A 51,741-nucleotide genomic window follows, 5' to 3' on the forward strand; every position below is an offset into this window, starting at 1 on the left:
AATATATTCTGGTCATGTAATCCGCCTTGGTTGCTGCAGCAGAAAGGCGGAGTATAAGAATATAGTTTATTTACTATATATATATATATATATATATATATATTCTAAAACAACGCAATGCTAATGTACATTCTTGGACCCCCAAAGGAGGGTCTAGGGTCCAATGCAGAAATAATTTCCTGGCTCAATGCTAGGAAATCGGGGGAAATTGTAGTTTATTCTGGTGCCAGAGCTATCTGGCAGAGAAGGCTCAACGTCTCCCAAAACTATGGTTCCCAGAATTTGCTAGCATTGAGCCCAGGGCAGTCAAAGCAGTGTGTTTTGGACCTAGATCATGGGACTGCTCACAGAGAGCACAATATAAGACAAACCATATACTAGAAGCACAAACCGAAAGGGCCTATGTTGGGTATTGCTCAGAACATTGTAAGATTGGCTTCACCATGCAAGCGCATGGGATGTGTATTATTTTACTATTGACTTGCTGGTCATTGGCCGTAATAATGTTATTCATTCATGGGAAGATCCCTCCTTGCAAACCACTCACATATGGCCTCTAATAAAGAATCAGGCTGGTACTGTTGCTTTTCTCGGGATATAAGATCTGGAAGTCAGCAAAGAGCTCAGAAAACAGCCTTTCTTTTTCATCGGAGATCTTCATGCGGCACTCATGTGTGCGGATGTCACAGGATGCAAGAAGCCAAACAAAGGAAACCTTTTGCTCCCTCCAGTTTTGGGGCACAAGGCAGGGAACATCAGCCTGAACAATACAAAGCCCCATAAAGATCTGCTGAAATTTGCTAGTACAGTGGGACATTATTATCCGCTGGGATTTGGTTCCAGGATCCTCCGTGGATAACAAAATCCGTGGATGCTGAAGTCCCAAATATAATAACATAGCAAAATGATGTCCCTTATAAAATCAAGATTTGATATTTGAAATTTATACTTTTTTGGAACATTTTCAAACCATGGATGCTTGAATCCGTGTATAAAAAGAGCTGACTGTACAATGAAAAATCACTGTTTTCGGGAACTCTGACCTTTCTTGGACTGTTCCTCTTGTTCGCCTCAAACGCTAAAAACAAACAAGCCCTTTGGAATGAAGATGCTTTTCGGATGGGATGTGCACTTTGCTCTTTTGCCCTTAGTTGGACTTTTCCAGTTAACATCAAAGTGACGTTGCTTTCGGCCTCACGTTCTGTGCCAATATTTTGTTGCTCTCGGGTGCCTTCAAGGCATTTCCGACTTATGGAGACCCTAAGATGACCCTGTCGTGGTTGGTGTTTTTTGTCGTGGCAAGATTTCTTCAGAGGAGGTTTGTCATTGCCTTCTTCTGAGGCTGGAAGCTTGATTTGCTCAAGTTCGCTCAGGAGGTTTCCATGGCTGTGTGCAGGATTTGAACCTCAGTCTCCCAGAGTCTCCAAAACTCAAAGTGCTACACTGTAGTGGCTTTTGTGCCAAGACTAAAGCAAGCATGGTCCTACTTTAGATGAGAGCCAGCATGGTGTAGTGTTGGTGTTGGAGACCAGGATTCAATTCCCTGCTCAGTCATAAAACCCACTGGGTGACCCTGGGCAAGTCACACTCTCTCAGCCTCAGGGGATGGCAATGGCAAAACCTCCTCTAAATAAACATTGCCAAAAACCCTGCCAACTTAAGGGTTGCTTTAAGTGAGAAATTACTTGAAGGCATGCAACAATACCCTGTTAGTGTGGCGCAAATAGATAATCTTTATCTAAATCTTTTCCTCTCCACGAAGCTGTCTTTTGTGCCCTTTGTGGTTCCGGCTTCCAGAAGCCTGGAAGTGGGTTTGTAAGATCACATTTCTATCCTGCCTTTTCTTTTATGAGTTCAAGGTGGTGTACATTGCACTCCTCTTCTCTCCTTTAGCTTCACAAGGGAAGTAAAACTGGGAAGAACTGGCCCACATCACCTAATAAGTTTTATGGAGCATGCATCCCAATTCCTGGTCCAGCATTTTAACCACTTCTTTGCATTGGCTCCTACACAGAGTTGCAAAAAGCAAGATATATGATGACGGAATAAAATAAGGCCAGTTCCCACATGCTTTGCATTTTCACAGGTTTAAATAGGGCCATAGTATCGCTGGGTAGCATGGACAGTAAATGGCAGTTTCACTTATACAGCTTATCGCAGAAATAAAATGAAAGAGCAAGTACAAAGAGTCGTGCATTTGGAAGTCATGAGAAACAGGGATGACCGTTGGACTTTTATAATTTCTTTGGCATTGTTTTCCTTTGCTTCATCTTATAGACTTTTTATTACATGCCCTTAAGTTTTACTCTTGACTTATCCACAGGTCATATCAAAATCCATAATTTTGGCCCCAAAACCTACCCTCGACTTATACATGAGGTCGATTTATAGTCGAATTTATATGGCGATACATCTTCTCCGTATATAAGAAACATTTTTTACACAGGCCCATTATTGGCCAAGAACAACAACTGTCAAGCACAGAAAACAAAACTGTGTTTGTACAAATCAGTTTTTTAATATGAGTTCTATTAAGACCCGCGCTCCACTTTCTTTCCAACCAGGTCGACCAAGGTTTCCAAACAGTGGCTCTGGTAAATCTGGTATTCTCAGCAACTAGCAAGACGGACGACGAAAAACGGGATGCGCAATGGGTAATATCAGTTCCCCTGAGTAGATGCAAAGTGGTTGAAAAGCACCATGAAGGAGAGACCAGATCACAGACCACTTTGAAAAAGGGACACGCTGGCGGAGGTAGTAGATCTTGCATCCGTCCGCAAGGCCAGGCTGTCAAAGCTCATACATGATTTTGTGATCGCAACAATCCCAGTCTACCAGCTCATTGCTTCGAAACCAAAGGCTGATCTCCCGCTGGGCTGTTTCCACAGAATCGCTGGCATGGACGACATTCCTGTTTCCAAGAGAGACCTCACAGTGAGCAAATGTTGCATAATAATAATAATAATAATAATAATAATAATAATAATACATTTATATCCCGCTCTTCAGCCTAAAGGCTATCAGAGCAGCTTACAAATTGTTCATTAGACATTTCCCTGCCCTCAAGCTTACAATCTAAATAAACAAGACTCAAAAGGGGAAGGGAATGGCAGTGTCACATTTGTGAAGTCGAAGGCTTTCATGGATGGTATCCATAGTTTTTTGTGGTTTTTTGGGGCTATGTGGCCATGTTCTAGAAGGGTTTATTCCTGATGTTTCGCCAGCATCTGTGGCTGGCATCTTCAGAGAAAGATGAAGATGCCAAAAGCCACAGATGCCGGTGAAACGTCAGGAATAAACTCTTCTAGAACATGGCCACACAGCCCGAAAAACCCACAAAAAACTATGTCACATTTATTGCAAACATTTGTATTTAAAAAAACACAGTCTGAATATAGGTCTTCTGATTTGTTACCATGTTGTGTGCCTTCAAGTCATTTCCAATATATGGCAACCCCAAGGCAAACCTGTCACAAGGTTGTCTTGGCAAGTTTCTTCAGAGGAGTGAAAATATCGGTAGCCAAAACTCATGCCACAAAAACAAGCCACCGGCAGTTTCAGTTCAAATAGAAATGAAGACTGAAACAAAGAGACCATGGCAAAGGCGAAGTGTGCCACAACCAAACTACTAGTAATATATAGTTCTAGGTTCATGCAAAACTCACGATTCCACAGGAGGTAAGCATAATAGTGCTATAACAGCGTAGTGTTGTATGGCCATTCTGGAGACCAGGTTTGAATCCCTGCTCAACCATAGAAACCCATTGGGTGACCCTGGGCAAGTCACACTCTCTCAGCCTCAGGGGAAGGCAATGACAAACCTCCTCTGAATAAATCTTGCCAAGAAAACCACATGATAGGTTTGTCTTAGGTCACCATAAGTCTGAAATGACTTGAAAGCACACAACCACAATAAGCTTGCTTTGGCTTTCCCAGTATTTTCTACTGGTAGAGAACTTTGGTGTTTTGGAATAAAAGGAGCCTTCAATAATGCTTCTGTCTCTGCAGTGTTAAATTGTATGGTTCATCCTGCTTTATTCTGCTGTATTTACAGACAGCAATTAATGTGATGCATTGTTAAATAAGAAAACAAAATAGGATGTTTAAATGAATTTATCTCTTAATGGAATAGGGCTTTATTTATAACAGATTGGAGATGCGAGGAATCGAGCAAGGATCAGATTATTGGCAAGTCATGTAAAGGTTAGTAATGCACACTTAAAATTCAACATATTCCCAATTTGATAATTATATATATATATATATATATATATATATATATATATTCCCTTTCCAATTAGTGATGCATTGTGGCCTTAAGTCAGATAATTCTAATTTCTGATGCAGAAGTGAATAGAGCATTTATGCTATACTGGCAGTCTCTGGCTGCATCCATGCTGCAGAAATAATCTGGTTTGACACCACTTTAACTGCAGAGGCTCATTGCAATGAAATTCTGGGAACTGTAGTTTGTCGTGGCATCAGAGCTCTCCGACAGAAGGCTAAATGTCTCACAAAACTATAGTTCCCAGAATTTCACAGCACTGAACCCTGGTAGTCAAAATGGTGTCAAACTGGATTATTCCTGCAGTGTGGATGCAGTGTCAGATCCTTGCACAATGGCAGGGATCAGTATGTAGGACACTAAGCCCAGTGGTTAATACAGCTGACACCTGTAGACTCAAGTCTATGAAAACTCATGCTACCCACCTCTCTCTTTCATTTCGTCACAAAGGTTCTACAAGATCCCTTTGCATTTGTACCTACCAATATATTTAATGTTGGTCTGTAATACTAGCCCTGTTCAAATAAAAGTGTCCGTGGTTGACCTGGCCCAACTTATCATCCTACCTGCTGACGTGAACGCTAAAGTCTCCTCGGACGGTCCCTGGCTTGGCTTCTGCTGGGTTGGTCTCTCCCACCATGGCCCTGGAGGTCTTGACAACATTGTGACCTTCCCAAACCTGCAGGGAATCCAAGGGAGCAAAAGAAGGGACAAAGACCAAAGAAAGACATTTCAAAGAATTGACCTGGATCACACCAAAACAAGAATGACAACAATCACCATATGTCACTGGGATGTCCCAAAAGAGGACCAAGAGCATCGTCTCCTTTGTGCTACCTCTGATACTGGAAGTGACTTGCAGGCACCAGGACTAATGGCCGCTGATGGCCGCCGCCGCTGCTGCCTCCTCCTCCTCCTCCATGATTTTATTTAATCTGCTGCCCACATGCTGCCACATACCCAGAAATGAAGCAGAATATCAAGAAAGAATTTGACAGCATGAGCTTTCGTAGACTTCAGTTTACATCCTCAGATGTAGTTACAAGTAGACCGAAGTCTAGGAAAGCTCGTGCTGCCAACTTCTTTCTTCCAGTTAGTCTCAAAGGTGCTGCAAGATTTCTCTATGTTTGTACTGATACTACTGACTCACACAGCTATATCTTTGAACTCTACAAATACCAAGGATTTAACTATCAAGAAACATTCTGGTTGAAATCCTACATCAGGATGGACAACTCTTGGAGGAATATGGTGGTCACTTTGGCGATGTTTTTGCCTCCTCTGGCTATTTTAGACCCGAGGAAAGTCTCCTTTTTATGTTTTTTACAACAGTATATTGTATTGTTTTATTATTTAGTTTGTGGCTCATCATGATCTATTACTCAATGTATTTTTAATAATGGTGCCATTTTAAGTGTTATTTTTTCATAGTGGGGTACAAATGTAAGATACAAAATCTAGGTAAGCCTAGGAATAGAGGGCATGGCAATGGCATAGGTATTGGATATTGGGCACAGAAAATGAAGCCATCTTACCATAGCTACTACAGGTCCGGAGGTCATGTACTGTATCAACTCATGATAGAAGGGCTTTCTGCGCAATTCATGGTAGTGTTCTGATAAGATCCCTTCATTGGCCTGCCAAGAAAAGAAACATCCAAAGTCACAAACATGTCAGTGGTTCCATCTGCACTACAGAAATAATAGCAACGTGACACTGCATTAACTCCTAAGGCTCAGTGCTAGGGGATGCTGGTATTTGCCATTTTGTGAGCTATGTAGCCTTCTCTATGAAAGAGCTCTAGGACCACAACCAACTCCATCTCCAAGAATCCCATAGCACTGAGCCATGGCAGTTAAAGGGGTGTCAGGCTGCATTATTTCTGTAGCAGAGATACATCCAATGACTTCTCTTTGCAGACCTCCTTGCTGGAGAGGCTTCAATGTGCATTTTTCAATGAGAAGTTAGGTTGCTTTTGACCTGGACATGGGGCCTTTTTTGGACTTTGACAATGGAACAACTTGCAAAGGCCCACCAATGCTCAATGTGTTCTCCTTTTGGGAAAAAATTCAAAGTTGAGAATGGTGTAACCTACTCCTAGGCATTTATGTATCTGTTGGTAGCTGAGATGAGAGCTAGCACAGTGTAGTGGTTTGGGTGATGGACTAGGACACTGGGAGACCAGGGTTTGAATCCCAGCTCAGCCATGAAACTCACTGGGTGACTGATGTTTCGCCAGCATCTGTGGCTGGCATCTACAGAGATGAAGATGCCAGCCGCAGATGCTGGCGAAAAGTCAGAAACAAACTCTTCTAGAACATGGCCACATAGCCCAAAAAAACCCCACAAAAAACTATGGATGCCGGCCATGAATACTTCTTCAACTTCTGAGTGGGTGACTTTGGGCAAGTCATACTCTGTCAGGCTCAGAATGGCAAACCTCCTCTGAAGAAACGTGCCAAGAAAACGCCATCATAGGGTTGCCATAAGTCGGAAATGACTTGAAGGCATAGAACGACAGCAACAACAAATGTGCGCTGTGAGTTTTTTAAAAATCCCTTTGTTGTTGCTGTGTGCCTTCAAGTCATTTTTCAGCCACTGGGTGATCTTGGGCAAGACACGCTCTCTCAGCCCCAGAAGAAGACAGCATTCCCCTGTTCTCCAAGGAACATTACCTGGAGTAACTTGAGGCCAACAAGCTTGAAGCCACGCTTCTCAAAGCGCTTGATCACATCTCCCAGCAGTCTCCTTTGAACTCCGTCCGGCTTCAGGGCTATCAGCGTGCGCTCCTGCAGTCCTGTGGGTTGCCCTGTTTGGCAAAGAAAGGGACATATGGCTAGAGGTCTTAGATATCTACAAGGCTTTGATTCTATCAGTACATAAAGCATGCCATCATCCACTGTAACTGAATGACGGGAGGTTCAGGAAATCCAAAAGGAAGTACAGTCTGCCCTCCATATCCATGGATTTCTGCACTCACGGATTCAACCACCCATGGCTTGGAAACATATATGTTTTAAAAAGATACAAAAAGCAAACTTTGATTTTGCAATTTGATATAAGGGGCACCACTTTTCTGTGCCATTGCATATAATGCCCCCTATTTTTGGAATCTCTTTCCCACTTGCGGACCACTTTAGACTACTTTAAGTCCAAACGAAAGACTATTCTGTTCAGGGAGGTCTTCCAACTTCCGTCTTGATTTTATGACTGTTTCATGACATATGATTTGCATTAATTTACACTTTTCTAGTATCGTTTTCACTTTATTATAGGAAGATGTTGTGAATTTTAGCCGCTTGGGTTTTGGGATAGTTCGGATTTTGGAATAAGGGAGACTCAACCTGTATGGGGATTGAAACCGGGTAGAAGAACAACGCAACCGTGAATGTGTTCAGTTTGGATAATTAAAATGGTTAGGATAATAGGTGGATTGGATGCCCAGATTTGAAAAAGTGGGATATGGCAATCCTCTCTCTCTGTTTAGTTTGCCGCCTGCAGTCAACAAGAGTTGGCCAAAGACCAAGAGGATATTGCTATGCCTCTTGTGATAGTACTGGGAGGCTGTCTGGAGGACTCATGGGAGAACTCTGTTTATGCCGCTAGGTCTCCCACACAGCGCTCTGTGATCCGTTGTGTGCATCCAAAGCCAGAAGACACATCTGGAATCCTATCATGTCGCTTGGAAAAGTTAATTTGGACGACAGCTCTCCAGACTGCCCAGCCAGCATGGGAGATGCAGTACAAAAAGGGCTTTGCAAGCTCTGGATGAAGGATTCTGGGAGCTGTCCTCCCCAAAAGTCACTTTTTCAAGCTCTGATGTTGCAAAGGCCAGAGGAAAGATCAGATATTCCCTCCTGATCTGAGCTTGGATCCCACTTTCGCCTTCCCAGTCTGTGGATCATTTTGTGGATCTTAAGGGAGAACCTGGCAGCCATAGACCAAATATACAGACTGGTCAACTGGAGGAACATTCAAAATATGAAAAAGGAACCTTATGAGTGCTTTTTGTCCAGTTGCTCCAAACCACAAATCACTTTGAGCTTGACAAAGTAAAGTTTATATTTGGTGTGTGTGTGCTTGATCTCCCTGGCTGGAGGGCATCCTGGGAGTTCTAGTCCTCCAAAGGCAGGTTTGGAGGACTATATGGTCTCTCCAGAATGAACTGGGAGGCTGACAACTTGGGAAAGAAGAAACTCAGAGGTCCTGGAGGCAAAAGGGGAAGAGAAGGGGCACTTGGATGCCTTGCCCTGCTCCCAAAGGGGCACAATCCTAAAGAAATACCCAAGAAACCCCCAAAGGCTTGGTGGGCTTTTTTGAAGGGGCAGCTGTTAGAGGAGGAGGAGATGCCAGGGGGAGATGGAGGGGGTCCCTCCTGCCCTGGCAGCCTCCCTGCCCCTTGGGCACTCCCTCCCTCCCTGACTCACCAGTGCTGTAGGGCTGGCCCTGGAGGAGGCGACCGGGGCCCCCAAGGGCCCCCAGGGGCTTGGGCTTTGGCAGGGGACCCAGCAGACAGAGCCCCCGCCCAGGAGCCAAGCAGCAGCAGCGCCGGAGGAAGACCATGGTTGCCCAAGATGAAGGGCCCTCTTGGGGCCAGGCTTTTAAGAGCAGCCTCTCTGCCCAGCCTCCCTCCAGCTCCAGCCCCGAAGGAAGAGGAGGAGGAGGAGGAGGAGGAGGAGAGGGAAGAGGCTCACGTTGCTTTGGGGGATTTCAAGAGCTCTCTGTTTGTCTATCTCTCTATCCATCTCTGCCCTTCTATCTGCCTGCCTGCCTATCTATATCTGCCCTTCGAGCTAGCTGCCTATCTACTGTATATCTACCAATCTATCTATCTGCTCATCTAAATCTGCTTGCCTATCTATCTATCTATCTATTTCTGCCCTTCTATCTATCTGCCTATCCATCCATCTGCCCATCCATCCATCCATATCTGCCTGTCTGTCTATCTATCCTTCTATCTGCCTATTTCTATCTCTCTATGCCATTCTATCTGCATCCATCCATCCATCCATCCATCCATCCATCCATCCATCCAATCTATCCTTCTATATATCTGCCTATCTCTATCTCTGCCCTTCTATCATCCATCTATCTGCCATCCATCCATCCATCCATCCATCCATCCATCCATCCATCCATCCATCCAATCTGCCTGTCTGTCTATCTATTCTTCTATCTGCCTATTTCTATCTCTCTATCTGTGCCGTTCTATCTGCCCATCCATCCATCCAGTCTATCTATCCTTCTATATATCTGCCTATCTCTATCTCTGCCCTTCTATCTGCCTATCCATCCATCTGCCCATCCATCCATCCATATCTGCCTGTCTGTCTATCTATCCTTCTATCTGCCTATTTCTATCTCTCTATCTATGCCATTCTATCTGCCCATCCATCCATCCATCCATCCATCCATCCATCCATCCAATCTATCTATCCTTCTATATATCTGCCTATCTCTATCTCTGCCCTTCTATCATCCATCCATCTGTCCATCCATCCATCCATCCATCCATCCATCCATCCATCCATATCTGCCTGTCTGTCTATCTATTCTTCTATCTGCCTATTTCTATCTCTCTATCTATGCCGTTCTATCTGCCCATCCATCCATCCAGTCTATCTATCCTTCTATATATCTGCCTATCTCTATCTCTGCCCTTCTATCTGCCTATCCATCCATCCATATCTGCCTGTCTGTCTATCTATCCTTCTATCTGCCTATTTCTATGTTTCTATCTATGCCGTTCTATCTGCCCATCCATCCATCCATCCATCCTATCTAGCCTTCTATATATCTGCCTATCTCTATCTCTGCCCTTCTATCACCCATCCATCTGCCCATCCATCCATCCATCCATCCATATCTGCCTGTCTGTCTGTCTATCCTTCTATCTGCCTATTTCTGTCTCTCTATCTATGCTGTTCTATCTATCCATCCATCCATCCATCCATCCATCCATCCATCCATCCTATCCTTCTATATATCTGCCTATCCATCCATCTATCCAATCTGCCTGCCTGCCTATCTCTCTCTCTATCTCTGCCCTTCTATCTGCCTATCTATATCTGCCTATCATCTATGTATCTATCTGCCTATCCATCTGCCTGCCTATCTGTCTATCCATCTGTCTATCTATCTATCCATCCATCCACCCACCTACCTACCCACCCCCAAATACATCCTTTGCTAATTTCCCACCTAATAAAAGCTGCCAGTTGATCCCACAATACCCCCCATTGCACTCCTGACTAGCCTAAAAAATACAGAATGTGAATATTTAAATGGAATTAAGCTGTTCACAATACGAAACCATTCTGGGAGAAAGGCAGAATGTCAGTGCAATAATACATAGACAATATAACAATACAGTGGGCTCTCCACATTCACTAGGGTTAGGGGCACAAGACCGCCATAAATTTGGAAAAAACACAAATTAAAAAACATCTTTTTTAAAAAAACCTGAGTGCACACCACTCTAGAAATCTCCAGGTCCTCCAGCACAACCCTATGGCCAACATCTACCAAAAGGTGACCAGCCACCAAAAAGTCCTTTATTGTATTCCCACCAATGGGACTCTCCTGAAGATCTCAGGGCATCCTCATAGAGGTAGATATAAGCTTCCAGATAGCCTGGGCCTGAACCATATAGGGCTTTATATGGTGCTTTGAATTGTGCCTGGAAACCAACTGGTAGCTAGCGGAGGTGTTTCAGAAGTGGAGTCGTATAGTCATAGTAACCTGCCCTGGTTAACACCATGGTGGCATCTTTTTGTTGTTTGCTGAGGTTTCTGAACACCAGCCCCATGTAGTCCAAATGAGAAGTAACCAAGGCATGTACCATCTTGGCCAGATCTGGCATGGCAAGGAATGGGTGCAGTTGGCACACAAGCTTTCCTCATGCAAAAACACTCCAGCCCTTCTGATCTATAACCTTTCATTAAACCGGCTATGATCCGAAGGGCAAATGGCACGACTGAACACACTGCAAAGTTCATTGCTCCCAGAAAAATGATCCCAGGAAAAATATTAGCCCAAGCAAGGTCAGCCTCCCTCTCCATGTGTTCTTGCTACAAATATACCCTTAAGCAATGCATTCAGCTTTTTTCTCGTTCCCTACTCCAAGCATCACCCAATTTTCCAGCTATTGTCCTAAAATGGTCCCCTTCCAGGACCATTAAATATATTTAAAAATTGACAAGCAGTGGATATTAGGAAGAACTAGAGCTGGGAAAATTATGATGCCTGTCCTAAGGCTATTTAGGCCAAGGCTGCTTTCCTGAAGGCATGCCACCTCTCCATGCGGAAGAAAGGCCGACTACCAACACAACATTTTAAGCAATGCTATCAACATATTATTTAAAGCAGACTTTGCTCTCAGCATATAAGACCAACTTTAATACCGTTCTCCCAACCTGCTGCCCTTCAGAGGTATTTGCTCTACAGTTCTCACCATCCCTGTAATAAGACCTGCAATCCAAATGGGGCACCAGGTTGGGGGAATCTGTTTTCTACTTAATGCTAGACTGAATACATTATTGAAAGATGCCCGAGAAAACATGTCGTGTGTTCTAAATACAAAGAACACTACAGCAAGGGGAACCTGTTTTCACATCTGAATTTCGCTACCTGTCCAATCCAAGACCTTGATCTATCGATCCCGACAAAGAAAACATGTTCTGGGTAAAAAAGTTTTGTTCTGGGTAAACATGTTACTGCCATGGTAGGCATTTTTGCAAGGCTGTTGACCCCTGTGCCTGGAGAGGGACTTGCAGAGTGGGACTGCAACAGAATTCAAACTAGGTCCATTGCCATTAAAGAGAATACTATCAAGTTGGTCCATCAATGGTACCTCACCCCAATCAAATTGGCTCACATGTCTACCAATGCTAATCAAAAATGCTGGAAGGGGTGTGAAGGTAGGAGAACCTTTATACATATGTGGCTGGATTGCCCCTTAGCGCATGAGTACTGTACAGAAATTTTACAACTGATCTCCAAGATCACTAAACAAAGTATACAATTATCCCCACTCCTGCTCCTGCTCTCCATTTTTATGAATGGAAATAAAGCCCTGCAACATAAAGAACATATTAGTTTGCTTCTGGCTGTTGCCAGGCTTAAGATAGCCAAGAACTGGAAAACTAGGAAGTTGAACATTGCAGGATGCTGGACTAGACTCTGGGGCTTGTGGTTAATGGAGAAGATGGCAGATAATAACTGAGCGAGAAGCTTACACTCTGGATTGACCTTTCATAAGATTTGGCACCCATTTATTGAAGACATCCAGCAAGAGTTAGTCTCTAGACAGCCCCCAATTTTAGATGAATTTTTATGGAAAGATGTCTTTCAGGATCCCTGAATACACCTTTTATCTATTTTAATTAAAAAGGGGGAGGGGAACCCAACCAGAATTCAAACAAGAGCAACCGACTCAGAAATCTTCATAGTGGCACCTGCAAGTCACAGAATATAAGAGCAACAACAGACTAAAATGCTCAGATACCAAAGTAGTCTTTGTTCTTTTGAAAGAAGTCACTAGTTGGGAATGCAAGTGAACACAACCTCATGTACCCTGCTTCAAAATCTGCAGGCTCCAGATTTAAAGCTGCATGGACAAGCAATGCCAGTGGCATGTAAAAAAGGGGTAAGCCCATTCATAGACCTAACAATGGTGGAGAAGAGCTAAGTTGCAGTCCAATACCATCCGGAGGGTAATGGTTTGTGTAATGTGCAGTAAGAGAGATTACATTAGATCTCTACCTCTCAACGTTAATGTAAAGATTAAGAACTAAAGAGTCAGTATAATGTACTGGAGAGAATGTGGGACCAGGAGCATGGAGATCTGACTTCACACATCCACATTCAACAGCGAGGTTCAGTGGATGCCTAGGCCAATACTTGCATCTGCTTAATTTACTTCACAGGCTTGATGTGAAGACAAAGCAGTGATAAATCTACTTAATACTAGACAGAATACAATGATGAAAGATGCCTGAGAATGCATATCATGTGTTCGAAATACAAAGAAAAAACACTACAGCAATGTTAAATGAAACTGGAAGCCATTTGGCAAGCAATCCATAACATCAAATACTTCAAGCAGCTGGCCTATAGAACTGTTCTGAAACTCACATCTTATGCTTTCTCAGTTGTTTCCAAAATGCATCCTAGGTAGTTAAACAGAGCTCAAACCCATTTAAACAAAGAAAGCATGTTCTTTTTTTTATTTCCATTAAGCACATTTTAGTATCACAATGGAATGATGAGAAAAACATTGTCTTAAAAAAAAAGTCAGTCTGTAGGTCTCTCTCTTAATCCCCACCATGAAATGGGAGACTTCAAGGCAATTTAAAAACAAAGGGTGGGGTGCAGGTGGGGCTGTCTCCTCAATGGCAAGGTAAGGGAGAAAGGCAGGTGGAATGATGTGAGGTGGGAACATCGGAAGTAGTCTTTGGCGTTTCTGCCTCATGATTGATGCACAAGACCAGTCACCAAAACCTGCAGACGCAACTGAATGCCACGGTATTAAGACAAAAACACCCAGCTAGCGAAATGGCCCACGGTCGGCCTTAAGACACCCTGCAGGTCACAGAACTGCCAACTCAGCTGCAAGGATGAGTTGGAAAGGGAATGTGGAAGGGGTGAGGCGTGCCACTCCCATGTGCGGCCCACATGAGAGACGCTGCGCTCTGCAGTCCTCATGAGATTGGGGAGCAGAGGCAGTGGCAACACAAGGAGTACACATCGGCTCTTTACAGCGATTCAAACTGAGTCCAGTGCCATGGACTATAGCTTCACAGTCCCAGGAGGCAAACTGTCATTGCAGAGTCTGTAGTAGCGCAGGTCGTTGACCAGCCTGTGCACATTCTGCGTAAATGATGGCAGGTCCTGGAGGGGGAAACCATCAAATGCAACACGTTAGAACAGCAGCAACACTCGCAGACGGAGCATATGAGAGTTGGTATTGTTCCAAATATCTGCTACACTAAGAATGAGATAAAGTTGACTTCACCTATAAATTGTAATGTATTTTTTTCACTCAGTTATAAATTATGCAGAGCCATTTTATTCAAACTGGGGGTGCATCTACACTATAGAAATAATGCAGTTTGACACCAGTTTAACTGCCATGGCTCCCTCCAGCAGAAGCACACTTTGGCAGAGAAGGCTAAAGATCTTGTAAAACTACAAATCCCATGATTTCAAACAATGGAGCTACAGCATTTAAAAGTGGTGTCAATTTGCATTATTTCTACGGTACAGATGCAAATTGTACAGGAGCCACAACTGTGCTGGCCCTTTATAATGTTTGGACAACAGGCAAACCTTCCAAACAAGCTTTTAATGAAAAGTAGCATTTAATGAAACATTATTATTATTATTTTGGAATACAGCTTCCAGAATCCTTCACATGACTTTCACACACACTGATCTGGATGTCCCAGGGACATGATTTATAGAGAATCTCTCTAAGCGACTACGAACCTATCTGACCCGGAGCAGCTCATCCAGTTCTCAGGGAGAGTCTTTTTCTAACCCTCCTCACTGAGATACTTCTAATACTGGTGGGCGCTGTGGTTGAACTTGGGAACTTTCACATGCAGAACATTGATCCCACTGTCATCACACCAGGTGCAAAGGAGGGTTGCGGCTCAGTGATACAGCATGAGCTTTGCATGAAGCTGAGCCGATGTTCCAAGTGCTAAAAAGGATTAGGTACCAGGTGATGGGAAAAGATCTCAGCCTGAGACCCTGGAGAGCTGTTGCCAGTCTGAGTATAATTATACTAGGTGGGTAAACAATGCTGGCATTAGGCAGTGTTCTAATGACAGATAGTGAGATTATAAACAGATGAACAAACAAGCACCAAGGGAAAACTGGGGATAGTGATGACATAGTAAACCCAAGAGGAGCATGGCATGACCTGAAAGGGATGCAGCATCTGACTATGGAGATTTTTGTATGGGCCATTTCCCCCAAACCTGCACCGGGTTACATGCAGGTTGTAATTTATCCCATTTTCAGCATGCCCGGCAGTACGCAGCCTATATGCAACCCAGGCTTCTCTCGTAGCTGTTAAGGAACATCTCACATAGCTACAATAAAGTTCTACTGGTGGGCAGGATATAAGTAGGAAGAAAAGACAGGTGTGCTAGACAGCTTGCCAAACCCCAATCAAAGGACAACCATACCCTGTCCATTTTGAAGTTCCTTCCAAGTACACTTTTCTGGTTGGTGTCTATACCATCGCAGCTGGCTAAGAACTCTGGGAGAAAACCTGAATAGAAGCTATCAAAGTCCACGGAGGCCATGTTGTAGATGGCAATTCCAATTTCCTCTTGCAGGAGGTCATGCGATTTATGGACCAGTACCTGAAGCAACACATTCACAAACTGAAAGAGCATGGATGTCCGGAAGATTTTCTGCAGGGAAAGACAAAGAGGAGGTCTCTCAGCTTGGTATAGTAATATATCCAATATCCAATAACTTACCTATTTTATTACGATATTATTTATTAATCTAAATATAAAGGTTAATATAACATAATTGTATAAGAACATATGAAAGGAAGGTGAACACTGTTGTGCCACTAAGCAGTATATCTAATATTGAAGTGTTAAATCAGTATTATGAAATATTCTTGTACAAAATTATGCCTACTGCTTGTTTCTTACACACCAGAATATATATTATATAATGTAAAGAGCTAATTAATGTAAAGCACTATTTTTTGTACATATATGACAATAAGGTTGAAGACCTGAGGAACATTCCTAATGGCAGCAAACTAATGAAGGGAAAAGTGTGAAGCCAGTTGTCGGAGTGGTAAAAAGAGCCCTGTGGGTTATTCCTGAAGGGCAAATGTAGACGGTGGAAACCACAGATTAAGGACAAGAACCATTACACTCACCTTGTGGTACAGCTTCTGCTTTGTGTTCAGAGTTTCCAAGTAGAACAAGTTCTGCTTAAATAAATGTATGTCAGGTTGCAGGAAGGACTGACCAAATGCCTAGGGAACAGAAAAGTCTTTCAGGAAGACATGGCTGGGAGAACAGGACTAAGATTAAAAGCATCCCCAGCACAAGAGACACAGCAAACACACCTAAGGTAAATCCCTTTTAATTTGCCAGTTCTAAAACCTTTCCCCATCCTGGCATCATTAACCTTAAATAGCTGCAAAATATAACATTTTTTTAAAGGAAGGGAGCACACAGAGGAGTGAAATTACTGTTCAGTTATATGTTTCAGACTTTTTATGCCTTGTATCATCCTAGTAGGGGGGACCTCTCAGTTGTGTCCAACAACAAATGAAACCATGCACTTAAGATCTTTAGTCTCCAGAAGAGTATTAATAAAATGGTAGGACTTGGTAGGCATGCCAACTGCGTCCTGATGGGCATTTCCTTCTTCTCACCATGCCTTAAGTCAGCTGCTGTTGCCCGCGTCTTATCCTCTTATAATAGTACAAGAGGAAGAAAGCCCAGAAGTCAGGAAGCAGGGCCTCAGTAGCAACCAAAAACACCAAGATGCCAAAGGAACAACAGGAACCAGAAAGAGAGGAAAGCGAAAAGGCTTGGAAAATCTCTGGCGTAGCAAGGTCTGCCTCTTGAGGAACAAGGCTTCCCAAGGTAAGGCTTTCCTTCTCTTAGACAAGAGTCTTGTGTCATTTTAGAACCAACCTCTTGTTAATAAAAGTGTAGATGGACTAGAGCTTAATCCATAATATTACCCTTCTCTCATAACTGATTAAATAGTAACCTCTTTTTTGAGGGTACTACTGAGTTCTAAGCCAAGACACCCACGTCTAGGACACTGGATGTAGACTAAGCATGTGCTCCACTTTAGCCTTCTGTGAATGTGCGCTTCACTGTAAGGATGTATCATGTTAATTTAATATGCTCTTTCCAAGAAAGGTGTACAGTAGATAACTTAAAAGATAAGTAGAATTCCCATCACAGCCTTAAGTGAAGCTCAGCACAGGAGAAACTGGGCTGCAGTGGAACAAATTTTCCTAAGCACCAGCTAGATTTTATAGCAGACAAATGGTCGATGTAAAAAAAAAATGCACTCATTTAAGCAATAAACTCTTTGAACAGTTATTAGCAGAGATCCTCACAATGAAGCTGTTTTCTTGGGTGTAAAATCTCTCTTCCTTGCACAGGGCTGGGGAAGGGGAGACATATTGCATAAGTAATAACTGCAGGAGGAAAGCATGGTGTTCAATGGCTTTGCTCCAATAAGGAGATGAGGCTTCAGGGAAAGAAGACAGGGCCAGGGGCGTTCCTCCCAATTCATGACACCAGTTTAGAGTGTAAAACAAGAATCGGGGAATGGCCAAATAAAAGAGGCTGGACTCTGACCCTTGTGGCAGCCTGGTTGGATGCAGGCATTCTATGCCAGCTAAAACATTCAGAGAACATTAAACAGAAGCTTCTTTCCTAAAGAACATGACCTAGGTAGGGCCAGAAGCACTTGGCTGGCATCAACCATTGCAGATAAAAGATGGCTGGGAGTTCAGTTATTTAGCAATATTCTGCTTACAGATTAATGAAGGGTTCACCCCTTGATCTGGGGAGAAGGGAAGCAGGTCAGAGGAACATAAGCAGTTTAGGAGTTGGCTGATACAGCCAAAAAATTAAAACCCCAGCCCTAACAGGGCCATAGATGTAGAAATATATGTGGGCACGGACAAAATGTTTAGTGCGTTGAAAAGAAACCTCTCCCCAAACAACATGCTGCATACTCCCCATGTACTCTAGTCCATGTTCAATCTAGCATTCAAGACAGTACTTACTAAAAAATTTATGACAAGAAGTCATATATAGTAAAAGAAATGGTTTGGTATTCACTGAAGAAGCTTTACTGGTCTTCAAAGTATTTAATATGGTATTCAGTAAAGAAGCTTCAGAAAGTGGTATAGCGAAAATACATTTTAAGAACCTAAGTATCAAGATGGCTGAATTTGATCCAGCCCCAAGCATCCTGCCCTTTTCAAAGCAGGACATGAGAATGCTTTTCTGATACCTGCATAATGGCACTAAACTGTCCGTCGTTCTCCATCTGCTCATCAGCTATCCCCCTCTGGACACTGGCAAGGACACTGGACTTGAAGAAGTAGCGCCAGTTGTGATGAAGGACCCGGAAAAGCAACTCAAACAGTTCTGTTTTCACATCAGGAGAAGAGCGCTTGCGGATAAAGGAAAGACACAGGGTTTCAACAAACTTGTCATTCAAGTGTATCACATCCTCAACACAGCCTAAGGCAGACTGTCAGAAAGGGAGGTGGTCTATGTGTAGGAAAAGCAGCCAGAAATTGAAAGTTAGTTCTCCAACTGTATCTATTAAGTTCCCTTTGAGAAAGCAGCTTGCTTCTTTGAGAAAAACTGCCCCCCCTTTTTAAAGGACATACATTTCCATTAAAGACAAGTCAGTTTATTTGGAGATAGTAGTCTGCAAGCTTCTTTCCACAGGGAAGCAGGAGAGCAAGGATTAATAAACTTTCCTGACACTTTAGATCAGGGCTGTGGAGTCAGAGTCATAAAGTCAGAAATAAAAACGTATAAAATTAAAAGACTAGTTTGCTGCATATTTACTTTCATATTTTTAGGCCAATGCTTTTTGCCTAAAGCTTCACAAAAATGATTTTTGCTTAGAAATGCCCTCTGGGGATGTGGAAAGTGATTCCACCTTTTGCTCCCTCTGAGTCAATGTAGGCCCAGGAGAGTCCCTTTTTTAAAACACAGGAAGAGTAACTTCATCTTACTTCCTATTCTTAGAAAAGGCCTCTCTTGGGAATAAAATGATCTTGATAGGCCCCAAGCCATGCTGAAAATATCCGCATGCCTCCAGAAGGTGTTTGGGAACAATGGTGGCCAAATATTTTGACTTTATTTTTGACAGGAGCAGGTGGGGTGGGGAGGTGCAGCCCTCCAAGACTTCCTAGGGGCCTAATGTGGTCCCCTAACCTTCCATAGTCCCTCACCCTGATTTAACCAATCTATATGCACTGTGAACCATTCTTTAGAGCAGGCGTGGCGAATCACAGGCCCTTGAGACAAAATTTGTCCCAAGCCAACAATAAGAGTTTTGCCATATGGCCATGCCTCCACCTGCAAGACACCATCATTTGGTGGTTTCCCAGAGTTGTAATAGTTTTTCCCCAATTCCCAAAAACTGAAATGCCTTTCAAGTTAGTTATCTCCAGTTAGAGCTTTAAAGCTAAAACATGCTGCACCAACTTCACTCAATCTGAAATATGAATGAAGAACTTGAAGAAAAGGAAGAAGAAGATTCTCCTCCCTTGCCTTAAGAGTTCTCACGAGAAAAGTTACTGTTTGTGATGGGATCCTTGCAAAGGATGCTCTCTTCCCGGACCTACCTCAGCAACAATTGGGTAGACTTGCTCCATGCAGAGTGAGATGATGTTGGGTAGGAACGGTTTGAATACTTGGCCTGGCTCTTGCACAACCACCTGAAGTATCTTCAGAAATTTCTCAACCACTCGGCAGCCAGTACAGCCATCGTGGAGGATACTTTCTGCCAGTTGCTCTCTAGAACACAATGTAAAACAAACAAACAAACAACATCAGGGACCTTCAAGGAATGAAGCTGCTGCTATTGCTAAGAAAGACTCAGATCTGGCTGTCTTTACAAATGCAAAAAACCAGTAGGCAGCTCTACAAATACATGTAGTCCAACACTCACAGAGACTCTAAGTTGAAAGACAACACTAATAATTTGAACTGAATAATAAACTGAAAATCTATGGTGTATTCCACAATGTAACTCTGGTTCCAAAGTCAGAAGGAAGTTCCAGACCACATTAAGCATACAAGTGCTAAGAGAACTCAAAACAAGCAACACAAAAATGAACAGGTTACCTGGTGAACATGTTGAGGAATGTCTGTATGACCTGCTCAGTAAAGGGTACACCCATCTGCACCCTCAGTCCTTGAAAGAGGGTGAGGAAAAAGCTCAGCATTTCATCTGTCACATCTGGAATCAAGGTGGAGTAGACAGAAAGGAAAGGATTAGAAATACCATGAGCTTTTGACATGCTGCCTTTTGGGGACAGAAATCTCTTTTCCTATGCCATGCTGGGAGTTACAGCCTTCCCCCTTCCCCCATTTACAGCCAACACTACATTTTTCTTCATCTTTGTTCTCTTTTCCCAGCAAGTGCCAGAAGTGGACTGACATCAATATATGTGCTGGCTTGGTATCGAAAGAACTGAACTGGTAGCACCTGTGTGGCCAGCTTTGTCTCCTGGGACTTCTTGCTGAATACAAAGCTAAGTGTAGGTGAAAGTTTGGAATAATCTAGACCACAGTGAGGAAGTTGTGCTTTAATCCTATAAGAATGCAGAGTTGGCCTGTACTTTTACCTGATTGATGAATGAAAGCTGGAAAAAGTGCTAATGAGACTTGGACAGACTCCTGCAGTGACTGGTAACAGATCTGGCGGGACTTGGTGGCTTCCCCAGAGATGCTCTCCACAATATCTTCCAAGACACTTAGTGTCTGATGGATAACAATCTTAGCTGCAAAACCAAGAATGAGTGTTTAATCAAAGTGCAGGGCATGTGGAGTAGTTAAAAGGAAGAGACGGTGGTGGTAGGCTGAAATCCCCCAATTGTTTGCCATGCTTCAAGTTGTCATCTGCTGCACAACCAGTGGTCACGAATGCTGGGAGTTGCAGTGCAAGAACATATATGAAGACACCTTTTGTCACCCCTGCACTGAGATATTTCAATACTGCTATCTCAGGGGATGCTATACATCTCTTAATCCTGGGTCACAGAACCATTGGTCTTCTAGATGTTTTATACTTCCTCCTAGAAATCCCAGTCAGCATGGCCACTGGTAATGATTTGTGAAAGCTAGAGACCAAAGTAACTTGCCCTACTATTTCCCATCTACTCCTGGGTGATCCTTTGTATGACTGGGAGATATCGAACACTGCATTACTCTATTTTATTATAGCAGCAGCATGACAAATGCTTGAAAACAGAAATCTTGGCTGTATGGAAAACTGCCATTTGAACATGCTCTTCTCTGATCAAGGAAAGAACACCGTCAGTCAAACAAAAGCATATTTGAACCCTATTTGCCAACTCTTCTTCCTCAATCAGTCACTTTATAGCCATATCCCATTCTACCACCTGTTGAAGCTGCGGTGGAGGACTTCAAGCTTTCAATGTTACTCAAGGCTGGTAAGTAAGGGTTAATTACCAATGAATTGCTAGCACTAGAGTAGCAATTAGGTCAAGCTGCTGTACTGGCACTTTTGCCAAGCTCCAGGTAATGGCTCAATCCATTCCCACAACCGCCACAGTTCTGAGTAAGCCCCAGGTTTCTAGTGTTATCAGTTGTGCCACTGCCACTATGGCAGCAACTGGTTTGCTGTCACAAGAGAGGCTGAAAGCCTACATTGGGGCAACTTACTATCATCCTGCTGTGTTTTCCTCTGGGGCATGATGGCACTGGATTTCAGGCTGCGGTAATCTCTGGTGAGAGCTGTTATTAGACTGGCATGGTTAGTTGAGCGAATGGCCCACTGCTGTTCGCTCTCTGGGAGGTTTGGCCACGGTAGCAGCAGAATATTTGAGAGTGCTCTGCACACGAGTATCTGAGCCTGTAGAGAATAAGACATACCAGACAAACTAAAGCCTGTGTTAAAAGGCCAGAGGTACATGGAAGGAACCAGAGGAAAAAAATAAAATAAAAATCAGCTCTGAAATCTGGTGGAAGGATCAGACAGTTCAGGTTGATTTGCCTTTCCACTCTTTGTAGACAGAGCTTGGACAAATGTGGCCCTTCAGATGAGGTTGGATTCCAACTGCCATCATTCCCTTCATATTAGCCATGTTGGCTGGGGCTGATGGGACCTGAGTGTCCAACCTCATCTGAAGGTGCACAGCTTCCCCACCTTGGACATGGACATACTGGGCTGAAGGAAATAAGCCAAAAGCTTTATCTTGCATTAAACGGAAAGCCATTATGGATCTAACTAGACATAATAACCCATGTGGTGAAATGCAGGCTGCCAACGTAGGGTAAAGAGCATGCATGCTGGTGTGTATATGTGTTACCTAAAATTCCAAAACATGGGCAGGAAGAGGATATTGTTTTCTTCCCATCAACATCTATGTGCAGATGTTTGATGCAGTGGAAGTTACCTTCACTCTATAAGCTCAGCTCGGAACAGGCTGGTGGGAGTGGGAAGATTGGTGCTAGAGATTCAGGCAGGCTCCAGCTTTCCCATTCCCCATGAAATCCACACTTAACTATTGTACTTTACCACTGCTAGTGGCAAATTGCATTCTAACACATGGGCTGGCTTTAGTTAGATCCAATGATGATTAAATCAGTTAAAGTAGGGTAGACACAGCCCTTATGTATTTAATCAGCAACCAAAAGGAAGGCTCTTTTATGTCAATGCATATAATGTCATTCTAAACCAGGTTAGTAATAGTGATTATGGAATAAATAGTTTCAGTTAACTAAAATGGTTACAGTCGCCCCTCTGTATCCACAGATTCTGCATCTATAAACCATCCATGGCTTGAAAATATTTCCCCCCCAAAAAATCCCCAAAAGCAAACTTTAATTTTGCCAGTTTATACAAGGGGCTCCATTTTTCTACATAATTGTATAATTTTTGTTTTAATAAATATTTTTATTCATATAAATAATCTCAAACAATCATCATTCTCTGTACATCAATTATCCAAGTAAAAGATTTCATTCTTAGTATTAAGCCATTGTATATAATGGGACTTGAGAATCCATACATTTTGGTATTCATAGACTAAAATGTGGCACAAGAAGCTACAATTCCCAGAATTCCATAGCCTTGAGCTGGTGATTAAAGTGATGTCAAACCAGATTATTTCTGCAGTGTGGGTGAGCTCTTAGAAACTACACATGTGTTCCCTTGTTTTTCACCTGGCCTAAAATTTTTCTTTCCATAATCAAGGCTGAATGAGAACTAAGGAGGCAAAACCAAGGAGATCTCTGAAAATTTCTCCAAGATGCAACCGTTAAATATTTAGTACAGGGCTGGTTTAGTACAGTATTTGTGGCCTCCTGGATATCAGTGAATTCCAAACCCTATCAACCATAAACAGACTAGCCAATGGTGAGGTATGATGGGAGTTTCAGTACATCATCACCTGGAGGACTGATGGTTTAGTGATATACATCTGAGTCTCCACGGGACTCAGGCTTGCATGTTCCTCCTCTTGTCCTTTTCTTCCTCAGGTATCTGTTCCTAAACTTAACAGAATTAATCACTGGAAATCCATTTTGTATACCAGCAACAACAACAAACAGCAGCCTGTTCACATAAGTCACATCTTACCTTGTCAGGAAGGCGCTGAGCAGAGGTATCTATGATCCTATTGAACATTTTCTGCACAGCTGGAATGCTAATCAGAAAGACAGGCCGTACTGTTGTGGCTAAGGAAACAAGCAAGTGGCAGGCTGACAACAATAACTTCTCTTGTACCTAGGAAAAAGTGGTTGTGGTGGGGAGACAATCATAAAATTCTTAGTAAACAAGGCAAAGACTAAAAGGTACTATTAGGAGACACAGACATACTTCAGTTAACACATGGTGGATGATGAAGGAGGGCTAGAGAAACACAGATTACCAGTGTGAAATAGGAGCAGCGTCTTTGCAATAAGCAATGCTCAATCTGGGGAACAACTGGGTTCTACTCTATCCAATCTTACTGTAGCTGTATGCACTTGCCTAAACTGCAGCTTATTCCAGGATCTTTTACTGAACATGCATGAATAGAAAGCCGAGAGAAAGGGGACAGCAGATAAGCCTCTCTGCCCATCTACCCACAAGTGTTAAAGTGTAGTTCTGTATGTTAGCTATCAAAATGGAACACATAAGAAAAGTGGAGAGTGGTGAAATTAAAAGTCATCCATGGATGAATTTTGGAAAAAGCTGTCAAATTGTCTCTAGGAAATTCAAAATGTTTTGGTTTACTTACACAAGGCTTACCTGACCTAGTTACAGCTACACCCCACCTCATCTACCCAATTCTCTGTTACACAGAAAATCTGGAGGAGCAAGAACCCCAACCTAAGAGTCCCCAAAGAGAACTGTATCTCAGCTTCCCCTACAAAGAGGATAGGATGGATAGAGAGGAAGCAGGATAGAAGCGAAGGCCCCAGGGGAGGCTCTTGTGTTCTAGTTCTGTTTTTGAATGACGATAACTAACTTTCATTTCTGTGGCATTTGTCTGAAAGTTAGCTCTCACACAAGAACATTTTCCACTGAAACAAAATGCCATTACTTTGATGTCACCCAACCCAACATCATTTCATTGGCAGTTTCCCACTGTACATGCCAAGTAACAAGAGATGATCTGACAATTCCCCAGAAACTATGACACCACTATGACACCAACCACACATGGATGAAAGCAGCCTTGGAAAAAAGAGAAGAGTCATTTCAAAGTTTGGTGTTTACAACAAAACAAATGAACAAACAAAAAACCCACTGTGGCACATGCCATTTGGATGAACGTACTTTAGAACTGATAAGTGGAGTAATTGCTTCCAGAGCAGTGGAGACAAGTGAGATGAACTGCGTTGGGTTTTGTCGATGGACCTCACCGTAGAACTGTGCTAGCCAGTGACAGTAAGCTTGCAGGGCTGCCAGGGATTGTGCATGCCTGAAAAGAACAATGCATGTTAAATATAAGTAAAAGGAAAAATAACAGGGAACAGCCAAGACAGAGAGCCTATAAGGATGGTAATATTCACCAAGGCTATTTAATCCTGATAATGTATCCCAGAGTTGGGCGTTTTTTAGGCCCCCTGAGCCACCAAGTTCCATTTTTTTTAAAAAAATAACATTTTGACCAAAGGAAATGGGGGGGGGGGGTCCACTGGTGTTTTGGGGGGGTTGGCCTTTGTGGCCACAGCAATAGCAAGTAAGTACATTTCTATACCGCTTATCAGTACACTTAAGCACTCCCTAACACGTTTACAGTCTGCAAACTAATTGCCCCCAACAAGCTGGGTACTCATTTTAGCAACCTATGGAAGATGGCTGGCTGTGTGGACCTTGCGATCCTTGGGATCAAACTGACAACCTTGTGGCTCTGGATGGCTGCAGTGCAGGCATTTAACCACTGGTTTCTCTGTGAGCCTAGACTTTGGAGAGCATTTCCAGTGCTTTCCGAATGATATGCATATCTTATCATACTCACACGTCAATAAGGTCAGGTTTCAGGACAGATGGCACAGCAGTTTCAATATTGTAGAGTTTAATTTGGGACCCATACAACGTCACTTTGACCAATCTATTGGAGAAGTTGGTAAGAAAACAGGAAGATTAGGTGTTTCTCAAGAAAAGTGTAAACTGTAAATCATGCGATCTTCAGTAGCATTAATGTAAATCTGATTTTAGGATGGATTTTGTCATGCTCAGCAAGGAGAGAAAGCCACAGATTAGGCAATGATGGCTCAGGACATTCCATTGCCTGAAATGAGTCCAGACTCTCCCTATCCAGTTAGGGCCAACACATTCAAAGCCTGCTATTCCAGTACATCTCAAAACTATCTGTTATGGGAGACTGGCAATTTCCCCCCAAATGTGCCAGGGATTAGTACCATATTTATGCCTATGAACTACAATTGTTTCTTTCTTTCCTAGAAACTATCCAGGACCAGCAGCTGATAGCCAGCACAGGTATTTGGACCACAACTTTCAGTAGAATTGCTCCTTGAGTAGCACAGTTCCTGTGTTCATCCTAATAGAGGCTTCATTCTTCAGAAGATATTCTAGGAGCAAAGGTGCAGAAAAAGATGGTCATGGTGCCAATGAGATTTTGTTCTTGAGATCATGTGTTTCCTGCCTATCTCTGGCCAGTGATAAAAAGAAAAAAAAGTTGTCCAGATTCCTCCTCTTCAAGAACTCTGCAATACATCTTCTCCTCCTCTCCTCACTAATATTATTTTCATCCCCCTTTCTGCCACTTCCAACATTATATGTGGACACAGAAGCACTCGGTATTATGCAGATTGACAATAATTGCAAGAGCTAAAGTACCAGCAGCAAGAGACAGCACAAAGGACAGATCTACTCCCATAATCTTTTAACACTACAAGAGCATTATTTTGCCTACCTCTCCACTACAGTATGAGCATCACTGAACCGGGCAGCAAACATATCTCCAGTGAAGTACTCAGCTAATCGGCCAACAGCCTGGAGCAAGGAGCTGAGGTCTCGCAGAGAGCAGTGCAAGCGCCGGCAGTCATTCTCTGCAGTGATGTTCAGTCTGTGACCTGAAAAAGACAGCATAAACCACCTCATGTGAAAATGGTAAGTCAGATAGGAATGCAAATATGCTAGTTAATATGGAAAAAAATACTATAGTTCAGGTAATTTGAAGGAATCCTTCTCTTTATTCCCTTGCACACCCATTTATAGACTTTAAATACAAAGCTCCTACATAGCTATAAACTTGTAACACACAAAGCACTCAGATGCAAAATCTAATTATGGAACTAGCTTACCAGGAAATGAAACATTTACTGTAATTACATTACATGCATTTCCCTTACATTAACTGCCTTTCAGGTCACAGGCCAAGCACTGTTTGCTGGAGATTTTTTAAATGGTCTAATTCAGCTAAGAGGCACTGCTGAAGGGCACGTTGCTCTTTTAATTTTCACTCATTTGTAGCTTCCCCAGCCAAGGATCAAGTAGTATTCAAAACAGGGCAGCGCTATCTCACAACAAATAGCAGTGAATCATACAACCAAGGTCAAAATAGCAGAAACAGAGCTACCAATCTCCTGGGTGTTTCCTTAAGTGCTCTTTACCAGGGGCTATCCAGAACAATTTAATATGCACTGCAGTGATGAGTTGATTGGCAAAGCCAGAACTTGGGAGAAGTTACCAATTTGACTATAGCCCCCCAAATCCTCTAAGTAAGTACAACCACTGGCCATTCTGGCACAGGATTTTGGCAGCTGTATTCCAAGACTAACATGTTCAAGGCCTGGCCCTGGCAACTGGCACTTGTCCTCTGTTGCTGTGATACTAACACCAATGTTCATATATCCCGTTCCATGATATAGTAAAATAAAACTAATCTGTAATTTTGTTCATAAATTCTCATATTGTATGTCTCCTAGATAAGCTCTGATGCATCCTAGCTAAAACTGAGCCCTACTGTTGCGTTCATTCAGATCCAACTTCCTGAAGGATACACAGTCAACAGATTACCCCAGTACAGTACTACAACAATGCTGCTAAATGCATAGGTACCTGAGATTTCATACACAAGACATCATCTTACCTGACCCTGAAGAGACTATGAACTGCTGGAGTCCCAGATACACATCCAAATTGTCCTGGAGAACTGGAAACTGAAAAAGGAAAGAAAGATGGAACATAACTATAAAGACCTATGATATAGCAAAAATGCACTCAAGAGGGCATGTTGGCAATATCAGTTTACATTTCTATATTGCTTCATAGTGAACTCAGCACTCTCTACGCAGTTTACAATGTGTTAGCCAATTGCCCCCAACAAGCTGGGTATTCATGGGATATGACTATAAAGTGACTGATTGAGGAAGAAGGGTTGGCAAATAGGGGTCAAATATGCTTTTGTTTGACTGATGGCGTTCTTTCATTCATCTATAAAAGGATGGAAGGCTGAGTCAAACTCCTAGAAAATAGCCAGTGCAACTGTGCCTGAAGTACTATGGGAACACTTTTCCAAGCTTTAGTTTAAACTAGAACTATAGCAATCTGATCGGTGTCAGTGTTTTCCTTTTTAGTGATCCTAGTGCAGTTAAGACTCTGAACTTCTATCTACCTTCTCACTACATCTTACAAGAAAGTAAGTCTCTGAAGTAGCAGTGAAGCAGTCAAAAAGTCCCAAAAATACAGAGAGTAAAACTTTTGTTTGCCTGCTTACCAGTGTAGAGAAGGCATGTGTTGGCAGAAGCTCCATAACTTTGGCTACTACTTCTAAACTCTGGCGTAAGTACCGTTGCCACTCTGTCTGTTGCTGTGATGAAAAAACAAAACAGGGTCAGTTATTATTTCTCTTCCAAATCAGTGCTGTTAGGTCAGGTCTCCATATGCTGGTGAATAATATCACAGAATCCTGAAGTAGTAGGATGACTGTCTCTTTCACAGATTCCTAAGACCCCAAATTCAATTAAAATCCATACTTCCAATCATTGGAGATTGGAGTTCCAAAATGCATAGGCAATGCCTACAAAGAGATTGGTGCCTAACATAGCATGTATTTCAAGCCACACACTCAAACTTTATAAATCCGTAACCCTAAAGCACTAAAGAAGTTGGGACAAAAACAACAGATCATCATCAGAAGCCTACTATCCTTAAGTATTTCGGCTCTGTTGATAGTTCTCCTGATTCTACTGCAGCCTCAAGAATGAACAATACGGAACTGGAACAATATGGAAGAGTAGTGTGCAGCTTTTGGGATCTATATTCTAATCTAGATCAACAGTCACAGTTATTTGTTCTTAGATTTCTAGGTCTCTGCTTCTTACATCATCATCCAGCGCCTCATCATCCAGTTCTTCCAACTGGGCTTGGTTGTACCTGAACTGTATTCGATTCAACACCTCTGTCAGCAAGAGAACTAGGGCATCTTCGTACCTGTGAAAAAGCCAGGGAGGGAAAAAAAAAACAGTGAAGGGAGGAAACTCTTCAGTAGGAGTTACACTTTTGTTATTTAAACCAGAACAAGACCTACCTGCTCTTATCCAATACCATAGAAGTCACCACCAAACTCCCTCACCTGCTGCAAATTGCTTGGGTCTCCAGTGCTGGACACCATCTTTCCCCATAATACAGCCTTTGCATTTTCTCACAAGGAAACATAGGACTTAAATGCCAGTGGCCACATAGAAGAAAGGGCAAGTTGATATATGTATCTAAATCACTTGCTTCTTGCACACTTGACTCTCAACTGAATGTGTGGATGGCTTCCATTCAAAAATGGTGTGAAATGACATTGGGTGGTATGTATGTTCTACCTCTGCAGCCAATATGTGAGGGTCTACTCATATCTACAAATCAATTGTTTGATTTACAGTCAGTGAATTCTTAGCAAGGGTGTGTGAATCAGCCATACAAGGAGGGAAGAAAACTTGAGAGGCTCAATATGGTTTGGAGGTTGCCTACTGAGGCAAAATAGGTTACGTTTTTCTATTCTCCTCCCTCACTTAAAAGAACTGTCCATAGTCTTTTGTAGTACCTGCAAACTAAGTTAAACATAAAAGATATATAAAAGATAAGGGTAAGCATTAGGAACAACTGCATAAGGTAAAGAGAAAATGAAATGAGAATAAACAAGGGAATGGAAAACGTTAGTGGCAATGAATGGTAAAGTAAAAGGTATGATAGAGTGGGAAGATACCCAAGCAAAAAGGATCTGGGGTCTGAGGCTGCATCCTCACTGCAGAAATAATCTGGTTTGACACCAGTTTAACTGCCATGGTGCAATGCTATGGAATTCTGGGAATTGTAGTTTGCTGCTGCACTACAGCTCTGCTCTGGTGCCAGGACAAACTACAGTACCTAGAATTCCATAGCATTGCACCATAGCAGTTAAAGTGGTGTCAACCTGGATTATTTCTAGAATGTGGATGCACGCTGAATAGACCAAAAGCTAAACAGGAGCCAACAGCATGATGCCAATGCAATTCTGGGCTACATCAAGAGCCGCATAGCTTTCAGCAGCAATACAGTGCACCTGCATCATATGAGCATCCAATAGTGATGGATTTATGGTAGCTGAGGTCCAACATAATCTACACTAGCCAGCGTAACTCCATCTGTAGTTGAGTTTCATTCCACAGAAAATAAGTATCTACCAGCTATAAATGCAAAACTCAACCTGCTTTCCCAACAAGCCACGCTGATTACAAAACCAAAAATGAAAACATAAAACCACAACACACTCTTAATGTCAGGCTGACATCTGACGCTGATAATGACACACCGTGTTGCAGGGAGTACTTATTGTCCCATCATTCTTTTGTAATATAAATGTCATGAGAAAAATTTATTCTGCCCTTCTCTGGGAACTATGAAGTAGTGAACAAGGCCAGAGACGTCTTTTCCTCCCATTGACCTGCATCATTTCATTACATATGAAGTAAACTACTGAAGGAAAAATCGTGTAGTTATTTTGAGTGTGAAATTACAGCCATCCCTTCCGATTCGTGGAGGATCTGTTCCAGACCCCCCAAGCGAATCGGGAAAACCGTCAATATTGGAGCTCCATTGATTACAATGGGGATGTGCTCCTGCGCGTGGTGCTGTGCACGTGCCATGATGTTCCTCCTGACTTGCCATCCATGAAAGACTGAAGGATGCAAAGGGCAAGACTACAAATTAGGAGGGATGACTGTACAATGAGTCTGAGAGACTATACCTAACAACCTACATAACCAAGAGATCATGCCTGATGACTTACTTCTCCACATGAGTGAATATACAAGCCTGAGGTATGCTTCCACTCTCTTCCTAAAGTTAATTGCAGAGCAAAAAAACAGCATGTGAAGGAGCATTGGATCTATGGCACATGTAGATCCTGAACATAGACCAGTGAAGCAGGCAGTCAATTGATCTGGGAGGTTGGCAGCCACATCCGGACTAGAAAATTTGTATCCGGTGCTCTTCTGCATAAGAATAAGCTTTAAACTATACTGGACAGGAAGTCTCCAATGATGTTCTTGTGGTGTAACCACATTTCCATGTACACGTAAACACTCACTTTACAACTTCCTGTTCACATGCTTCTGTACGAGTTGCATTTATAAAGCGCACCCTGAGAAATAATGACGCAACCTTGTTTTTCTTGTACTTTGACAAGTAGCAAAATCAAGGTTTGCTGTTCTCTATGCAGCTAACATGTTTGGCTCCAGTTCTTCAAGTCAGTAAAAGTGAAAAGAATTAAGAATATTTCCCATCACATTGGGCCTGATCTACACAACAAGCATGTTGAAGTGGCAGAATGGACTTCACTATCTTAGAATACAGGGAAAGAATCACATTTTAAAAATAATATTCTCTTGTTTTAAAAAATGGCACAAAAACCCTAACTGGAATGTACTATTTTTACTATTGGGAGCATCCAAAAATATCCCCCACATGCAATCTCATGTGGTATAGTGCATTGTGTATTTTCAGTGTGCTGTATGTATAGATGCAGGTCTCAGTTTCTTCAGATACTGTCTCTATCTCAACTACCATATTTCTTTAAAGGCTACCCTTCTCTTCAAAGGATCTCACGTATCCAAGGGATTTTACATCAAATGACACCAACAGCAAATGACAGCGCATACCTGTTGAGAACTGCTTCTTTATCTGCTAGACGACTCTTTATTTTACTTGTCAAGTAGTCCAAGAAGAGAGTACAGATGTCTAAGCAGGAAAAGTAACCTTCATGGGTAGGCTGAAATATGAATGTGAATACCATAAGTCATTAAGAGTATCAAAAAATTGCTTACGGAGTCAGAAATGTAGTTGTCATTCCATAAGAAACATGACCTTTTTTCCCTGCTTTTCTAGTAATGTAATCCTTCCTTCAAATGCCCATTTTGTATGTTCTTTATGACTCACATCTCTCCATGATAGCTTGCTAATACTTCTTTTCTTGGCAATCAAAAAGCTCAACTCTGAAAAGCACAATCCCAATTGTGATATGATACCAAGGTAAATTCACTTGTCTAAGGCTGTATCGGCACTGTACAAATAATCCAGGTTGACAACTTTAACTGCCATGGCCCAATGCTATGCATTTCTGGCAACTGTAGTTTGTTGTGGCACCAAAGCTCTGACAGAGAAGGCTAAATGTCTCACAAAGCTACAATTCCCAGAATTCCACAGCACTAAGCCATGGCAGTTAAAAGTTAAAAGCTCCCACCCTCTAGAACACTCTTCAGCTAGGTTTTTATATAGTGTGTGCGCTCTAGGTGGGTTTTTAAATGTTTGTATATTTTAATGTCATTTTATATTGTTTTTAGCCAGTTATTTTAATGGTTTTTAGATTTTTTTATTGTAACATCTTTTAAATCAGTTTTATCTGTGAGCCAACCTGGGTCCCTTTTCTGGCAGGAAAGTGGCATAGAAATTAAATAAAGCAAGAAAAATGTGATTCTCAAGCAGTAAAAAGCAGTCAAATGTCTTCCTGTGAAACCTGGAACCAACAGCTTACAGAAAATATCATTCCATCTGCTGCAGTTGATGTTCAAACTTTTAACAAAGCTAGACAATCCAGTAAATGATGTTCTAGTGTTTTACCTGATGAAATGTGTACTTGAACAACAGTGAAAGGAATTCGACCACAGGGAACTCAGAATAGGATTCGATCCTCCTCAAGTGGACACTCACAAACAGGCGCAGGAAATCAGTAAACTTTTCTATGTAACTAGAAGGAAAAGATGAGAGAAAAGCCAATTAAGTACATGTGGATATTGCCAAAATACTGAAATATTGCCAAGTAACAGCAATTCAGTTACTATCACTTTCAATAAATATTGTATTCCACAGCCTTAAGAAAAACATTATATTGAAGCCTGATAACAATTACCTACATAGTGGGCAACCTTTGATTCCATTATTACCTGAGACATAGCAGGAAAAGACTTATAACAAAAGCAACTGTTGCGCCTGTTACTAACAATTTCTGTTACTAACATTTACTACCACATCCCACATCATCATGTTGTGCCATTTAGCATCAGAAACATTAGCCAAAATAATTGTTTAACTAAAAATTCTATTAAAACTGAAGGCCATATGGCTAATGAACACATTTATGCACTGGGACAACTGCCAGGTCCAGTGAATGATACAACTAGTTTCATGTGGTCAAAAGGATGGTGGCTTGTGTTTCAAATCACAGTTCATCATGCTAAAGAGGACTTTCAAATTCAGTTTTGATATGGCATGATTGGGGTCAGAGCGCACAGTCGGTTTCACAAACTCTAAAAGGTCTTCCTAGCTGTATACCTACATGATGCAACTAAAATCACCCTTTGGATTTTAGCTACTCCTTATCCATGTATTTTTTTATCTATGGGTTCAAGCATCCACAGCTTGGAAATATTAAAAAAAAAAAAGTATACATTCTAAACAACAAACCTTGATTTTACCATTTGATATCAGGGTCACCATTTTGCTATGCCACTGTATTTAATGGGACTTGAACATTCACAGATGTTGTTATCTACTGGGGATCCTGGAACCAAACCCCAGCTGTAAACAAGGGCCCATTGTGATGGCTTATAAAGCCACCGGAAAGTTGGCAAAAGCAAAGGTCTTCCAAAAAGGTCTTCTAATCCAACCTATGCCTGAAGGAAGAACTATCCTGTTATCCAAACTCACAAAATCTAATTGTGAAAGCCTGGTGGTTACAGGAGTGATACAAAATGAGGAGAAATACATTCAATTTCCTCTATTCTAATCACAGAATTTAAGGGTTCTTTAGTGTATACAACATACACAGAGATGCTGAAAACCTTTAAAGAATTCCCTTTACTTAACATCTCCCAGTGCCTCTGAAAGAAAGCCATAATGATCATAAATTGGTGTTGACTGAACACTTCCCTTAAGCACTCAAAATTCTTCATGTACATTTACCTAGTAATACGTAGATCAATACTGTGATCCTTCAAGTAACAGAGGCGACAGACACAACAGCTTGCCTAAGGCCACCAGGTGAATTCAAATACAGCTGAAATGTAAACCAGGAGTATCTAACACATACTTTTATTAGCTATGAAATGCCAGCCATCTGGCTCAGCACTTGGCAACGTCCAGCCTACTTCCAGACTATAGTGATATTATGAAGATAGGAGCAGGTAAGAATTTACTAAGGCCTGTTACAGACTGCCAAAATAAAGCTGCTTCGGGTCTCTTTGGAGGTATGCTGTTTAAATGATGCATGCATCCTAAGAATCCGGAAGCTGCACCAAAGCTGCACTCCAGTGCTTAGGAATGGAGTGTGGCTTTGGCACAACCTCTGGACTCTTAGGACCCATGCATCATTTAAATAGCATACCTCCAAAGAGACCTGAAGCAGCTTTATTTTGGCAGTCTGTAACAGGCCTAAGCAAATGAGAAAAGGGAAAGACAGAAAGTCACAATATGCAGGCTTTCATCAATGGGATGGAGTTTTGAGATGCCTGCTCATATCTGATGTTCCTCTCCTCTCCCTATTTAACATTCAACTCTAGTGATCCACATAAATTGAACTTAATAGTGTAGATTCTATAGTAACTAATGCTGCTGAGCAGAGATATTACACAATGCCCCCTTTTCCCTGAAGCAGAAAAGAGTAGCAGAAGGAAAGAAGGAAGGGAGATATATATTGGGAAAGAGATTAGGATGGGTAAGTGAAAAAGAAACCAAGTAAGGACAACTAGATTCAGTGTCCTCAGGATGCCCACAGATAAATCAACCTTCTCAAAGGCAAAATGTCAGCACCAGCATATTCCTACTTTGTAGAAAAATGTCAGCCTTCCAGGCACATGCAACCTTAAAAACAAATTCTCCAGTTAGATAGTGCTGACAGATCCCTCAAATCCCTACCCTTGCAGTTGCAATTAGCAGCAATATGTGATGCAAAGAGTGTCACGTCTTATAACTATTCCTGCCAGCTTTTCATTTCAATGGCACTACAAGCTAAGATATGCTGCTTTGCTTTATCTTCTTGCCAAAAGTACTTTAACGTAGTTAACAAAAGCAATCCAAAAAGCTTCTTTGTATAATTCTGTGAAGAACTGTATTAAGGAAGTACTGTATCTTGACCAAAGTTGCCATCTCCCCACATCTTTTCAAAAAAGGAGTGCAGAAAAATGAAGAACAGAATTTGATCCTGGAACTGGTTTAACATAGTTGGCTCACAGGTCTCTGAAAGAGTACGATTTATTTCAACTATCCATAACTGTTCTCTATGTTAAAAAAAACAACCCTCAAATTCTAATGCAGTGTTTCACACTCTAGAAAACTGGACTTCAAGTCTTATTACAGCCAGGCAACTTGGTTACTGGGGATCATGGGAGCTGCACTCCAAAGTATCTGGAAAATACCAAGTTGGGAAAGAGTTTTTTGTACACTGCCTGCCTATGATTAAAATGACAAGACGGAACCAGTAGCACCTTTGACGCTATCTGGGAAAAAGACATTTCTAGCATAAGTTGGATTGCTTTATGGCTTTTTATGCTAAAACATATTAACATGGCTCTCTCTTTGAATGCCTATGATTAATTGTCATTCCCACAAAGCCTAAAATCCTCCACTCAGTGCTTTTAGGATAAGACAGAAGATGCCAACTAGAAAAGGAATACTCCTTTACCTCACAGGGTCTCTTTGGCTGCTTTCACCAACAACCGAATGAAGGCAAATTCAGATCTTGTACAATCTCAGACCTGCAGTCAAACTGTAATGAATGAGGAGGAAGAAGGAATACAAACCTACAACACCACAACCACTTTGAAAAGTAAAGCTCCCACAGCCAACATACCTGGTTACACCTACCTGCCTGCCTTTCCTTCTTCACCACACGACTCTGAAAAAAGGTGATTAGACACACCATGCATGGTAAGTCAGTAAAAACAATCTTGCAATAAGTAGGAAGGTTGACAACAGCTATTTCATTAGCTAGCTCTCCCTTACCTCTCATCCAGTTCATCTAGCCGACTCTTCACCGTATGGGCATTATTCTCCTTGGTGATCTTCTGTAGGAGGTAGAATGTCTGCTGGAACATCCGCAGCAAATACTCCTCAAACTCCACAGGCACACAGTTCTTTGACATCAGTTCGTTGATGCAAGACATAGCAAGCACCCCAAGTCGGCCACGTTCTTGACTCAAGGCAGAGTTCTGGCTGCTCCCATTGATGCAGGACATCTTCCTGGCCCGAGTGTCACAGCCAAAGCGGGCAAAATGGAATATAGTAGTAAGGAGGGAAGGGGTGATGCTTGTAGATAAAGGGATCCAGCTGAAAAGGTGAGCTAGGCACTCTAATGCCAGGGAACAGATATATTCACTCTCTGTGTCGAGGACAGGAATTGGCTGATTCAATAATTTGGCTGCACTAGGACTTTGCAACAGGCTACTTAAAAGGTCACCTAAGGAAGCAAAAGAAACAACTATGAGCTTATTTTGCAGACACAGTTGAGACAGGATTTAAACTAGGGATATTCTGACTCCTACAGCATCACTAAGGAGCTGTGGGGGATTTTCACACACACATCGTTATTAAACAGGCAATAAACAGCAACAAAACATTTTTGGGATTTCCCCATGATTGATTTATTGCGGTTTATTGCTTGTTTAATAGCGACGTCATTTGAAAATCTTAATTGCCATATCCGTTTTGCCTGGGATAATCACTGTTTAAATCCCCGATTTTGCTTTTCCCCATGTGATAAGGTCCTTTGCTAATGGGTTCTGCCAACTCACCAGTGAAATTTTAGTGAACCATTCTTGTAAAACATGCTCCCACAATGTAGTTTCTTTCCATATGCACATTTTGAGGAGCTTATGCCATTGCTTCTGTTTGAAGGTTATGCCATGGTTTAAAATAGCAGACATGGGAGTGTGTTGCACTTGTTTCCATTTACTGTAAGCCCTAAGTTAGTTTGGACAGAATTTGCTCAGAGAGTTTAAGTATTTTGGTATGTCAGCTAAACCGTAATGCAGCTTGTCCTTTTTGAACTCTATGTGTCCTTTAATTAAAATGGTGCAGCAAATGTCAGAATGAATCATTTTTGTGCAATTTACAGCCCTTGCTGGTTTCTGAGCTAGAGGTACTGGCATTTGTGCTGAAGGGATAGAAAATCTTCACAAATGGCACAGGAAGTGCTTCAGTAAACATAAATTACTATAGTCTGGCATGGAGTTCTTCAAATTATGAATGTCCAATGTGACAAGGATGAGATGAATTCATGCACATCATTAAAAGGTGTATTCAGACAGTATACCAGCAATGAGAGTCACTGCAGTGTGGCTCCTTGCCATGTTACCAGGATTAATAGCAGAAGCCCTGGACCAGGTGGGAGGAATCCAAGATGAGATTCCTTCCAAGTCAGCATCACCCCTCCAGAAAGTAGGCTAATGATGGCAGCTCATGGACTCTTCCAATGATCTGTGGCATAAAAAAGAGCTGCACTGCAGTAGCTCTCATACAGCGTGGGTGATTTTTTAAAATGGCACCACCTTCTCATATTCTTTCCTAGTATCAGTCAGGCATAAAAGTCAATAAAGACACAGAAAATAAAGCAACTGGGTTGAGGGACTGACTCAGGCCTTACCACTTTCTCCTGAAGTTGGAGATGGTGGTGGAGTGGCAGCAGTGACACTGTATTTATCCCAGATGCTTTCCAAAATACCTATGAAAAAGAAGAGAAAAACAGCTAGGAACTGCAGGCAAATTCTCACATATTTGTGGCCTGTTACAGACAGCCAAAATAAAGCTGCTTCGAGTCACAGTGGAGGTATGGTATTTGAATGATGCATGCGTCCTAAGAGTCCAGAAGTCACATCAAAGCCATGCTCCAGCCCTAAGGACTGGAGCGTGGCTTTGGTGTGGCTTCTGGACTCTTAGGACGCATGCATCATTGAAACACCATACCTCCACTGTGACTCGAAGCAGCTTTATTTTGGCTGTCTGTAACAGGCCTATGTAAGTTTCAGTTACATGTTACAGTTATAGTCCTTTTATATCCAATACAAATGTCAATATTCAAAGCCTGTCTGAGAAACCTGAAGCATTTTAAGACCTCCTTTCAAACTTTTACTTTAATGCATGTGTGGGTGCAGAGAATATTATGTTCACTGCTCAAGTTAACTTTGAGATCTGTGCTGCAACCTGAAGGCAGAAGTTGCTACTTTTCACCCATTAAGATCCCCTTTATCTTTATATTTACCAAGCCTACATTTGCAAAGTGTCCTTGATGACCAGCTATGGATGTTGAAGGAGCTCAGATAAACATTATAGCTGTTATTCTTTTGCTTAGAAATCCTTCCCCTTCTGAGTTAGAGTCAGCATACTATCTGAAGCCAAAACTGACTATTTAACCAAGGGTATTGTAGTTGTAAGTATGACGTTATTTAGGGTTATATTTCTTTTTAAATAAATAGGGCTGTCAACAATTAGATGCAAATATATCTGGCTATTAAAATGTCAGTATTATTTCAGGAGAAAGTTTCAATATTAGTGGGAGACATATAATTGAGTTACATTTCCAGCCTGGAAGAAAATATATTAATTAAAGCTGCCATCTGTCCAGACATCAACACCCAACATTACTATCCTTAAACAAAGAGGAAAAATAATGCTCTTCAGTAGCTGAGCAGCCATCCTCCTCCTATTTCCTAAATTTCCTAAAAGTAATTTCCTAAAAGGAGACTTGCTTTCAAGAAAAACAACTGTTATCTGAAATCATTATGCACATCTTAAAACTCTCATTGGCTTGTATAAGGAGATACAGTCTTTCAGAAAGTCTGGATCCAAGGCACGTTGTGCTTTAAAGGTCAAAAACAGCACTTTGAATTCTATCTGCAAACAGATCAGTAGCCAATGGAGATATCCTAGGAAACTACCTCCCAAAACTACAGACACATGCAAACCACATGATCATTCTGGAAAGTCCAGGAATTAAAGGTGCCTTGATACTGAGATGAATACAGTACTGTCTGCTTCACTTGCTTGTGGTTCTTGTAAAAAGCATTTCAATATAAATGTGATACTGCTGCAAAACCAGCAACTCCTCTGCTATCACAAATATCACTACTTCCGCTAACCTGTAAGAAGCCCAAGGACAGTCTGGACCTGGTCCAGGAGCAATTTGCGTAACTCCTCTTTCCGTGCGATGCTGAGGTCCTCCCGTGGACATGCCAACTCTTCAGATGTCGTCTTCAGCATAATCAGCCCAAGCGGAGTTGTCACATGAGACTGGATCAACTGTTAAGCAAACCAGGTTTTAATATTAATAACTAGCATTCCCTGCTTCCATCATTTTGAAAGAAGCTTACTGCTGAGTTTGTTTATTGAAATATTGCCAGTATCAAAAGATCTTAGGGCAGTGCTCAAGTAAAAACCAATGTAAACAAATTAATTTTATTTAAATCAAACCAAATCAATTTGAAGAATTTAAATTAATAAATTTAAATTGATAAAGTCAATAAATAAATAAATACAATTAATTTACACCATTTAAAACAATATAAATCACCAAGAAAGCACTCTCCTAGGTCTTCACACAGTAGAAGACAGAGGAAGACCCACCCAATAGGCCTCAGTCCTCAGGCAAGGAGAGAGCTTCCCTCAAATATCAAGAGTCTAGGCCATTTAGGAATGTAAATGTTGTCACAGCTAACTCAGTTTCAGATTGGAAGCATACTGGCACCTTACCAGCAGAGCTCAGGTGCCACAACACACCACAGTTCCCAGAACTCCATAGCAGAGCCATGGCAATTAAAGTGGTGTCAAATCTGATTATTTCTGCAGTGTGGTGCAATCTATACTGGAGTCATAGGTCATACATACCAAAAGCCAGTGTAAATGGACAACAGGACTTGGGCCCTATCATTCTCCTCCTTGCACAGTTTTCATTCAGACAAGTCTACAAAAGCTGAACTCAGAAGTGGGATGTCTAGGAAACATCGTACCTGTAAAATATTTGTAAAGAAGTCATGGTAGAACATTGGCCAGTCTTGCCTGCCAATATCCACAATGACTTTGCAAAGTTTGTTCCTGATGAAGTAAGGCAGAGTTTTATGGTGAGCCAAAAGAAGCTTGGGCAGGCAGCTGCGAATCTCCATTTTATCTTGAGATGGGACTCCAAGCCACATCTTGTTAATCAGGTTCTGAAAAAACATAAAAGAACATTCTGTATTAGACTTGAGATCTTTGAAAACTCTTCTCTGGTTATGCCTACAGTTAAGAGCTGACAGTTAAAATACTAAATCAAGAGATACTACTCTCACACACAAAGCAGAAGATTAAGTGATTTCTAGAAGAGAGGTCCAGAGAGCAAGAGTGAGCCTGCAGTCTTTTGGAAGGCTTGGGGATGCTGATACTCATGGGTTTCCCACCTCAACATTAGAGCAGGGTATCAAAAGTACACAGAAACTGATCACCACCTCTGCTCTATATTATTATTATTATTATTATTATTATTATTATTATTATTATTAACAACCTTTATTTATAAAGTGCTGTAAATTTACACAGCGCTGTACATACAATCTTTTAGTCAGACAGTTCCCTGCCCTCAGGCTTACAATCTAAAAAGACTCGACACAAAAGGAGAAGGGAGTGGTGGTGGGGAATCGGATCAGGTCCAGCAGATCTTCTCCACCTCCAAGGCCTGGACCAAGGCAGATGGACTGGAGGAAGGGCTTGCTTCTTAATGGATGGTTAACAGGAGGCTTCCTGGGTCAGAGAGGGGCTCGCCTCTGGGAACGCTTCTCTAAACAATATAGTTTTTAACTCAGTTTTGAAACTGGGTAGAGAAGTGATGCGGTGTGCATGTGGGGGAAGAAGGTTCCAGGAGTAAGGGGCAGCAAGCGAGAAGGGACGAATTCGGGAGGGGGCAGTGGTAGTCCTACACTGTGACAGGAGACCTTGACTACCAGAGCGGAGGGTACGAGTAGGAATGTAAGGAGAAAGAAGGTCAGATAAGTAAGGAGGGGCCAATCCATGGAGGGCTTTGAAAGTCAATAACAAAAGCTTGTACCGGATGCGGAAGGGGGGCCAATGAAGGGAGGATAAAAGAGGAGAAACATGGGAAATGCAAACAGCCCTAAATCAAAACAAATTATTGCAAGATTTAACTTTAGAATTCTTGTAAGTAGCATGCTTTTGGTAGGTTCACTCTTGCTTGGTATCTCACCTCAAACACCGTCAAACTGTACATCATTACATAGTCATTTCTCGTGCTTGAAAGGAAATAAAGACAGAATCTCCAAGCGCCAATTTGCTGGGCAAAGTTGTTTAGGAGTTCCTCTGGAAAAGAATAATAATTTACAAATGGGTTAAAATTCATTAATCCATTAATCAATTCATTCACACCTTCAAAACTGATTCTTGCATCTTAAACGGAAAAGCATCTCACAGGTTGTCAAGCATCATCGCTGTTGCCACTACAAGAAGCAGTGGTCTACCAATTATTTAAGTACATTTTTTGGGAGGGAAGGGATAGCCCCACTGTAACTGACAAATTCTTGTCAAATTGAGATGGGAGAATAACAGTGGCCTATTATTACTGTTCATGCCAGAGCTGATCATCCTTCCAGCTATTGGATGCCTAAAGATAATGGCTGGGCATCTAATCCATGTTTCCTGGCATAGAAAGACACTTTTGAAACAGTCCGCTGGGAGCTTACTCTGGAATGCAGATTATTCCTGTGCTCAAATGGATGCAGAAGGCAGGAGCAAGTGGGAGAAAAGAAGAATCTTGTGAGCAGAGATTCTTGCAGTTCTGTATCACTTTCTAGCTATGCAATTCATGCAGTCTTTGTGCATTTCATCTGTGCTATGAAAATGTATTTTATATTTATGTACTGAAATAAGGTACAGAACCTCCCTGGCAACCCTTCAGAGAGGGAAATTAGCTATGCTGTTACCCACTTTCCAAGGAAAGCAACAGTTCCTTCTGGGTGGCTTGCTATTCACAGTTCAAGCTGTTCCAGATTGCATATATACATTTATGCAGGTGGGCCATGTTTGCTGTTTCTATACAAGACTTGATTGAAAGCTATTCGTATTGACTGAAGATATTAGTACTGTCCTTATCATGACTCAAGGAAGGACTGAACTGTCCAGTTGTGATTTAGGGGGGTTTGCAGTTGAATGCTCTGCTTTTATTCAAAGAGTTTTATGAATGCAACAAAATTTGAAGTTACATAAAAAGGACACTCTCATTTTAGCTGAAATCTGTTAACTCTGAAATCTCTTTCTGGTGTTATGCATAACCAAAGCTGTTTGCTACAGCAGTTGGAGAAAGTTTGTTGTAGATGCTGGGAATATACACGAACGTACCGATCTCACGCTTCCTTTCATTAGTAGTGCAATTGTGGAAAAACTCTGTCATCAGGCTCTCCAAAGCTCGCAGCGAAGCCTCTTCAGATGCCTGTTGAACACATTTCAAGAAAAGTATTAGCACTTTGAATGTCTTGACCATGCTAAATTCAAAATCACGTCTTTCAAATTCTTCCACTAGGATCTCTTATTTGTTTACAGTGCCGAACATCCACCTTTCTCCCCACTCCTATTTACCGCCCTTCTTCAATCCCAATCTCTTTCATCTACTCCCAGTCCTTAACTTATGAGCAAACTTAAGCATATTCCAAGTACATGAGAGCATCCTTTATACAGAATAAGGAGGTTTCTAGATTTCTGTTCACATCCTGTTGTTAAAATGGCCCAGAAAGGCTCCAAAATATGTCCCTTAGAGGGCATCTAAGGACAGAAAATTCAATTTCTTTTCCAGAAACAGGTCTCCTAAGGGACTTCTGCAGCCCCTTGCCCTTCCAATTTGCCCACTCCTGTTTGAAAGTGATGGCTTCATCACATGTGGGTGTCTTAAACAGTTCGGCCGAAAGTCAGAAACTTGCTTTAACGGAACTGAATTTAGGCTGGCTTGCACACTGACAGCTTGTATCTTAGCAACAGAATACCGAATTTTCATGTTCTCTTTGTAGATGTAAAATAGAACGTACATCCCATAAGACTGCCTGCTCAGAGGTCATTTGCAATTACAAAGAACGTCAAAGCAAACCGCCGTTTTATATGCTAACATGTTAAAGATCCCATGGGAGAAAATTATTTTCTGGTCGTGTTGACAAATGATGGTGAGATTAATCTTCCACATTTTCCTCCCATTATCGCATCTGTTTTGCACATTATTATCTATCATTGATATTTTTGAAAAGGCTTGTCAATCTTTCCCGACAGAAGCTTGGCCTGAATACTAAAAGCAGCTGTACTGTATACCTCCTTTCTCACATCTGGTCTTGAATCTCAGCACACAAAGAAAGGTGGATGAAAGGAAAGAGTTGGGAGATTTGTGGCTTTATGCAAGGATCCCAAGATCTAATCTGACAGAGATATATGCAATAGATACAGAATTTAAGAAAAGGAGACTTCTGAACACATTCTGAACTCAGCACCAGAACTGAAAATCTTTCAAAGGAGGGCATTCAGCACAATGGCACCCTTAACATGGAATATTCTTCCCTCCCACAAGACAGTGTTTCCTAGGCTATCTAATATGGAGAACCAGGATTAGGACCATATTTGTGCCCACTGACTACCATTGTTCTTTTCCTTCCTGAAAATATGCTGTGGACTGAGCTCAGACAAGCATTGGTTTCTCGAACATCGCTGCTCTAATGCTTATTCCTTCTAGGAATATCAAAGACCTCTTTTGTAAGACTTCATGGGGTAATGCAGTCCACCACATATTTTATTGCTATCAAGTAGACAGTATGCATTGCTTTTATATATTGTTTTGTACCTTTATCACTACTGTCTATCCTGTTACGTTCAGCCCCATACAGATAGGCCAAAATAAAGCTGCTTTGGGTCACTTTGGCGGTATGCTATTTCAATGATGCATGTGTTCTAAGAGTCCGGAAGCTGCACTAAAGTTGGGTCACTTTGGCGGTATGCTATTTCAATGATGCATGTGTTCTAAGAGTCCGGAAGCTGCACTAAAGTTGCACTCCAGTCCTTAGGACTGGATTGTGGCTTTGGTATGGCTTCTGGACTCTTAGGATGCATGCATCATTGAACTAACATACCTCCAAAGTGGACCAAAGCAGCTTTATTTTGGCCTGTCTGTATGGGGCCTTCATTAGGTGAAAGCTGCTCCATCTGGATTATTTTAATGTGTCCCGTGTTTTATGTGTTTTAACTCAATGTGTTTAAATGGTTTTATGTATTATGTTGCATCCTGCTTCGAGCCTTAGGGAGAGGCAGTTAATAAAATTTATTATTACTATTACTACTACTGCTACTGCTAATACTAGTACTATGTAAATCAGTAAATCAATAGTACAACTGTACGATGTCCATGCTCCTTTTACAAGAAAGGTCCACTCCTACTTGCCTCAACCTTTCTTCAAGTCAGCAGCCTAACTTAGGTGGAGTAAGTCACATTATTGTTTGTACTGCTAAGTGCTGGAAAGCAAAAGCACATGCCAATATGCTGTGAGTCATCCAGATATCTAATGCTGATCTCAATTTACTATCTGCCTACCTCTGGATAAAGACTGGTTATATTGCCAAGCAATGCAGAAAAGGTTGGCTAGGATCACAAGTCTTATTTTGCTGCACCACACTAACACAGGTATCCTTTCGACAACTGCCAAGCAACATGTCTTTTGTAGCAATAGAAAGGAAGCAGGTGCATCCAACAGTTACCTTCTGGACATTATTTAGGTCCTTGTAGGTAGTCCCTGGGAAACCTGGGTCTTTCCTAACTTTCTATGACTAGTAAGAGTTGCACTTGTCTCTCCACACTTTCCTTATCTGTAGAACGGGAAGCATAGTCATCCTGCAAAGTCACCTGCTAGAGAGTAATTTGAAAGAGATATCATAGTGTATAAAACTACTGCTGCTCTTTGGAGGAGTGGTAGCTGTTGGCGGCAGAGAAGTTTGCTCTACAAAGCTGCTTTAGCCACCATGTTCACTGCGTTGTAGAGAAAGCACAACTTTCCCAGCAGTATGGCAACACGCCTCCCATGTAGGTTGCCAAACATTTCAAAAAGATAGGTGTGCTTACTTCATGGGTCCCAGAAGTGCTCTTTGGAAGAGGAAGTGAGATGCTTGTGCAATTTATCCCTTGCATGCTACTTCTTAGTCAGCGTTTCTCTCTCCACCGTCAACACTCAAGCGCCGCGAAGTACTCACTATACCTGCACTATTTGGTGTGGTTTTTAAAATATCCAACTAAGGCTGAACATCTTTTCTCTTTGCAAACTGTTTGCATAGAACACAAGAAAGGGGCTGAGACACTGACACAAGATGATTCAGTCGGCTTGAAAGCTCAGCAGGAATATGAACTTGAGAGATGTAGCGTTTTGAGCATTGGACTGAGAGACAATGGTTCAAATCGCCAGTTGTTAGAAGGGAGAAACCAAGAAAGCACTAAGATATGGTATGTTAACTAAATATTATATATCCCAAGCAAATGTAACCACCACTTAAACATGTTACTAGCTTATCTTTTGCAATGACACCATGTAAATAACACTGAAAACCATCCAACACCCATACAAAATACTACGTAAAGCAAGGTTTATCAATTAAAGTCCAAATGATTTCCCAAGTCCTACTAACTCAGATCAAAATCACAAATCATAAGCTACCTTTCTAGGCCAATAGGAAGTGGCAAAGAACTTGAGAAAGAAATGGTGATATGCTTATTACCAAAAGGCAAATCTGAGAATTTGTGGCACAAACACTGCTAAAGACAAAGGGAAGGCCGGAAACTAAGAATTACCGGGAGATTGTATTAAATTGCTTGGACAAACAAGAATGCTGCAAAGTTCAACACCAAAGAGGAGAAAGAGTGAAGTAATAGGCACCAAGGCTGTTATAATGAAACTGTAATTTAGGCCCCATACAGACTGCCAAAATAAAGCTGCTTCGGGTCACTTTGGAGGTATGCTGTTTAAATGATGCATGCGTCCTAAGAGTCCGGAAGCTGCAACAAAGCTGCGCTCCAGTCTTTAGGACTAGATTGTGGCTTTGGTGCGGCTTTCGGACTCTTAGGATGCATGCAACATTTAAACAGCATACCTCCAAAGTGACCCGAAGCAGCTTTATTTTGGCCTGTCTGTATGGGGCCATAGAAAACTAGACCACTCATTATATGCAGCACACAAAGGGCATGTGTGCTGTTTGTCAAGCTAAAAGTCTGCTTGTTCTTCCCTACCTATGTTCTTCAGATTCATTGCATTTATTATGTCTGGCTTATTAAAATAACAGTTGTTTCCCAGAAAATAATTACAAATTAGGTTTAAATTTATTTCTTCTTACAAACGGAGTCGCAACGTCTTAAGCTTTGCAACTAAACCTATTTGGCTTTGCCAGCTCATGATAACTGGGAGAGAAACCATTAAGAACAGAACAATCCATCAAAGGTAATAAACAGAAAATGGTTTCATTTCCTCTGGTCTTCCATAATGTCAAGAAGACACATTGCACTCACATAGTGGCCACATACTAAGCACTCAAGACTAAGAAAAGGCACTTTCAGCACAAGCTTACACACCCGAGTGGTAATTATGCGGCCTGACGTCACTGGACTGCAACTCCCAGCAGCCCCAACCAGTAAATCCAATTGTGAAGATGCTGGAAGTTGTAGTCCAACATCAGATGGAGGACCACACAATTTCCACTGCTAGCTATATCGTTTCAGCGAGAACGAATTAGGATAATGTGTTTAAAGGATGGTGTCCCTAAAAGCAAAACCCATTTTACACTATTGATCAGCTGGCATTTTAAATCTAATAAAAAGCTCAAAGACTCAAGTTCCGTTTTACTGTTTTTAATAGGATTGCTGAATGCTTTTTAAACTTTTTGTTATTAGGGTTTCAGTTGCACTTTGTTTTACACTGCCTAGGGTCCCATGGCTGGAGAAAGGTAGGATATAAATTAAAGCAATGAACAAATACGTTCTTCTGTACACACACAGCTAGGGACTAATAGTGTTATGAATTCACTGACACATATGAATCTTTATTACACTGCAGCTCCTAGACCATGCATTGGTAGTCTCCCTTGGGGCTATGCCTCTTTAAATAACATCCTTTGCTGGTTATAGTAAGTTACCTTGACAGTACCTAACCAGGAATCATATGAGCATCCATGGCCACAAAAATTAACATTGCTCTTTTATTACCAATCTAACGATCTCTGGACCCGTTCCACCAAAACAAAACTCAATTTGTGTTGCCAAGTGAAGTAAGAGACATGTCTCCTTTAATAGTTGCATAGAAGTGATAATATCAGGAGGCACCGCTTGTGTGATGAGCAACACCTACTGAAATTCTCTCCTCCATGCAACCATTAAACAGACAGGAGTCCTGTGCCTTATTTCACCTGGAAACGTGAAGCCTAATAATAATAATAATAATAATAATAATAATAATAATTTTTATTGATACATCCCGCCTCTTCCAAGGATCGAAGCAGAATTACATCATTAAAGTAATGCAATGCAATTGAACAGTCAATAAAATACGAATACTGAATTATACATCCCTATTAGTTCCTTAAAATCTCCAAACATCAATTCATACACCACTAAGGCTTTCGTGGCCGGCATCCACAGTTTGTTGTGGGTTTTGGGGTCTATGTGGCCATGTTCTGGAAGAGTTGGTTCCTGATGTTTCGCCAGCATCTGTGGCTGGCATCTTCAGAGAAAGAAGATGCTGAAGAGAAGGTAGGCCAATGCCATCAGGCCTCCCTAAAGGAACTGAGCCCTTCCAGAAGGCATCTGACTCCATCCTAGCCTCTGATGGAGAGAAAGGTAGGCCCAACGCCTTCCCTAATCAGAGTAAGAAGAAGGGCCCTCCCTCCAGTTCATCTGCCCTGGTCCAGGCATCAGAGGGAGAGAAGATCTGCTGGACCTTTCCCCTTCCCCACTACCATTCCCTTCTCCTTTTGTGTCTCATCTCATTAGATTGTAAGCTTGAGGGCAGGGAAATGTCTAATTAACAATTCGTAAGCTGTTCTGATAGCCTTGGCTGAAGAACGGGGGTATAAGTAAATAATAACAACAACAACAACAACACTGTAATTAAGGGGGCTTGAAAATATACAGATTTTGGTATCCACAGGAGGTCCTGGAACCAAACCCCTGTGGATACTCAAGCTTTCCAGAGCCTTGAGATCATCCTTGGAAAGACAGTCAGCAGCCAGTCGCTCATCCAGTTCTTACTTTGCTGGTGAACCAGAGGGGCTAAGATAGCGACCCATGAACTTACTAGGCAGGCTTAGGCACGTTTATCCTCTTGGCCTCAGCATCCCACAGCCAAATCTGGACCATAAGGACAACACCAATGGATTAAGATGAACAATGTTAGCAAATGATCCCTATTACAGTTGGCCCTCCGCATTTGCAGCTTTGACTAATACATTCTTTTTAGGACTCTCTAGATCCTCCAGCGCCAACTTCGGCCTGTTACAGACTGCCAAATTAAAGCTGCTTCGGGTCTCTTTGGAGGTATGCTATTTAAATGATGCATGGGTCCTAAGAGTCCGGAGGTCACACCAAAGCCACTCTCCATTCCTAAGCACTGGAGTGCAGCTTTGGTGCAGCTTCTGGATTCTTAGGATGCATGCGTCATTTAAATAGCATACCTCCAAAGAGACCCGAAGCAGCTTTATTTTGGCAGTCTGTAACGGGCCTTAGAAATATAGTGTCTAGATCAAGAGAAGTAACAGTGCCACTCTATTCTGCTTTGGTCAGGCCCCACCTGAAATACTGTGTCTAGTTCTGGGCACCACAATTCAAAATGGATATTGAGGAACTGGAGCCATGTGTCCAAAGGAGGGAGACTAAAATGGTGAAGGGTCTGGAAACCATAAAGCCCTATGAGGAGTTGGGGATGTTTAGCCTGGAGAAGAGAAGGCTAAGAGGAGATACGATAGCCATGTTTAAATTTTTGAAGGGATATCATATTGAGGAGGGAGCAAGCTTGTTTTCTGCTGCTCCAGAGACAAGGACCCGAAGCAATGGATGCAAGCTACAGGAAAAGAGATTCCACCTCAACATTAGGAGGACCATCCTGACAATCAGGGCTGTTTGACAGTGGAACAAACTCTCTTGGAGTGTAGTGGAGTCTCCTTCCTTGGAGGTCTTTAAGCAGAGGCTGGATGGCCATCTGTCAATGGGGATGCTTTGATTGAGAGTTCCTGCATGGCAGAATGGGGCTGGACTGGATCAGGGCCCTTCTTGGGGTCTCTTCCAACTCTAGGATTCTATGATTCTGCCAGAAGTTGACCATAGAGTTGTGCTGGAGGACCTAGACTTTCCTAGAGAAAACACTTCTCTGGGCATCTGTGGGTCTTCTAGCATGATGCTACGATCAACCTCTGGCAGTTGTTGACCATAAAGTTGCTCCGGAGGACCTGGAGAGTCCTGCAGAGGGGTAAAAATAGCATGGTTTTTAAAATCATTTGTGCTTCTCCCACATTCATGGGAGGGTCTTTCACCCCTTAACCCCAGTGAAGGCCGAGGGACGCCTGTTATTTCGAAATGCACACACTTTAACCTATTAGTACACATTACTCACAAGCTAATAGTCCAATGTAAACTTACCATGGTGGCTTGGGAGGTTGTTTGGGATCCTTTTCCTTTCTGGCTTGATTTCCCCCCTCTCTCAGCTCATGTCATTGTCCAAGAGGTAGTTTCCTAGGAGGGCCTTCTTCCTCCATTGTGTGTGTGTGTATGTATATATATATATATATATCTCACACTATCTAAAATCCCTCTCCCCTTCTTCTGCGTCCCTCAGAAACCCATCGGTTCACAGGAGCCAGAAAACCTAAACATCCAGAGCCTGAGGAGCCTCCCTTGAAACAGGGGCTTTCAAGGAGGGCTGTTTTTCGGAGGGGCTCCCACTATAAGCTGGCCTTCTCCCACCCTCCCCGGCCTGAATCCATTTGCAAGAGCCAGAAAATGGGGTTCAAAATGGTACAATATGAGCCCCTTCCCCTTTTTAAAAATGATATGTATAGAAGTCTAAAATAAGCCTAAAATGGAAAGCCTGGGGAAGCCTCTCTTGAAACAGGGTCCTAAAAAGGGGCGAAAGGGGCAGGTATTTTGGGGGGCTCCAGCTACCCTCGCCTCCAGGGTCCAAAATACTGCAATGTAACCCCCTCCCCCCCTTTTAATGATAACTAGAGAAGAAGGAGGTCTAAGAGAAGCCTAAAATGGAGGAGCCCCTTTGAAAGAGGGGTTTTATTCAAGGGGTCTGTTTCTGAGGGGCTCCCACTCCCCTCCCTTTCCTTAATGGCAACCAGAGCAGCAGCAGAAGCCTATGCTGAGCCCAAGATGGAGACCCTGAGGAGCCTCTCCTGGAGCTGAGGCCCGCAGAGGGGAGGCTACAGGGGCGTCTCTGGGGGAAGAAGGCGAAGGGCAGCCCCTTCTCTCTCGATCTCAGGCCCTTCAGCCTCAGAGCAGCAAAGGCCCCAAGTTCCAGCAGCGCATCCTTCCTTCGCTTCCTTCCTTCCTTCTCCTTCTTCCCCTTAGGCCACGCCCACCGTCTCCAAACGCCACGCCCACAAGAGATACACTCCCTTCGCTCTTCTTTCCCACTTTCGTCCCCTTCGCACCGGAAGTGACCCACGTCGCACCGGAAATGAACCCTTTCCCTTTTCTCCTTTCCCCCCTCCTCCGGGGTGATGACGTCAACGACGACGCCCGCTCTTATTGGAGCGTTCACAAAACTAAGCCACGCCCCCTTTTCGCGGAAAAGGCGGAGCTTGTGTTGTGTTTCTCAGTTAACGCCCAGAGCGGTTTTGCGCGCATGCGCATTTGTTACCTTACTCATTCCTCCTCATCCGCTTTTTGCGTTCACCCCGCAGGGATAATTCGGTTTGAAACCGCATTAACTGCCACGGCTCTTTTAGCTATGCAACGCTGGGGGTGGGTGGGTTAGTTATATGTGAGGCATTTATTCTCTTCTGTCAGAGAGCTTTGGTGCCACAAAATAAACTACAAATCCCAGAATTCCACAGCGGTTAAAGCGGTGTCAAACTGGATTATTTCCGCAGTGTGGGTGCAGCCACCTGTTTTTAAGGAAAGCGGAGCACAGTTGGGGCTTTTGTCCAGCCACACTGAGGAAATAATGCAGTTTGGCACCACTTTAACTGCCACCGCTCATTGCTGTGGAATTCTGGGATTTGTAGTTTTTTTGTGAGACATTTAGCTTTCTCAGAGAGCTCTGGTGCCACAATGAACTACAAATCCCAGAATTCCACAGCACAGAGCCAGGGCAGCTAAAGAGGTCTCAAACTGGATCTCTTTACATATTGATTTTACAGACTATTATTACCTTTGAATAATAATAATAATAATAATATGCATCTGAGGAAGGAGACTGAAGTCTAGGAAAGCTGTTGCCAACTCCTTTCTTTCAGTGAGTCTCAAAGGTGCTACAAGTACTCTTTACATATTGATTTTACAGACTATTATTACCTTTGAATAATAATAATAATAATAATAATAATATGCATCTGAGGAAGGAGACTGAAGTCTAGGAAAGCTGTTGCCAACTCCTTTCTTTCAATGAGTCTCAAAGGTGCTCCAAGATCCCTCTAAACTGTATAATAGCATTCCCTATTGAAGTCTACTCCACTGCAATAGCCATTGAGTGCAAATCTATATAAATAAAGCATAA

The 51,741-nt window shown here is 42.2% G+C and overlaps 3 protein-coding genes across 3 annotated transcripts; 1 reads left to right on the forward strand and 2 right to left on the reverse strand.

Annotated features, from left to right (window-relative positions):
* Positions 1 to 2,496: 2,496 nt before the first annotated feature.
* Positions 2,497 to 8,848, reverse strand: LOC149306312 (nucleoside diphosphate kinase A-like). Its single transcript, XM_089540874.1, has 5 exons — positions 8,713 to 8,848; positions 6,961 to 7,094; positions 5,821 to 5,922; positions 4,852 to 4,964; positions 2,497 to 2,911 (listed from the first exon to the last, which is right to left on the reverse strand). Exons 1-5 carry the CDS (start codon positions 8,846 to 8,848, stop codon positions 2,791 to 2,793), a joined length of 606 nt encoding a protein of 201 aa, XP_089397000.1. The 3' UTR covers positions 2,497 to 2,790.
* Positions 8,849 to 9,286: 438 nt separating this feature from the next.
* LOC149306313 (uncharacterized) lies at positions 9,287 to 12,974 on the forward strand (the record flags this gene model as incomplete). Its single annotated transcript, XM_089540876.1, has 2 exons — positions 9,287 to 10,039; positions 12,879 to 12,974. Coding segments are annotated over 2 exons (849 nt in total), but the record flags the coding sequence as incomplete, so codon positions are not given.
* Positions 12,975 to 13,483: 509 nt separating this feature from the next.
* LOC149306314 (exportin-6) lies at positions 13,484 to 50,664 on the reverse strand. Its single transcript, XM_089539788.1, has 24 exons — positions 49,659 to 50,664; positions 42,365 to 42,455; positions 41,217 to 41,329; positions 39,991 to 40,188; positions 39,124 to 39,283; positions 37,632 to 37,709; positions 35,993 to 36,446; positions 32,615 to 32,741; positions 31,657 to 31,766; positions 28,852 to 28,960; positions 28,245 to 28,337; positions 27,618 to 27,687; positions 26,439 to 26,598; positions 25,521 to 25,613; positions 24,836 to 24,980; positions 23,651 to 23,797; positions 21,733 to 21,922; positions 20,673 to 20,828; positions 20,170 to 20,284; positions 19,668 to 19,839; positions 18,314 to 18,475; positions 16,200 to 16,298; positions 15,481 to 15,711; positions 13,484 to 14,176 (listed from the first exon to the last, which is right to left on the reverse strand). Exons 1-24 carry the CDS (start codon positions 49,659 to 49,661, stop codon positions 14,075 to 14,077), a joined length of 3,378 nt encoding a protein of 1,125 aa, XP_089395914.1. The 5' UTR covers positions 49,662 to 50,664; the 3' UTR covers positions 13,484 to 14,074.
* Positions 50,665 to 51,741: the final 1,077 nt, after the last annotated feature.

Source organism: Sceloporus occidentalis, unplaced genomic scaffold, assembly GCF_023333645.1.
Source record: "Sceloporus occidentalis isolate IW3139 unplaced genomic scaffold, rSceOcc1.0.p SCAF_10, whole genome shotgun sequence".
NCBI classification, from domain to species: domain Eukaryota; kingdom Metazoa; phylum Chordata; class Lepidosauria; order Squamata; family Phrynosomatidae; genus Sceloporus; species Sceloporus occidentalis.

Coding starts and splice junctions, on each gene's coding strand:
- LOC149306314 (XM_089539788.1), bottom strand. Junction 39,284..39,990: donor TCTTTACAAATATTTTACAG/GTACGATGTTTC, acceptor TTTGCTTAACAG/TTGATCCAGTCTCATGTGAC. Junction 36,447..37,631: donor TCCAACTTCAGGAGAAAGTG/GTAAGGCCTGAG, acceptor TTGCTTCCTTAG/GTGACCTTTTAAGTAGCCTG.
- LOC149306312 (XM_089540874.1), bottom strand. CDS start 8,848: ATGGTCTTCCTCCGGCGCTGCTGCTGCTTGGCTCCTGGGCGGGGGCTC. Junction 4,965..5,820: donor CCGGACCTGTAGTAGCTATG/GTAAGATGGCTT, acceptor GATTCCCTGCAG/GTTTGGGAAGGTCACAATGT. Junction 2,912..4,851: donor TTTAGCGTTCACGTCAGCAG/GTAGGATGATAA, acceptor TCTTGGAAACAG/GAATGTCGTCCATGCCAGCG.